Source organism: Oncorhynchus mykiss, chromosome 21 (genome assembly GCF_057628025.1).
Source record: "Oncorhynchus mykiss isolate SJ-2025 chromosome 21, ASM5762802v1, whole genome shotgun sequence".
Taxonomy (NCBI): Eukaryota; Metazoa; Chordata; class Actinopteri; order Salmoniformes; family Salmonidae; genus Oncorhynchus; species Oncorhynchus mykiss.
This window is the reverse complement of record NC_143042.1, coordinates 15,106,372-15,175,455: the sequence shown is the minus strand read 5'-3', so window position 1 is coordinate 15,175,455 and position 69,084 is coordinate 15,106,372. Positions and strand designations below refer to the sequence as shown.

At 43.9% G+C, this 69,084-nt stretch overlaps 6 protein-coding genes and 2 non-coding genes across 12 annotated transcripts; 2 read left to right on the top strand and 6 right to left on the bottom strand.

Moving 5' to 3' along the window:
* Window positions 1-9,684: 9,684 nt before the first annotated feature.
* On the bottom strand, window positions 9,685-19,519 carry LOC110500105 (ankyrin repeat and SOCS box containing 13a, tandem duplicate 2). 3 transcript variants are annotated; one of them, XM_021577275.3, is made up of 6 exons: window positions 19,340-19,519; window positions 18,866-19,053; window positions 18,497-18,653; window positions 18,293-18,427; window positions 17,934-18,125; window positions 9,685-10,429 (listed from the first exon to the last, which is right to left on the bottom strand). In XM_021577275.3, the coding sequence occupies exons 1-6, from the start codon at window positions 19,383-19,385 to the stop codon at window positions 10,386-10,388; spliced, it is 762 nt and encodes a 253-aa protein (XP_021432950.3). In that variant the 5' UTR covers window positions 19,386-19,519; the 3' UTR covers window positions 9,685-10,385. The 3 variants fall into 3 exon arrangements, with proteins under 3 accessions (XP_021432950.3, XP_021432949.3, XP_021432948.3); XM_021577274.3 differs by having other exon boundaries at window positions 9,685-10,400; XM_021577273.3 differs by lacking the exon at window positions 9,685-10,429 and adding an exon at window positions 14,499-16,338.
* A 61-nt stretch (window positions 19,520-19,580) lies between these two features.
* Window positions 19,581-23,461, bottom strand: asb13a.1 (ankyrin repeat and SOCS box containing 13a, tandem duplicate 1). Its single transcript, XM_021577272.3, has 6 exons — window positions 23,272-23,461; window positions 22,876-23,063; window positions 20,998-21,154; window positions 20,498-20,632; window positions 20,084-20,275; window positions 19,581-19,992 (listed from the first exon to the last, which is right to left on the bottom strand). The coding sequence occupies exons 1-6, from the start codon at window positions 23,330-23,332 to the stop codon at window positions 19,859-19,861; spliced, it is 867 nt and encodes a 288-aa protein (XP_021432947.1). The 5' UTR covers window positions 23,333-23,461; the 3' UTR covers window positions 19,581-19,858.
* A 438-nt stretch (window positions 23,462-23,899) lies between these two features.
* On the bottom strand, window positions 23,900-35,994 carry LOC110500103 (rab GDP dissociation inhibitor beta). Its single transcript, XM_021577270.3, has 11 exons — window positions 35,462-35,994; window positions 28,508-28,615; window positions 28,090-28,189; window positions 27,575-27,709; window positions 27,098-27,296; window positions 26,636-26,767; window positions 26,262-26,361; window positions 25,983-26,154; window positions 25,451-25,595; window positions 25,310-25,364; window positions 23,900-25,185 (listed from the first exon to the last, which is right to left on the bottom strand). The coding sequence occupies exons 1-11, from the start codon at window positions 35,504-35,506 to the stop codon at window positions 25,030-25,032; spliced, it is 1,347 nt and encodes a 448-aa protein (XP_021432945.1). The 5' UTR covers window positions 35,507-35,994; the 3' UTR covers window positions 23,900-25,029.
* A 5,699-nt stretch (window positions 35,995-41,693) lies between these two features.
* On the bottom strand, window positions 41,694-41,781 carry trnay-gua (transfer RNA tyrosine (anticodon GUA)). Its single transcript is given in 2 exon segments — window positions 41,694-41,729; window positions 41,745-41,781. It is a non-coding gene; the product is annotated as a tRNA-Tyr (tRNA).
* A 523-nt stretch (window positions 41,782-42,304) lies between these two features.
* trnay-gua (transfer RNA tyrosine (anticodon GUA)) lies at window positions 42,305-42,392 on the bottom strand. The gene is given in 2 exon segments: window positions 42,305-42,340; window positions 42,356-42,392. It is a non-coding gene; the product is annotated as a tRNA-Tyr (tRNA).
* Window positions 42,393-43,494: 1,102 nt separating this feature from the next.
* On the top strand, window positions 43,495-49,971 carry glt8d2 (glycosyltransferase 8 domain containing 2). 2 transcript variants are annotated; one of them, XM_090214031.1, is made up of 10 exons: window positions 43,495-43,689; window positions 45,901-46,164; window positions 47,141-47,239; window positions 47,689-47,890; window positions 48,080-48,197; window positions 48,286-48,370; window positions 48,469-48,581; window positions 48,823-48,989; window positions 49,191-49,303; window positions 49,468-49,971. In XM_090214031.1, the coding sequence occupies exons 2-10, from the start codon at window positions 46,146-46,148 to the stop codon at window positions 49,644-49,646; spliced, it is 1,095 nt and encodes a 364-aa protein (XP_090070157.1). In that variant the 5' UTR covers window positions 43,495-43,689; window positions 45,901-46,145; the 3' UTR covers window positions 49,647-49,971. The 2 variants fall into 2 exon arrangements, with proteins under 2 accessions (XP_090070157.1, XP_021432942.1); XM_021577267.3 differs by having other exon boundaries at window positions 43,520-43,689; window positions 46,122-46,164.
* A 48-nt stretch (window positions 49,972-50,019) lies between these two features.
* LOC110500099 (endoplasmin) lies at window positions 50,020-58,417 on the bottom strand. Of its 2 annotated transcripts, none has more exons than XM_036957389.2 (17): window positions 57,916-58,417; window positions 56,440-56,542; window positions 55,879-56,020; window positions 55,369-55,485; window positions 54,633-54,964; window positions 53,920-54,142; window positions 53,674-53,790; window positions 53,279-53,416; window positions 53,091-53,168; window positions 52,542-52,607; window positions 52,165-52,434; window positions 51,541-51,786; window positions 51,271-51,407; window positions 51,039-51,117; window positions 50,765-50,920; window positions 50,432-50,509; window positions 50,020-50,313 (listed from the first exon to the last, which is right to left on the bottom strand). In XM_036957389.2, the coding sequence occupies exons 1-17, from the start codon at window positions 57,962-57,964 to the stop codon at window positions 50,287-50,289; spliced, it is 2,358 nt and encodes a 785-aa protein (XP_036813284.2). In that variant the 5' UTR covers window positions 57,965-58,417; the 3' UTR covers window positions 50,020-50,286. The 2 variants fall into 2 exon arrangements, with proteins under 2 accessions (XP_036813284.2, XP_021432941.3); XM_021577266.3 differs by having other exon boundaries at window positions 50,432-50,497.
* Window positions 58,418-59,077: 660 nt separating this feature from the next.
* Window positions 59,078-68,370, top strand: LOC149973005 (tetratricopeptide repeat protein 41-like). Its single transcript, XM_090214995.1, is given in 15 exon segments — window positions 59,078-59,177; window positions 60,051-60,243; window positions 60,245-60,711; window positions 60,844-61,030; window positions 63,082-63,282; window positions 63,434-63,546; window positions 63,719-63,962; window positions 64,217-64,387; window positions 64,652-64,713; window positions 65,565-65,675; window positions 65,863-65,939; window positions 65,941-66,041; window positions 66,243-66,379; window positions 66,499-66,625; window positions 66,720-68,370. Coding segments are annotated over 15 exon segments (3,810 nt in total). The 3' UTR covers window positions 68,239-68,370.
* Window positions 68,371-69,084: the final 714 nt, after the last annotated feature.

Genomic DNA, 69,084 nt, shown 5'->3' with positions numbered 1-69,084 from the left:
TTTTCACGTAGCCTACTTGTGGCCAGCTCATAGCCTAACCACCGATCCACCAACATTATGGACTAACCGTTAAAATCCTGTTGCTGCAGGATAATTTTTCTGTGACAATATACAGTACCAGTCAAAAGTTTGGACACACCTACTCATTCAAGTGTTTTTCTTTATTTTTACTATCTTCTACACTGTAGAAAAATAGTGAAGACATCAAAATGACGAAATAACACATATGGAATCATGTAGTAACCAAAAAAGTGTTAAACAAATCAAAATATGTTTTATATTTGAGATTCTTCATAGTAACCACTCTTTGCCTTGATGACAGATTTGCACTCTTGGCATTCTCTCAACCAGCTTTTCTAACAGTCTTGAAGGAGTTTCAACATATGCTGAGCACTTGTTGGCTGCTTTTCCTTCACTTTGTGGTCATCCCAACTCATCCAAAACCATCTCAATTGGGTTGAGGTCGGAGGGTGGGGGTAATTTCCTGTAGACCCTGCCACATACGTCTCATGACTGAGCCATTGAATTGCGACTCCACCTTGTCACTGTACCAGCATTTCGCTTGTTTGATTGCCCTGCGGAGTGAATCACACATGCGGAGATCATCCATTCACCTACTCTCACAAAGACACGGCAGTTGGAACCAAAAATCTCAAATTTGGACTCATCAGACCAAAGGACAGATTTCCACTGTCTTTTGGCCCAAGCAAGTCTCTTCTTATTATTTGTGTCCTTTAGTAGTGGTTTCTTTGCAGCAATTCGACCATGAAGGCCTGATTCACGCAGTCTCCTCTGAACAGTTGTTGTAACGTGTCTGTTACTTCTGTGAAACATTTATTTGGGCTGCAATCTGAAGTGCGGTTAACGCTAATGAACTTGTCCTCTGCAGCACAGATAACTCTGGGTCTTCCTTTCCTGTGGCGGTCCTCATGAGAGCCAGTTTCATCATAGCGCTTGATGGTTTTTGCGACTGCACTTTAAGAAAATGTCAAAGTTCTGACCTTCATTGACTGACATTCATGTCTTTAAGTAATGATGGACTGTTGTTTCTCTTTGCTTATTTGAGCTGTTCTTGCCATAATATGGACTTGGTCTTTTACCAAATAGGGCTATCTTCTGTATACCACCCCTACCTTCTCACAACACAACTGATTCCTATATCTGTAGGTGTGGGAGGCTTGGAGTTTACCTAAACGATTGACTCTGTGTGTGTGTGTGTGTGTGTGTGTGTGTGTGTGTGTGTGTGTGTGTGTGTGTGTTGCTGATCAGTGCACTTTTTTCACAGACCTGGCTATTTTTCTTTCTCTCTAGTGCTCCCTATACAAACACAGTTTTTCTAATAAGGCAGACACTGCCCAGTTTAATTGGGCCTCATTTCCTAAAGTGCGCACACACACACACACACACACACACACACACACACACACACACACACACACACACACACACACACACACACACACACACACACACACACACACACACACACACACACACACACACACCCTCTAATAGCGGGTCTAGCAGGAGAGGGGTGGGGTGGCAGAGGGGTTACCTGGCCCAGTTCCAAATGCATACAGCAGACATGTTAAAAAGCTCTGGCTGTTCCACATGGTAAAGGAGTTATGGCAGACATTAAAAGGTTTTCTGGGTGCTCGGTTTCCCTCCCTCCAAACGCTGCATTAGTACAGCTAATGGGCCCAGGGTTCTGGCAGTTCAAACACACCGGCCAGCTCACTCCCTGCCGTCCTAGTTGGTGATGACTTTCCTTTCCCTTTCTTTCCACCCCATGTCCTTTCTGCCCTCTTACTCTCCCCTCCTCCATGTCTTCCTCCCCTGTCCTTTCTGCCCTCTTACTCTCCCCTCCTCCATGTCTTCCTCCCCTGTCCTTTCTGCCCTCTTACTCTCCCCTCCTCCATGTCTTCCTCCCCTGTCCTTTCTGCCCTCTTACTCTCCCCTCCTCCATGTCTTCCTCCCCTGTCCTTTCTGCCCTCTTACTCTCCCCTCCTCCATGTCTTCCTCCCCTGTCCTTTCTGCCCTCTTACTCTCCCCTCCTCCATGTCTTCCTCCCCTGTCCTTTCTGCCCTCTTTCTCTCCCTCCTTCCTTTCTTCCTCCCCCTTTCCTTCATGCCCTCTTTCTCTCCCCTCCTCCCTTCTTCCGCCCCCTGTCAGTTCTGCCCTCTTTTTCTCCCCTCCTCCCTTCTTCCTCCCCCGGTCAGTTCTGCCCTCTTTCTCTCCCCTCCTCCCTTCTTCCTCCCCCGGTCAGTTCTGCCCTCTTTCTCTCCCCTCCTCCCTCTCTTCATATTCCATCCTTTTCTCTCACCTATTACATTTCTCTCTCTTTGGTTTGTTGGTACTCTTAGAAAAAAAGGTGCTATCTAGAACCTTAAAGGGTTCTTCGGCTGCCCCATAGGAGAACCCTTTGAAGAATCCCTAAATCTCTCGCCCTTTCCCAGAAGCATTTAGCCCAGGACGTCTGACCCCAGCCTGTCTGTCCCTTTGAGCCCCACAGATGTTCTGGCCCGCTGAGTCTCACGTGTCCCAGCAATAAGGTGTGTCCACTCCATGAAATCAGTTAAACCGTGCAGGGCATTTTCCTCACGCGATGCCAATCTGTAATGAAAATGTGTTTTACTCAACTGGAATGCTCATTTCGCACTTGATTTGTTTGACGTTGTACTTACCCAATCTATTTCTCATAAGAATATCTAATAAGAGAAGTCATTGTTTTGCATCCAAAAGTCTTTATAAAAGTGAATGTTTGTCTTTATGGCCATTGTAGAAGTACAACAGAACAGTAGCAGTCAGTAGTACTTGTGTTCAGCACTGGTGATGAATAGATGGTCTTGTCACTGGAGAGTCACGGATGGTCACAACTTCTCCAGATCCACTCCTTCAGCAGCAACCTGAACCAGCAGGAACTAAGGAAGGGCTCTCATTAGTTCCTCTGAGAGGGTTTACTGTCATCCTGCTCTGGTGTTCATTTACTTCCCAAGCAGGTGTCAGGTCCCCTTTCAAAGCCAATGTAGTCTAAAGTAGGTGACTCACCTCTTTGAGGGAAGCAACAGTGCAGCTGTTTGAGTGAATGAGGACTAGTCCCAATATAATAAGAAATGTCTCATGTAAAAAAAACTAAATACATTTTGATCATGTGTTTCATCTTTTGTCCAGATCTCGTGCTTCAATTGTATGTGTGCGTTTTCCCCTGTTTTCAATACTCTCCCCATATACCCTACACGTTAACCAGCAATGAAGTAGAGATGACCTGGCTGGTATTGGGAAGGAGAGGTTGATGTTTTGTATGAAAAGGCTCTTTGTCTGGTAGTGCTGGACCCTGTTGAGCATTCAGTTCTAATGCCTTTGTCTGTATGTGTGTCTGGAGTGCCTGAGTGTATGAGTATGACGTAACAGGGGAAATTACACGTCTAGCCAGCAAAGCAGATGTGAGACAGAGGTTGGAGGGACAGGGAGAGGGTGGTTGGGTGGAGGTGGACGTCTGCCTGGAAGAAGTAAAGGACTGGGAACGTACAATGTCAATGTATGGTGGGTGCTGGGAGGCCTGGGATAGAGTTGGTCCAGGCGTCAGATCAAAAGCTCCAGGAGAACAGTAGTGGGTATATGTGTGTTGGTGGCACTGTTTCCATCAAGACAGTACGGTCCATAAACTAGCAACAGGTGTAGCCACAGACAAGGGAGTCTTCCAAAGGAGACCTGGATTGGAAAGACCCATGGGTTGGGCAGATGTTTTCCATTTGAATTCTAAGGAAAGGGTGATGAAGAGAGAGAGAGAGAGAGAGAGAGAGAGAGAGAGAGAGAGAGAGAGAGAGAGAGAGAGAGAGAGAGAGAGACATAGGGGTAGACTAGTCCCCTACATCTCTTTTGTATAACCCTTTTCCAGACAAGAGAAGACCTTGGAGAGTGTGTGTGTCAGAGGAGGCTGATGGGAGGAGCTTGGAGGACTGGCTCATTGTAATGGCTGGAATGGAATATATTGAACGGAGTCAGACATATGGGTTTGATACTGTTCCATTTATTCCTTTCCATCCATTACAACGAGCCAGATCTCCTAGCTCCTCCCACCACAAACTCTCTCTCTCTCTCCAAGGTCTTCTCTTTCGGAAACCATTGGAGAGTTGCTTCATCTGATTGCCTGGAAAAGGGTTATATAACCACAGTAACAAAAGAGATGTTGGAGGGAAAAAGCAACGTGTGTCATTCCAAGATCTGGCATAAACTGATAGCAGCACTTCTAAAAAACATGATGGACTAACTACAGGGAAGGAGACCTCTTACTGTGAATCTTATCTGTGGTCGTTTCCTTTTGTGGTTGTCGTCATATGTAAAACAGTCCAATAACAACCAGAGGTTTTTCCATCATTTATGTCAAATTCATAGTCTCATAAAGTGATATGTTACCTAAAGATAGTTGAAAAAGTCAAGAAATATTGTTGAGAACCAAAAAGCACTTTCAATCAGCACTATATTTTCAGACACATTACCTTCTGAGGGAGTTTTAAGCAGGTAGTGTTGAACAATCCATGTTATTGATAGTCTTAAGTCCTTTGGCACAAACCACTCGACTTGCATGATCAATGAAAAAGTACCATGTTTGTAGTTCTTGGACAAAATGTTGAAACTAACTGCCACTGACTCCCTTTTTAAGAATTTAACCTTTGACCTTTCGTTTGTTGGGTTCAAAGTCTGAAAACCCACACCTGCCCTTCTAAGAGCCCTGGCCCCTACACCTCAACATGGCACACCCATACACACTCCAGAACATCTCTCAACAGTTTGTGTTTGTGTGTGTGTGTCTGTCTGTGTGAATTGGTGAATGTGTGCGTGGTCGTGTGTGTGTGTGTGCATGTGTCCGGCGTCAAACTCACTCTGCTATGACCATTGTGATATGTCTGAAGTATTTTAATTAACTGTCTTTTAAAATATTCCTAGTGGGTTTTCCTCCCGAAAACTGAGACTGAGCAATAAAATCACAATAACATTTAGGACTGCCAGCTGGCCGTGCTGAAACGTTAAAATGATCACACACACAAACACACTTACAGCAGTCTCTTATTTCACTTGCCTGGTGTTGGAGCTTTCAGACACCCACAGTAGACATTAGGCAAGTTGCCTTTAACGGAAAACTGTGGACGGTTAAGTTATTATTTAATGTTTTTGGTGGCTAGGATTCCAATATCTCTCATAGCCAAGACTATTGCCTTACCAGACTGAGACAACCTGTGGCTGTATTTTTTTCTAGTCAACCACCATGTAAGGAATCCAGACATTACCCAATACCCTGTATGGTTCCTGGGGACTACATGTTGTAGACTAGCAGACATGTCGATACTCTGTGTGAGTCCGACAGGTCTACACTCTTAGACAAAAGAGTTCCAAAAGGGTTATTCAGTTGTCTCCATAGGAGAACCCTTTTAGGTTCTAGATAAACCTTTTTTCTCTTAGAGTGTAGGTTGTAGGGGGAGTTCTTATCGATCCTACATGTGTGATGTAGCAGACAGACTTTTGTCAATACTTGTGTGAGGAAGGTATAGTTTCGCTCTGATACTTGTGTGCGTGTGGGGTTGTGGTATAAACGTGATGTCAGCTTCTCATGGTCCAAGGTTGCCTGTAGTGTGTAGGAATGAAGAAGCACAATAAACTAGAGCTGGGAATTGCTAGAGACATTACAATACGATATGATCACAATACTTAGGCGCTGATACGATATTTATTGAGATTCTCACAATGTATTGCAATTCGTGTGTGTGTGTGTGTGTGTGTGTGTGTGTGTACACACACAGTAGTGGAAAAAGTACCCAATTGTCATACTTGAGTAAAAGTAAAGATGCCTTAATAGAAAAGTGAAAGTCTAAAAGTATTTGGTTTTAAATGTACTTATACATCAAGAGTAAAAGTATAAATCATTTTAAATTCCTTATTTTAAGCAAACCAGATGGCACCATTTTCTTGTATTTATAGCCACAGGCATACTCTAACACTCAGACTTCATTTACAAACGAAGCATGTGTGTTTAGTGAGTCCACTAGATCAGAGGCAGTAGGCGTGACCAGGGAGGTTCTCTTGAAGTGCCTGAATTTTACAATGTTGCTGTCCTGCTAAGCATTCAAAATGTAACAAGTACTTTTGGGTGTCAGGGAAATGTAAGGAGTAAAAAGTACATTATTTTCTTCAGGAATGTAGTGAAGTAAAAGTAAGAAATATAAATAGTTAAGTAAAGATACCCAAAAAAACTACTTAGCTAGTATTTTTTACCTAAGTACTTTACACCACTGTGTGTGTGTGTGTGTGTGTGTGTGTGTGTGTGTGTGTGTGTGTGTGTGTATCGGAATGTGAGGCATGCGGCAGATGTCCCATTGGGCTGTCCTGGACCCAACTGATGACTACAGCAGCTGGGTGACCCTCTTACTCAGTCCGCCTCACACGGCAGGCACCGCCTACTGACCCCTCACAGCTCTTCTGGGGGTCATAAGGATGGTCCTGTGGCATAAATGGGGCTAGGGTCTGGGGAGGGGGGGGGGGGGGGGGGGGGGGCAGAGTCAGTTCCAGGAATCAGCCCCTCACCTATTCTCATCAGCACCACTTTTCCAGTTGTAAGAGAGGTTATGAGGTAAACTTTCCAAATGGAAAATGGGGCATCTTCAACAGATTTTTTCAACTGTCTCTAGTATGGGCAACAAGTGTGAGTCAGAGAGAAAGGGGACACACACACACACAGATGGAGTAGAGATGAGGTAAAGGTTGTCCTGTCTTGGGGGTCATGGTTGAGCAGTGCCAGGGTAGAGGATCTGTGCTGGTCTCTGTGGTCTCCAGGTCAAAGGTCATGGCTCTGAGGACACAACACAAGACCCACGCCATAAAACTCATAGTTAGGAGGATGTATGGTGCAGTTAGCCTGTGGGAGGCATCCTGTTAAATCAGACAGTTAACAAGGACACACGCACATATGCCATTTTCCTCCTATCACCCTTGATGTAAGCCACATGCCACTGAACCAGCTAGGGAAAGAGAGCTGAGAGGAGAGATATGTGCCTGAAGAACGTCAGGAATTCCAATCCCTGAGCACTAACCAACACAATCACCTCAAAATAAACAGGCCAGACCCTGAATGAAGTGGCAGCACCAGTCACGGCACTAAGCCCAAAATAGAAGAACTATGTGATACCACTATACTGAGACACAAACTCAGTCACAGGTGTAAATATTTCCCCTCAGCACCTTTCAGACTGTTACTTAGTGGCTAATCTTATCTCCATATAAACAAGCCTTAAAAAGCAACAGCCGTGAATTAAGGCCACTGAAAAATGCTGTGTTGAATCAAACCTTGAATTTGTCTTTAACGTCGTCGCCACGCAATGGACAAAAACAAACCAGACGTGTAATCACTTACTCAACTCAACTTTCTTATGCTTGTCCTTGGTCACTAAGGTCTTTAGTTAGGTCAGTGAAGAAGAGCAGGGTAATATAGTACCTGTCCTGATGCACATACATTGAGCAAGACATTTTCCCCCGAAAACTATTTTTTATCATCTGCATTAATCAGCAGGTAATAAACAAGGCCTTACAAGATAACATAACGGTCTACACAATGTCTGACTGTGCAGTCTCTTCTATAGCCAAAAAGACACATCTCCCTCCTTCTCCTCCTCCCGTTCCCCCCACTAACATACTTATTACACCTGTACCGAGAACAACCTGTCTAGTTGACACTGCTTTCCTAGTCGAAATAAGGTCAAACCGAAATAAGGTCAAACCGCCAGAGAGGAGCATGCAGTAAAAGGGTTTCATAACGTAAAAAGCTAAAACAGTAAATCCAGGTTGGGCAGCCTGTCACACGTTGTCATCACGGTGGGCGATAAAATGTCAAATTGATGGTTGTGAAAAAGAGAAGAGGCCTATTAGCAACAGGGAAACAAGCTGGAGTACATTCTGTTCTGGATCACATTGTTTCTCTGGCCAGCTCCACCAACCATCGGCGGAGAAGGTAGCTTCAGGACCTTATTCTACAGCCATACAACCAGGCCCATCGTTTCCCTTCTAAAGGCTGATGTAAAAAGGGCTTTATAAATACATTTGATTGATTGATTGATTGATTGATTGATACAGGGATATTTGGGTTATATACAACAATGTGAGCCAGCATTTTTATCCTTCACCCAAATATGTGTTCGACTGCTCACAAAAAAAAACATTGTGCACCACAAGAAAAGGAACAAAGGAAATCAGACCAGTTTAAATACTTGACATCTGAGAATGTGTGGATATTTAATGTGCTTTTGTGAGAAAGGGGTAGTTGTGGGGTATGTGTGTGTGTTTGCATATATGTCGGGTGTGCACGTGAATTTTGCCACTAAGGTGTCAAATACCCATAACCAATAGCTTTGACAAAAGGCACCATGTGAACGCAACTGCAGATGTAGATGAAGGCCTCTAAGGAGGGAAATAACCGGTTCCACATTTGCCGCTTTGTCTTCTTGAAAAAGCCCACAGCTCTTTCTTAAATGTCTGTTGTACTGTGGTTGCCAAAGGACCCCGAGGTCTCAAACCAATTCAATCAGCATTTAGCTTTTCTTCTTTATCTTTCAATCGAGTGCAGGCTTGAAGCACGAGACGCTGAGACTTGCTTACAAAGAAAAATTGGATATTGGAGAGACGGGACAGACTCATACACAATCAGTCTGTGAAAGACTAACTGTGTATGAAAGTGTGCTTCATGTGTTCATGTATGTGTGCTTTTTTCCCTGCATTTCTAGTCATAGTGCCAGTCTGGGCCCTCCTGTGCTCCCTGGGCTAGCCCATGACAGTCTGTCCGTCTGGGCCCTCATGTGCTCCCTGGGCTAGTCTAGGACAGTCTGTCTGGGCCCTCCTGTGCTCCCTGGGCTAGCCCAGGACAGTCTGTCCGTCTGGGCCCTCCTGTGCTCCCTGGGCTAGCCCAGGACAGTCTGTCCGTCTGGGCCCTCCTGTGCTCCCTGGGCTAGCCCAGGACAGTCTGTCCGTCTGGGCCCTCCTGTGCTCCCTGGGCTAGCCCAGGACAGTCTGTCCGTCTGGGCCCTCCTGTGCTAGCCCAGGACAGTCTGTCCGTCTGGGCCCTCCTGTGCTCCCTGGGCTAGCCCAGGACAGTCTGTCCGTCTGGGCCCTCCTGTGCTCCCTGGTGTATGTGTCATTGGAGAGAAAAGGAAAAATACTTTGTCTGGGAAGAAGAAACTGCTGACTTCACCCCCACTGACTGAACTAGAGTAGTACTGTGTATGGTTAGGAAGCAGGGTGGGGTAGAACTGGCCTTGGGACTCCCTATAGAAAATATAACCAGATGGTTGGGTCATCTGGCCGCTCACTGTGCTTCTGGGACGTGTGTGTGTGTGTGTGTGTGTGTGTGTGTCTGTGTCTGTCCGTCGGTGTGGCTGACTCGACAGATGTGCATATTTTCTCCGGCTGGAGGAGACGAGACTGTTTTACAGTAAGTCTGGATGAAGACGCCCAGCCGTAGGCCTTTTAGATAAATTCTCTGGAATACTGACTTGTTGACTTTTAATTTCTGACGTGTTAGGTGGTGTTACGCACGCCTCTATGAAGAGGGAACGCAACACCCTGCTACAACTAAACTCTCTGTGAAGTGAAAAAAGGTATGGACTGTAGGTGTGAGTAAGAATGACAACAGACAGAATGTGGTACCGTTTACAAGGACTTTATTCCTTTACACGGTAATATGGGGAAAAGGGGCTGGACGGAACCAAAGCAAAGAAAGTAAATCAAAGCCCCCCCTCTCCTTATCTTACCTGCCTAACCACTTTTACCTAATTTAGCACCAACTGGTGCCCTAACCAAAATACAGGGGGTGGTCCGCCCAGGTCTTACCCAGTGTGCCTAGACAGTGAATATACTACGGGTATATGTATGCCCGCGGGCCTCTTGCCTAAGCACTCCCAAGGTGCCTTCCCCTTTCCCCCTGGGAACAAATGAAACAGAATATTAAACAATTTCACAAACAAACTAAGAAACAAAGTACATCAAATAAGCTCTATCTGAGCAACAAACTCACAAAACATACCAACTCCCAGCAATGAACTCCCATCAAAATCAACCTCTAGCAAAATCTCTCTGCAATGAACTCCAAGCAAATCTCTCTATCACAAACAATCACTCTGCAATGACCTCAGCAAAATCTCTATCACAAACAATCACTTTGCAATGACCTCCCAGCAAATCTCTCTCAGTAATCCCTACCTCCAAAATCTCTCTCTCCTGAACAGAACACTGGCTTTTATATAGCTTCAGAATGAATGTAACTGGAGACAGCTGTGTCTTGACGAGGGGGCGGGGTCAGCTCTCCAATTAGCCCTGGAGTCGACCAATCAGCTGCTTGAGGGATTTCAGGAAGCCATTTCCTGAAATAAAACACATGCAAATACACAAACTACAACACATAAACTGGGGAACGTAACAGGTGGACTTGCTAGATGGTGCTTGTACTTCAGGCTAAAAAGGTATTAAAGCTAAAGACTTGATCCTTCTAACCATGTTGAGTACCAATCTGTTGTAGTTATACTGCAGTGAACTGCTGAAGAGGTCCCACGTGACTTCTGAGCTGTGGTTTCAGACAAGGCCATAAACAGGTGTGCCTCTGTGTTTGATGATCTTTTCAGTCAAACACACGTCCATTCAGTCATACAGAGCAGAATCACTTCAAAGAAGAGCTGCTTTCAAGCCAGTATTCTCCTCCCATTCGCCGTGCTTTATTTACCAGTGCAGTGGAATAACTCAATTCCACCAGTCACCCTTAAAGCAGATTTAGGAGACACACACACCCAAAATGGTGCCTCACAGCCTCTTACTCTAACAAGCAGACAGAGTAGACGGTCTGGGCTATGTGTGCTGTGTGTTGTAGTGCCTGACCAGTTCTGAGTTATGGTGTGGTAGAGATTTTCCTTAATATGAACGTTTAACCCATTGTTATAATTATATGGGAGTGGAGAAGCAATAATTACACCAAGCATTTAATAACTGGTCCGGGGCCAGTTTTGTTGTTAGTCCCATTATGGTTAAGGTGAAGACTAAGTACAGGACAGGCTGGTCCTAAATCAGTTGCTCATAGCTGAAAGTAACTATCAGAGTCCCAGCTTGACACAAACACTGTCTCACATCTGCTCCTCGTTGAGTGGAGGAAGGATTCCTAACTAGAAGTGAAGAGCTCACCCAGTGAAGCCTAGCAGACCATCACAGCATCAAGTATCTCTCCTCTAAAACACACTGAGCCTCTCAGATTCCCGCCTGATCTATCTACATCCATCCTTAATCCCCCCCCCCCCAAGGAAGTTTACAAACTTGTCTACAAAGAGGTGAAGTCTCTCATTGTTAACAAAGATGTGAGGGTAATACACATTGGCTTATCTACTGAGAGGTTGGAGTTCAAAGGTTGAAAGCTAACTAGACTAACTCCATTCCACTGATAAACCTTGGTATATCTCCGCGATAGAACAGACAGATGTCATCTAGGAAAGCACATCAACGTGGTTTTTGTGTTAGGTGAGCAACAGAGGAAGTACAGGGAAATACAGTAGTCCCATCCATCTCAATCTTTAGCCTTTTGTTCTGTAATCTAAAGAGGGTGGGTGAGTGTATTCTCACCTCACTCACGAATGAGCACGTTTTAAGCCTTTTATTTATTTAGTCTCAAAGTCTCAAATTTAGTCTCAAACTTAGTCTCCTTTTATTTAGTCTCAAATGCTAGTCTATAGATCCATTTCTTCAAATGGATAGTTCCAAGGTTCACTATATCTCCATATCAGCTCAGACAATTCAGGAAAACAGATGTAGACAAGAGGCTGTGAGTACTAGTGTTGGAGCAAATGTTTTCCTTTTCTCATAGACGCAACATGGCCTGATGCTCTGGCAGTGCCGATGCTTTGTAACTTGACGAATGAGCGAGAAGATTGATTGTTGTTAAACAAATTCCTAACCTATGGCACATCCTAGTGGACACTGGACAAAATTATGGCGGGAGATCCATCTTGTTGCTCATTTCAATTTCTGTTCATCATGATATTGGCCTACTCTATAACAGTTGACCCAATTTAGATGAATGAATCAAGCTTATCGTAATAAAATCCAAAAGGCAGTGAGCATATGCAACAATGTCGTTCTTAAACACACAATGTCAGTCTTACAGTATACAGAGCAACACAGTCATTTATACATACATTTCCGGGGAGGATATATTCATTACAATAGTATTTGACTCTGACAGACTTAAACAGGAACACAAACATGTATCATAATAAATAGATATTTGTAGCATTCTTAATACCCAATAGGGATTCACGAATATACTTTATCAAGTGTGGGCAGCATGCTAGATCCATTCAACTTTGATGTTATATATTGCTTGATTGAAAAATAACCTCTGTTGGCTGCACAGCACCAAATACCTGATGTTTGAAATCCCTGTGCAGATACCTTTGACTGGTTTTGCCTTATCTGAACAGCCAGAGAAAGTGCCTTTGAAACAGGTGTATCATTCCTTTTAATAAAAGGCTGATCCAAAATCCCCAAATTGCACTTTTTATTTGTTCAAATATGTTTTAACTGAACATTCTTCTCATGCCTGTTGTCGTCTCCTCCGTCTGCTTCATCTTAATGTTAAGACGGAGAGAAATGCTTTCAAACCATCTACGTGGTCAGCCTATTTTAAGACTTAGCAGTAGCAGATCCCTTCTGGACCGGGTCCAGTTATTTTAACAAGCTTCTTTTTTTTTTTTAAAAGAGGGTATTTATACTCATTCCTTCATGTGAACAGGGAGGGCTCCAGCTATTTCTGCTCCTGAGCGTATTTATGGATGTGTTCTGGATGGTTGAAACGGTAATGGATGATGCCGCGTTGTTTCCACGGAAAACAGTTCCAAATAGGTTCCTGTCGTGGTAGAAAAAAAAGAAGCTCTCGAATGCCGCAAGCGATGATCTAGCAGCCTTAACACTTGACACACATGTCATTTACTCAATAGACCAGCAGACATGCTGTCTCAGCACAGATTTGGAAGGGAGGCTAAATGGGGGGGGGGGGGCTGTTAGAACTTATTGATGATACTGACTTAAACGGATCAGCGTTCCGTCAACGGGACAGTTGTAAGCCATGCAGCGCGTTGTCAAGATCGCAGATTTTAGAGAAACAACAAATGTCGGTACATATAAGTGTCTTGTATTGGCTGAAAGCTTAAATTCTTGTTAATATAACTGCACTGTCCAATTTACAGTAACTACTGTGAATAAAATGCCATGCTATTGTTTGAGGAGAGCTCCTAACAAAACACTTTTTTATTCGCGATAGGTTTGATAAATTCACCTCTGAAGGTGAACTGTGAACTAACAATCTGAAATCTTGCTCTGATTTATCATCCAAAGGGCCCCAGAGATAACATGAAGTGTTGTTCTGTTAGATAATAGATAATCCTTTTTCATATCCTAAAAAAATCCATATAGCATCACGATCGATTTTGTATTTCCACTCGTTCACTTTGCAAAGAAAGGAATCTGTGAAAATCTCACCCTAAACGCTGTTTCAACGAGTCAAATCACATTCGTATCTATTCCTCAGAGATCCTAAAAGGTAAAGAGACTTCACTATTTCATTAGGGGTGTAGTATATCCTATAGGACACCATATTTGGTCAGAGAGCCAACGCCTTCATGGCACGCCGATGACGCGGGCGGCCATCACTTGAACGACTGTATCTTTGTCAAATAAGCACCAATCGGAGTCAAACAAAGCTAGTCAGATAGCCAATGAGCTGGGCTTTATGGGAGTATCCGAAAACCATGTATATGTTGTATATGTCTTTTCATTTTGGACAACAATTATAAGGATATTCAGAGTTATGAAGTTATGAAAACTGGTTGTTTTGCAAATGTTGAACTTATAATATGGCTACTAATACTTGGAAAGCTAAATCAAAGTCCAAGTATACAGATTTGATGATATTCTTGCTGAACAATGGAATATGAATGCGAATGTCTCCTTCACGATTTGCCCAAATGTACCTAGGGACTTCACACTAAAAGTCTTGTTGTTCACCAATTTTTCAAATAATCCATCTGAAACTTTGCACATACATTGCTGCCATCTTGTGGACACCATCAGAATTACAACCAGAGTGATGGCTATAACTACGACCTTTCTCTTGCATTTCAAAGATGGTGGTAGAAAAAGAGAGGTTGTTTTTTTCTTTATATTTTCTTCTACCAGATCTATTGTGTTATATTCCCCTACATTCATTTCACATTTCCACAAACTTCAAAGTGTTTCCTTTCAAATGGTACCAAGAATATGCATATCCTTGCTTCAGGGCCTGAGCTACAGGCAGTTAGATTTGGGTATGTCATTTAGGCGAAAATTGAAAAAAAAAAAAAGGGGGCTATCCCTAAGAAGTTGCTTTTCGAGTGCATATTTTGCTTTTCAAGCGCATTCAAAAACTTGACAGTTCACAAAAGGGGTTAAACAGATGCATTATCTGAGAGGATAGTCACTCCCGCTGGACTTTTAATCATTTTTTTCAACATAATTTGTCAACATATTGTGACGTGGAATCTATATGGAAAACACATTTGTTTTTGGTTGAGATGGAGATGTGAATCCAACATAGCAATAATTAATTTGAAGACAAACTGGAATTAAAGCCAGACTAAGTCAGTGGGCCAGATGGAACTATCCAAGCTGAAGATAAATCTCCTTTAAAATGTTGATATTTGGTTGCGTTGTCAACAAAACACAATTCAATATTACTTTTGTAATACAGTAAAACGCCTTAACTTTAGACTATCTTAAAAAAACGAATGTAACATTCAAACTTGAAAAGTGAGTAACACATCCATGACCACATTTTGAGGTTACTGTAACCATATAAAGCGTGTATGTGCAAGAAAGCGTACATAGATCACAGGTCTGTGGAGATCTTCACAACTTCTGTAATAATCTGCACAGAATCTCAAATGGCATCGATCTCTTGCACCTGTGTAGTTTTGATGTCATCTCAACTGAAATCCAGGTTATATGGTCCTGCTATTAGATTAAGCACAGTGATTTATCAATAGCTGACATTGTATTCCCATTTGAGCTTTGTTGTGCTTTAAAAATGTTGGAATTTAATTTGAGTGGGTTAATATAGGTTGTAATCTCATTGATTAACATCTCAACCAAATATTACCCACACTGAAATGAGGTCGTGTGGCCAGTGGGGAAATATTAAATAGGTCATAATATTTTAGAAACACACTTTGTGATTAATGCACGTTGCCTTACATAGACATCATGTTGATAAGACATATTCCTCTGTTCCCATTATTAAGACGGGTTATGTCAAATAATAACAGTATCAATACAGTGACCAGAGACATTGTGCAACTCTGAGGAATCCACACACACTCATTACACACCCCAAAAACAGACACCATATTCAGGCCTGGGCCGTCTCAGCTATAGTGGATGCAACAGATCAGAGGCACCAACAGTAAAAAAGCAGGATCGTTTCCCATGGTGTTTCTCTGCTGCCTGGATTCCACGTCCGCCTCAAACACATCCCGTTGTCAGGTGTGGTTTCCGTTCCGATGTCAGGGAGGAATCTGGGATACACACTGACATCTGGAGAGTGTCAACGGGAACGCCGCTCATCCTCCTGCTGCAACATCGTTTCTCATCCCTGAGGATGTACCGGAGATCTGGGATGTGTTGCTAACGGTTGTGTTGTTGCCGCGTTGTCATGGCGTCTAAATTGCTGGTGTAGTGTCCACAGACGGTGTTGCAGAGTGGACAGGATCAGCTGCCAAAATCACTTCCTCTCCTCCATTTATTTTCTCCTCTCCCCCCTCTCCCTTGTTTTCCCTGAGGGCCTCAATTTGTCTTTTATGTAGGTTTACAAGATATGGGAGTTCAAGGAATAAACTGCATGTAAAAAGTCCCCATTAAAACCTCCTTATGCTCCTGTTCTTTAAATATGTATCTAATGTGATGATATGGCACAAAAGTGCTCCGCTTAAAAATACTGCTTGTTTGGAAACCTGTGCCTTGCTGTATGCATATTATTTTTATGAATCTAATCTAGTGGCATCTAAGGTTCAGACTGTAGCATTTTGATAATTGTGATTATTTTTTTTAAGGTTTCAGTCTCTGAGCTTCCTTCCTTCACCTTAGTAAGATAATGGTATCAGGGTCAGTGGTAACATAGGAAGCGAATGATTTGCTTTGGTATGTCCAGTTGAACTACGACCTCCAGAGCTCTGCTACCCAGCATCGCCCTCAGGGTCACTCTGCTCAGCTGCTGCAGACTCAATGGAGTACCTACAGGCAGACAACCACAAAGGTTTATGGGAGATTTAGTCTATCCACAACACTGGGATAGTATTTAAGAGTCAATACACAGTCAGAGATATATGTCCCATTTAGTATATTTAAAGACTGGAGCTTTTGAGCAGGGATATTATGTTGATGTTTGCTTGCATAACCCAACAATAGGACTCAATAAAACATGAGTTGAGCAAGTTTTTAAAAATGTATGTCACAATGTCCTTGCACTTCATGAAATAAAGTTTTTATTTTTCCTTACAAGAGGTGTCTGTGTCTGATGCCTAGGATACTGTTGCTGTGTGGCTTCTCACACAGACCTGGTCTCACATTCCACGAGTGGCTCTGAGGCAGAGGAATCTGTCTGGGTCTCATCGTCAGTTACTGACCCGTAACTAAACTGAATGTTATAGTACTAATTGATCAGCTTCAGGGAACATGAGTAGGATAGACATTAACTTGAGGGACAGGACAGATGGACTTAGTCTATGTTCAAAATACTGGAGAAATATCTTTCTGACGTAGGACTGAGTATTGTCAGAGGTTAAAGTAAGCTGGTGTGGTTTGGTATTGCATCCTAAAAAAATAAATATGCTTCTGTAAATAGATATTTATCATAACCACATGTCAGCCGCATGAAAAATGGACTTGAAATTGGGAGGCATATTATAGACGCTCCAAAATGCGGCGTAGTTCGAGGAGAACACTGATATTTTTCCAAGGCAAGGATGACTGGCAAAGACTGACGCGTACATCAATTCAAGCTACAAGTAGACACATCAATTCAGGCTACAAGTAGACACATCAATTCAGGCTACAAGTAGACACATCAATTCAGGCTACAAGTAGACACATCAATTCAGGCTACAAGTAGACACATCAATTCAGGCTACAAGTAGACACATCAATTCAGGCTACAAGTAGACACATCAATTCAGGCTACAAGTAGACACATCAATTCAGGCTACAAGTAGACATCAATTCAGGCTACAAGTAGACACATCAATTCAGGCTACAAGTGTAGGCAGAATGACAATCGCAGAACGTCATTAGACTTTCTGGTGTTTTAACAGGTGTTTCTTTCCATTCATCAAATGGTTGGGGCAGAGCACTGTTTGGCTGTTGGAATTCATTTGTGAGTGGACAAACATGCAAGTGTAGCCTACATGATGAAAACATCATGACTGGTTGTGTTCATGCCACATTAAGTTAAATGACAAATCGTTATTACTAGAACCACAGAGATCCTATTAAATTAATATGGATTCTACTTTATATGTCATTCTATAATTAGGCCCATAAAAAAAACAGGAAGAAATTAAATCTACCTTGACCTGAGTATTGTGTACCAATTAAGAAGTGTTCAAACAGCTGTTTTTGATGGGTTCAACATCATCAAGTTCTTAATTTTTATACATTTATTTTACTTTTCCACTACCTGTAACTTTCTGATCCTGAAAAATTAGCAATGGGCACCACCTACTGGTGACACTGTGACATTGCTTAGAAATCCACAAAAACATACTGGTAAGGCACATCTATTGCTTATAACTGGTAACTGTAGTATAAAACCCTCTCTCACACTGACTTACTTTCATAAAACTCTAAGCAGAGTGCAGCGGGAGAACCGGGATCGATGTAGTCAATGGGCTTCTTATCGTTTTTGTCTTTGGCGTAGATGTTCGCCCCAAACTCCACCAGCATGTCGATCATGTCAACACTCTTCACTTTAGCAGCACGGTGCAGGGCCGTCTTGTGCAGCCGAGCATAATTCACTTTGGCACCTGAGGAAGCAAATGACACACAAAAGAGGTTATTACTAAAGGTGCACTCCAGAGTTGAGAACTCAAACCCAGGGTTTTATTCTCTATTCAGGTCTTTATTCATTGTGTTGTTCTTCTTCACAATCAGATAATTAGTTGTTAGAGAGTGTTATTCTCAAAATGCTCACCTGCGTTGAGTAGCGCCTTGACACAGGCCGTGTGGTCGTTGGCACACGCCACATGCAATGGGGTCCCATAGTACAGGTCATATGCCTCCAGACTGGCACCTTTAGCGATCATGATCTTCACAACGTCAGCATTACCTGGGACACAAGAACAGACTGTCACAAGTTCTCAAACCATCTTGATGCACGCTCATCCTACACACTTACCCCCCATGCAAGCTTTGTGTAGGGGTGAGGTGGTCCGGGAAGAGAGGGTGGGGTTCACATTGGCCCCATGCTCCAGCAGCATCCTCACACAGTCAAAGCTCCCAACCGAGCAGGCCTCACACAGAGGGGTGCTACCGTCCGTGTTACGGGCATCCACCTACAAGACAACACAGCCATCATATGTCCTAATTAACTATAAAGAACACATTACTTTCTCTTGATCTTTAACCTGCGTTGAATCTGGGTCCCACCCTTCTATATCTATGACTAGATATATCCTTTATTATTTTAATTATTCTATGGCGAAACTACCTCATTTATTGCCGATATTTCTCTTATCTCTCTCCCTCAACTTAGTGACAGTCTCACCTGTGCTCCAGCATCCAGTAGCAGCCTGACACATTGGGTCTGCCCCCTTTCACATGCCTCATGGAGGGGGGTGATGGAGTCCACAGCCACTATGTTGACAGAGGCTCCTCTCTGGATGAGTTGCTGCAGCTGGGCAGCATGTCCCTCGGAGGCCGCCTCGTGCACCTCGGTCCTCTCTGACCAGCAGCCTGGGGTAAAGCCACACAGTCATCAGCCAGAGAGCAAACAACAAGAGAATACCTATTGCTACATAATCAACCGGCGCGAAGTGAGTGCATGCTAGATCATCTCTGGTTGACAACACATTTTGCCATCGTAAACCTTTACTTGACAATCTATATGGGCTAAAACACAACATGGCACATATGTAGCTGATTTACGTTGCTGTTATATCATGAACACATGCTTGCTAGCTATGACATAGAGTAACCAAATGGATGCTAGCATACAAAACCGAAATACTTTCATACGCACCTATGTCTCCAAAGAAATACGGTCTGGCAGTTTCAACCTCCATCATTTGGTCAAATCCCGTTTTATGTAGAAAAACGGTAAATTACGTCCCAAGAGAAGTAAACAAGCACATTTGAGCTGTGTTTACATGCGGCACTGACACATCACGTGACTGATTTTGACATGACCTTTGATGGATTTGAGCGCATGCTGGGAGTTGTAGTAGAAATGTTTTGTCAAAATGTTCATATTACTGCAAAAGTAGAGGACTGACATTGTTTGGCTTTATTTTCCCTAACCATGCTAAAACAAGCTTTCATCTCTATAGAATAGAACAATTGCAGCAGGCCTTCTTGAAATGTATTTTACAATGTGTTACCGCTTATAACACAGTAATAAATCACATCAATTTGTATGTGTGTCCCACAGTAAACAAACCATATGAAGATGATGAGATGTGTCCTAGCTTAGTATTCAAGCATTCTCCTTTTTCTGATATTCCTTTGGGAATCCATCCACGAGTCAGTTCATAAGGCAGCATCAACACCCCTCACAGAGAATGTAGCTGATGGTACGTTGAGATATGTCCAGTTGACCTACCACCTCCAGAGCTCTGGTACCCAGCAACGTCCTCAGCGTCACTCTGCTAAGTTGCTGCAGACTCAGAGGAGTACCTAGAGATAATCAGACAGTCACAATGACTAACAAAAGTCACATAAGGGATGGAGAAACACAAATGGAAAATATTATTGCCTCTAGACTTACTTTCATAATACTGTAAGCATTGTTCAGTGGGAGAGCCAGGCTTGGTGTAGTCTATGGGCTTTTTGTTGTCGTTGTCTGTGACATACACGTTGCCGCCAAAGTCCACCAGTAACTCAATCATGTCCACCATCTCTACTCTGGCAGCATGGTGGAGAGCCGTCTCATGGAACTTAGCTGCATTCACCTTGGCACCTGAACAGAAAACACATTCTGTGTTTACAGTCGATACTTACATTTTCTCAGGAAAATGTGGCTTTGTGGCAGATTTGTGAATGAAATTCCACAGTGTCCGTCCAGCATAGCAAATACTTGTATGTAAAACATATTCATAAACACTGTATAGTCATACAGAGCCATTGATATGAATACAGCAGTCGCCTGAGACAATGTTTTCCTCTTTGTCCCCATCCGCACCTGCTTTGAGCAGCACCCTGGCACAGTCCACATGTTCCTTGGCACAGGCAGCATGTAGCGGGGTACCGAACTGGAGATCAAAGGCCTCTAGCAAGGCTCCATGCGCTATCATTAGCCTCGCTATATCTGCATTACCTACAGTATAGACAGATACGAAACGGTTTCATTAGATATGAAGTACTCACACATATCTATACACTTACGGTGCATCCTCCTCACACCCATCCCTTCTCTTGCACTCCTACCTCACTCGCCCTAGTGCTGCCCCTTATCTCCTTACCTCTTCCTCCAGTCCTCTTACCACTCCTTCTGCTTAAAACCTATTCCACCAGTCTCTTACCTCTCCTTGTCCTGATTACCACCTATTCCACCAGTCGCTTCCCTCCTATCCTGGTCAGTCTTCCGTCACTTGTCCTGTTTTTTCCCTCCTCCAGTCCACCTGACCCTGCCTTATCACCATTTCCCCAGTCATATACCCCCTCATCATTCCCCAGTCTTACCCTTTATGCAGGCCTCATGCAGAGGAGAGGCAGTGAGTGCTGTGAGGGAGGGGTTGACTTTGGCTCCATGTTCCAGCAGCATCTTTGCACACTCCAGGCTCCCCGCAGCACAGGCGTTACAGAGAGGAGTGCTGCCATGGATGGTCCTCACGTCCACCTGGGGGAGAGGGGGTAAAGAGGAAGGGATGGAGAGATAGAGTGAGATGGACCACTACTGCTACACATGCTGTAGGTGTATTGGTGCATCCTGCTACCTAATATGAAATGTGTCATTATCTGTCTACAGCTCTATATACACTGCTCAAAAAAATAAAGGGAACACTTAAACAACACAATGTAACTCCAAGTCAATCACACTTCTGTGAAATCAAACTGTCCACTTAGGAAGCAACAATACATTTCACATGCTGTTGTGCAAATGGAATAGACAACAGGTGGAAATTATAGGCAATTAGCAAGACACCCCCAATAAAGGAGTGGTTCTGCAGGTGGTGACCACAGACCACTTCTCAGTTCCTATGCTTCCTGGCTGATGTTTTGGTCACTTTTGAATGCTGGCGGTGCTTTCACTCTAGTGGTAGAATGAGACGGAGTCTACAACCCACACAAGTGGCTCAGGTAGTGCAGCTCATCCAGGATGGCACATCAATGCGAGCTGTGGCAAGAAGGTTTGCTGTGTCTGTCAGCGTAGTGTCCAGAGCATGGAGGCGCTACCAGGAGACAGGCCAGTACATCAGGAGATGTGGAGGAGGCCATAGGAGGGCAACAACCCAGCAGCAGGACCGCTACCTCCGCCTTTGTGCAAGGAGGAGCAGGAGGAGCACTGCCAGAGCCCTGCTAAATGACCTCCAGCAGGCCACAAATGTGCATGTGTCTGCTCAAACGGTCAGAAACAGACTCCATGAGGGTGGTATGAGGGCCCGACGTCCACAGGTGGGGGTTGTGCTTACAGTCCAACACCGTGCAGGACGTTTGGCATTTGCCAGAGAACACCAAGATTGGCAAATTCGCCACTGGCGCCCTGTGCTCTTCACAGATGAAAACAGGTTCACGCTGAGCACATGTGACAGACGTGACAGTGTCTGGAGACGCCGTGGAGAACGTTCTGCTGCCTGCAACATCCTCCAGTTTGGCGGTGGGTCAGTCATGGTGTGGGGTGGCATTTCTTTGGGGGGCCGCACAGCCCTCCATGTGCTCGCCAGAGGTAGCCTGACTGCCATTAGGTACCGAGATGAGATCCTCAGACCCCTTGTGAGACCATATGCTGGTGCGGTTGGCCCTGAGTTTCTAATGCAAGACAATGCTAGATCTCATGTGGCTGGAGTGTGTCAGCAGTTCCTGCAAGAGGAAGGCATTGATGCTATGGACTGGCCCGCCCGTTCCCCAGACCTGAATCCAATTGAGCACATCTGGGACATCATGTCTCGCTCCATCCACCAACGCCACGTTGCACCATAGACTGTCCAGGAGTTGGCGGATGCTTTAGTCCAGGTCTGGGAGATCCCTCAGGAGACCATCCGCCACCTCATCAGGAGCATGCCCTGGCGTTGTCGGGAGGTCATACAGGCACGTGGAGGCCACACACACTACTGAGCCTCATTTTGACTTGTTTTAAGGACATTACATCAAAGTTGGATCAGCCTGTAGTGTGGTTTTCCACTTTAATTTTGAGTGTGACTCCAAATCCAGACCTCCATGGGTTGATACATTTGATTTCCATTGATCATTTATGTGTGATTTTGTTGTCAGCACATTCAACTATGTAAAGAAAAAAGTATTTAATAAGAATATTTCATTCATTCAGATCTAGGATGTGTTATTTTAGTGTTCCCTTTATTTTTTTGAGCAGTGTATTTAGCCCTACTGTAGCTGCCTCACCTGAGCCCCTGCATCTAGTAGCAGTCGAACACAGTTTGGATGTCCCTGGATGCAGGCATCATGGAGCGGGGTGATATTGTCTACTGTCACCATGTTTACAGATGCTCCACCCTCAATCAGCTGTTTCACTTGAAGGGCCCTGCCTAAGGACGCGGCCTCATGCAACGCGGTTCGGTCTGCCCAAAACCCTAGTAGGAAAGGGAGAGGCTCTGGCTCAAACACAACCTGCTGTGTATTTACGCATTGGTCGCGCAATTATGCGTTAATCCAAAAAACATTGTTGGGCAGTGAATAAAAGCAAACATATTTACATTCACCACCTTTCCGTCCATAATTGGAATGTATGTAGTTCAGATTGAAAAGTTGATAGCCAGTTTGCCCAAATCGAACACTCACCAATATCTCCAAAGTTCGAACGCCGTGCCGCTGTCATTTCCATTATTGCAGGATTTTCCATTGGGAAATATTAGCGTGACATATAAACAAAATCAACATGAGTGCACTAGGTTTATTTTTGTTGAAACAGTGTCCATGTGACGATATTTGTTACGAGAGAAGCAGCAGAGACTTCTGGGAGTTGGAGTTCTAAGCGTGAGGATGACTTAGGACTTAAGTACGTATTTGCTCACCATGTTATAAGAGCTTTTTGATTTTGTAGACATGCCATGTTAACAGTGCATTTTACCATTACACTAACGGTTACAAATAGGTTGCCATATTAATACCAACCAGCCAACACAGGAATTCAGCAAATCCAGAGTAATTTTTGCATTTCATTAAAGGATGGTCTTTGTCAAACGAATCAGACTGTTGTCTGTTTTTAGTCTTGCATCAATGAATAACACAAATGGTCCGCTTCAGTGCAAAGTTCATAAATGCTTCAGCAGACAGTTTAGGTTGATGATATCATAAAATAGTATTAAAGAGGAAGTTTCAAAGGCAAAGCTCCCAATACTGAAATGACCACAAAAAAAAGCCCATCAGACAGCAATACTCCGACTCACTACTGAATAAGAACAAATACTTTTTTTTCCACAAGTAAATTTTTACTTTGCAGTACAGAAATCATTTGAGCACCATCTTTTTGTATTATTATATATATATATATTTTTTTACATTGACATTTAAACAGGGCCCTTGTCATATCAATACTGCCATAGTAGACATTTGGTCATTTTAAAGCAATTAGTCAACTTCACCACAAATGCCCAACCTGCTTCAGTCTGCTCGGGTCTGTTCATTTTTAATAGAATACTATTCTTTCCTTTCCTAAGACATTATGGTTTCTCAAGCTGCAAACAGGTCCAGGTAGTTTGCCTTCTTGCTGGACTATACTTGCTCGTTCAGTGGCTTGGCCTAGGTACAGTAAGATGCCTTGCCCGGGGCTGGCTACTAGAGGCTGGAGATGAGCCACTAGGACAAGGAGGCCGATAAATGAAAACAAAAAAAAACAACAACACCCCCCAATCACAATCGATGGAGTATTTATATTAGCTGGTCACGGAAACAATTAAAAGCTTCCTCTCTCACACATGGTTATCGGTGGTCAAATGAAGCTTTGCTGGCCAAACCCTTTTTTGGTTATGGCCTATAGGAATAGTGCTTCCTTATAACTGGAACAAGCCAAGCCATTCACATACCTCCCTCACAACAAAAACACCTGACAAGAAAAATACAACTGATCTGATCACATTTCATGATTCATTTCCCCAATACACTTATGTTTTTACATGTTTGCATTATTTATTTTTAGTTTTTGGACAAAATAAATTTGACCCTCCCACACCGTGGTACTGTTTTCTTTTGATTGATCAATTGATTTGGCATCTGTGGACTAAACGCCCTCATCCAGGAGAGAAAATGATCAGTTTACATTATGAAAAAGAATGTAGGGCATATGTATACCAATGTTCAGTGCAACAGCTCTCTGAAAGTGATTATAAAAAGCATAACTCCCACCTGGCCCCCTTTTCCAGCGATGCTATATTATAACTTTATATATAGTATGAACTTCCATAATGGGCAAAACATACACTTGGATCATCAGCCAGCCCATTTATCTATATTTTGTATGGTTTTCCTTATTTTTGAAAGATTTCAGTAGTCGGCAGCAAACATCTGATATTCACGAGTGTTGCAGACTCTCTTGTTTCTCTACTGGTCAGCTGCGTCACCGAAGATGTCGTTCTTCTTGCGCTCCATCTCTGCAAAGTCAAATTCTGTACCCGTCATCCTCTTGTAGATGTCCTTGATGTCGTCGCAAGTGGTCTCGAAGTGGGTGGTAGCATCGTAGGTACGGGACATGAAGATCTACGCCAACAATAAGAAAACAATAGATGGTTAAACACAGGCAAACAATAATAGTATTTTTGTTAACACAAGGTCACTGGATTTGACTGGGTTAAGAAGAAACAAACAGAAGTAATGGACCCACTTGGCTTTCAGCACCCATGTCAGTTGGTGCGTACTGGTCACTGATGCTCACAAACCTGCAGAGAGAAATGACAACGTCAACATGACCGTAGCAAAGACTAGTGGGAGACATCCAACAACAGTTTAGTGATGAGGCTCGTACTTCTGCTCGACAGGCTCCAGCAGGTCCATGGCTGGTTTGACCTCCATCTCAGGGTTGTCCGTCTCCACTGTGGTGCTGACGATGGCCACATACTTCCCCTGTGCTGCCACATTATGAGTATAGGAGATCATGCACACGTAGATATCTGCAAAAAAAATTTAAAAAAAAAGAGATCAGCAAATTCAATATTTCGCTCCTTGTCCGAGTTGGGTGCAATTTGGGGCAGTGATATGGTTACGTCCATACCACCCTTCAAATATTAATTTGATTCACCATCTCACCTCAGCGGGGTCAGGGATACAGTATCGTTAACCTAGCTTACTTTTCCCCTTAAAATCAGATGTGGGGATCCCCCCTCAGGCGTTCCTTTTACGCCTGCTACGTGATGTTAGAATCATCTTAGTCTTAAGTAGAGTACTTCAAAACTTTTGGGTAGTGGAGTGTGAAGATGGTCTCATGTTCAATTTATAAATCTCATGCATTGTTTCCATAGGGGCCTTGCGTGGTGACCACTTCCTGCAGCAGGGCTCACCGTGCTTCCTGTTGACCTGGTTCTGGGGGATGATGATCTGGCAGGAGTTAGCGTCGCTGGTGTTCTTGATGGGGTGGCTCATGATGCAGATGACCCGGATCACCTGACCGACCTTGGTGCTGCGGTCCATTAGATAGCTGGGATCGCAGATCAGCTGCTTACAGCGGGCGATCTGAGGTGGGGGGGGGTTAAATATTAGCGCTAAGATTACACATGCCTTCCTCTAGTCCTCAGAGTACGGCCTCTATATAAGCCGGGGAGAAATAACATGATTCTTACCTCTCCCTCAGACTTGACTCCCACTACTTTTCCATCCTCCATGACGATCTCCTCGATGGGCTTGTTCAGCATGTAGGTTCCTCCATAGATAGCACTTAGTCTACAGGAAGGAGATAGGGAACGAGAGGGAGAGATTTTAACTAGAAGCACACGGTTCAGAATTCTATTGTATACTTTCAAGAAATAGCACACTTTGAAAAGACCCATCTAAATTCGAACAGTCCAACAGAAAAACAAAAATAACCATTGCGCATTCTGCTGAACATTGTATTTGGATTCAAACGAGTCAAACCTTAATTTGCATAGTGAAATTCAACAAGCCAAAACACAGCAAGCCTGAAAATGATAGAGGTCAGAGTTGAGGTGGGCCTTACCTGGCGAACCCTTGGGGCAGCTCCCCCAGGCCGTAGAGGGGGTAGAGGTACGGACTCTTGCCATATCTGGCCAGAGACTCACTGTACAGCTTGATCCTGTTTAGCGAGTCCATGCAAGGCAGGTCCAGGTACCTGAGAGAGAGGGGAGAGACAAGTATGAATACAGTGCTTTCTTTGAATATATAACCAAGTTTCTTGAAAGACTGGAAAATAGAATGACTATCCTTGACACCCTGTGCTTGTGAGGCTACCATGTCATCTAAACGGTATATCATAACGGTGACATTCCAGGTCAGCTTTTTACACAGTCTCAGAATATTGCTATATCCTGAAATCTGATAATCAACGTAGTGCAACTGCAAACAGGATGACCTGGAACTCTTCATGCTTTTTAGTTAACCCAAAAACAGCCGAACACCTTCCATCTCTGGCTCAGCCAATAAGAAGATGCAGGTGACTCACTCGTCTGTCCGGTAGAGGGCGAGGGAGTGTCCTGTGAAGTCGATGACGTCCTGGCCCAGGTCAAACTTCTTGAACACGTCCCTCATCGTCGTCTTGTTGGGGTCCACGCCCTCCATGGTCTTGGGGTCGTTTTCGTCAAAGTTGGCCACGAAAACCAGGAACTTTCTGAAGCGCCGTTTTTCAAACAGCCCCATCAGACCTGTAGGGGAGAGAGTTGTGCTATTCAGGGGTAGCTAATTATCTACATGATTGAGAGCTGAAAAGCAAGACAATGTAGAACCAGGAAGAGTTAATTTGTGAGGAGCTGGGATGACAGTAAGACATTTTGACATGTCATCAATTCACTGTTTTAGACTGCTGTAAGCCGGATGGGTATTAGACTTGATTAAAAGTTAACTCTGCATACAGTAAACCTGAGCTTATCGGACATCAAAACCCAACCTCCTCTATTTCCCATAGTCCCCCTGTACCACTCACTTGATGCCAGGGCCTCGGTCTCGGTGGAGGGCACTTTGTAGATGCTGCCCTTCTTGTAGACGAAGCTGCCTTCAATCACCTTGAAGTCCAGGTAGCGCGTCACCTGTGTGATCAGCAGCATGCGGACCAACTGACCTGCACAGGTGAGACAGACAAATCAGTGTTACCTTTCCCAGGCAGGTTAGGAGAATACAGTTCAATCCAATTCAAATCACTTTTACATATACAGCTTCATTCATCTTCAAATTGAAAGTGCTCTCTGTTGCCTCATCCTGTCAATCACATCCAATCATTGCTAGGCAACAGGATCAGTCGCACAGTCAAATACGGCCACGACACAACTACTGAATATTCCAGAATCACATTTTAGGTATTCATCCCTTCTTTGCCGCTGAGACCAAGGATGAATTGTTATATCTAAGGCCCTGAGTTTTTCCTGGTATTGTGACATGGTCAGGAAAACTCCTGGCCCTAGTTAATATAATACATAATAAAAAGTGGTGATTAGTGTTTACCGTTGGCCATGAGGAACTTCGGGATGAGGTCCACATTCCAGTCCCGGCCTTTTCCCATGGACTCCGGTGGGGCGCCTGGGAGACTGAAGCGTTTATACAGCTAAAAGAGAGAAAATATTTAGCCATTTTGTTGAAGCAGCAATTAAGCCAAGAGGAATACAACAGAGTGCATATGTGTCACCCATTTTTAAGGATATTAAGATTAGTATGACTAGTTCCTTGTTCTCTTCCTCATGCCTCGTTATTCGGATTCATACGGTTACAAACATTGCTGGGAAATGGGTGAGTAGGCATCTTGCCTGTTATCTTGTGTAAGAGAATGGTGCAGTCTTTGTTTACGTCATGTGTGGCCTGTTAAGGTTGGTCTTAGGGGTCAGCGCCTCAGAGGTCAAGCAGTAGAGGTCAGCGGTTGACTTACATCCTCCAGGGGAGTGATGGAGGCACTCTCTGCCCCGTAGTAGGAGTTCCGGTCCATGTGCAGGACCTTCTTCCCCTTCACCGACATGATCCCTGACAGTATGCATTCCTATTGGACGAGAAACAGGAAGGAGAGGGGTTTGAGCATCAGAAATCACTTACACCTGGATAGTGGCCAAAATCGCACAGATCAAACATTTGGAATGATAATTGAATCCTAGATATTGATTTTCATGTTTGAGATTGTATTGTTGTATGAATATTGCTCGTATCAGTATTTCCAGATACGATTGTTTCATAATGGCAGACGCAGTCACGGTCTCATTACGGCAGAAAATGCACTAAAAGCCTCAGATTTCAAACAGCCAAGATTCAACTAGACAAGGAAACACTTGAGGCTTTGTCGCAGAATGTAGTCAAAGTAATGAATGTGGTCCCTGTCTGGTTTGGCCTTGTCTTTTCAAGCTCTGATAACTGACTGCGTGGCCAGCAACAGTGGACCAGTCCAGCTGCAGGGTCTCTATAATGATAGCTTATGCTAGTGGTCTACCCATGCTTCCCCTCTGCTAGCTGTGTGTGTACTTAAAATGGATTAACACTGATTATATAGTGTAAGCAATCATTTAGCCTAATAAGCAGGAATTTCATAAAAAGATTGATATGACACAACAGACAAACATTAAATCCACTCATGAATCTTCTGGGAGAGTAGACTTAAGGCTGTGACTGAAGATGGCCTCTGGTGTGTGTGCGCGTTTGCCACTTCTGATAAGAGGGCAGTGGAGGAGAGAGGGGCGTGGGTGGGACCAATTCAGTAAGATCTCCAGCCTGGTTAACAGTAGGGAAGGATTCCAGAATGTAGAACACAGAACTCTATTTAACATTCTCTGTCATTCTGGAGTAGAGGCAGGCTGTAGTGGCAGTGTGACCACAAAATAAAGGGTTTCAGCAATGACCGCTAAAGCAGGGAGCTATGCAGAGGGGGGAGTAGGTTTGAGTGTCCAATTCAACGCTCCATTTAAGACGGAATTTAGGCTAGATCAGACAACCAAGCTGCCGATCAGCAGCTTTCTGTTTCTCCCTTTGCAGTACTAGGCTGCAATTCGAGTTCCTCTGTGAAGGCAATAGTTTTCCAAATTGAGTCAAGAATCACGGGCTGCCTGGTACGGCATTCCCAGGCCGGCCAGAGGAAAACGTACGTGGGTGACTGACTCTGGAATTCCACAGTTTTTCAAAGGCTTTAAGATTACGACAGCTGGTTTGTAGAAGCAGCAAACCACTCTGCATCATGTGGTTCCGTGGACTTTATTCAAAAAAAGTTCAACTGAAATGCCTCCCGATCCAGAACACTGCTGATAGAGGGATAGCTTCTGCCTACATATTGAATCCGCAATATTTGATCTTACTGTAACAAATCACCCTTGATAAGACCGTGGAATGACTCAGATTGAATATAATGGGGGGAAAAGGTTGTTGTTTGAGGGAGAGGCATATTTTTTAGGCTACATTGTGTTGACAATGACTAATGACACGACAAGCAGGACACCACAGCACAGTGTCATGATTCCACACTCCTGGTGTACACTGCTGCCAGGTCCTACAGAATGCCTTATGTCACAGGAAGTGACACTGCACTGGTGTTGCTATTGCTTTAGTTTCCATCTCCCTAGAGTCAGCCCCACTCAGATCAGGGCAACTTAGGACAGGGCTCCGGTGTACAAAAACAGCACCCCGCCCTGTTGTTACCATCATCGTGGGGATACAGTGTCCCTGCCCCATGCTAGCCCTAACCAACCAACTCATCTGGGGCTGGGCAAGTTTAAAGTAAGGACAGTACCATTTTCTCACCACTGCATTTTCAGACCACAGGCCTTAACGTTAGACAAACAGGGACTTTTACTGAGCTAAATGTTTTATTTATATATATTTTTTTAAAGCACTGACCAGTCAGGTCTCTCAGGGAAAGAAAAATCAATGTCCACTCTCAGAGAGAAGCCTTGATGTCACTCAACGTGAGAATAAAGTGACGCAGGACTGCCTGTGCTGAACATCCGCAGCGGAAGCACGTGCTCATCTCACTGACTGGTAGTCTACTACAAGCACAAGAGGAACGTCTGTTTCATAAAAGGCATCTTAGAAAAAGGTTCAGGTAATGCCTTTGATGTTCCATCCATAATGACCAAATTAGCATTTTAGTACCAATTATTACCAAGTATTTACAGATGTATTTATTTTGTGGGAAAGGGGAACCATAAAACATGCCTTGAGGATTTCTGATGAGAGAAAAATACCTCGGCAAATGTCTAAGCAGTTCATATTTTCCTATTCATTTAGGAAGACAATCAATTTGGTTGCATGGTGTAAATTGTCCTCGTTTCTCATCACAGTTCTGTAAATCCATTAAATATACATAGAGGGTGGCAGGTAGCCAAGTGGTTAGAGTGTTAGGCCAGTAAGGGGAAAGGTTGCTGGTTTGATTACCCGAGCCCCCAAGGTGAAAAACCTGTCGATGTGTCAAGGCAGTTAAGCCCAATTTGCTCCAGGGGCGCCGTTCTACTATGGTTGACACTGTTAAACGACACATTTCACTATCCGGGGTGTGACAAAACATTTTTAAGGTGCTGTAACTTCCTGAATAATATATGGCAGTAAATGGATGCCTCCCAGACAAAATTTTGAGTGGCATGGGACTCAGGCAGCCCTGCTGTCTGTAGGCTCTGACATTCTGCTGAGGGTAGCCTAGTCATCACAACCTCAGGCTGAAAGAGAGATCGAAGAGACCAACCCTCAATTCAGGAAGGAAGAATCAAACAAGCAACAAAACACATTGAAGTGAGGGGGGAAACGTCACAGTTAATCTTTAACACAGCGGCCCTATAAAAAGCAGGTGGATTTTTATGATGAGTGACTGAGGCTCACTCTGAAGATGGTCAAGTGTTGGGCGGCTCTCTGAAGTTCAAAAGGCCACAGTGTGTGTCACGCTGGGAACAAGAGTGACTGTGTGCCAGTGCCACCCTGGCTGACATTTCCCCACAACTCCTTCATGTGTGGCTCCAAAAGGTTGGGATCCAATATCTGGACTGCAAGAAGAGTGCATCTGTAATGTCATTGCACACTCTCAGGATCCACACACATTACTAGAACCATCACATCATCTTCCCTAGCTCTAATTAAATGACGCTCAAGGTTGTTAACTAAATCTAATGCCCCCATGTTTCATCTACTACTGCAGCCCTCTATCCTTTTATCAGGAAAAGGGTTAGCTTGGCCAGGACTCAAATTTCATCACATGAATGACATCACATGACAACCAAAAGTATCAAGTGGTGGTGTAAAAGAGGGGCTACAATATTGATGACCATGCCCTCCTGACCCTCATCATTTTAGTAAGGGGACAGATGGACTGCAAGCTGCAGAGGAAGAAGAATACATACAATAAAAGCATATCCCAGAACAGCCAGTTCTCCTTTCCCCACCATGTCTTTCTCAACCACAAAGAGGAACCACATAGACCACAATCAATGTGAGATGCTTAAATAAATGCCAAACAGAACTGGATACTTGTGTTGGGTTATGAGAATATGAAACATACTTATTCATGTCACTGAGGGAGAGAAGGTAATGTATAATGTTTACATTATGTTAGAATATGTTATTGTTAGCCATCAGGGATCCCTCTGGGAGGAGAAGAGACCCAGTCTGGTACCAGTCATCATGAAAGCTGTGAGTTGGGGAGGAGTGAGCACTTTGGGCCAGAGGTTAGATCAGATGAAGTGAGGAAGAACAGATATCACAAAGATTCTGGCTAGCAACAGATGCATTGGCTGTTCAGATGTGTAGGGGGAGACTTAGCATAGGAGAAAGGGTTAAATATCAGTGCTTGTGTGAATATGTTTTTGTCTGTTCAGCTGTTCGATCTTTTGGAAAGAATAAACTTGGTTTAAGCCTTCATAGTGTCAGTCGAGTTCTTACTCTGATAATTAGAACCTAACACTTGCTAGGTTTGACCTGCATCAGCTGGACCAATGCCTACCGCTCATATCATATCACTCTATCATAGTATATGGCGCCAGTTAGGTCTACGTGATGCCTCAGAGCTCTCGTACAACGGTCTGTCTGGATTTTGCAGAACTTAAACTTACCCTGTACTCTCAGTTCCTTTGTGACTGAACCACAAGCATCTGCAGTCTAAAACAACACAGGAGTCACCAACCCAAAAGCCAACACTCTTAGCCAGACTGCCTACCCCTACCACTGACAAACCAAATGCATTCCTGACTGCCACATCCTGTTGGAGTGGACTACACAAAACGTGGCTGCACAGGATTCTGAACGATTTCACAAGATTCCTGGATGGAATATGTTGTGTAATTAGTTTTGTAAACATGGAATGTGACAGTCAGTGTGACTAACAGCAAAGGAACTAGCTGGAACTTTATCAGTGAAAGTATTGCTTTCAAACATTGGCAATGGATTGTTTCCCATGAAACAGTATGATTTTGTCTTCTTGTGTGTGTTCTATTGCTGAACTGTTATTTTTAACAAAACACTCCCCCACGTGAGTCTGACATGCGAGACAGACAGGAAACTGTCAATAGATAATCTGAGTGAGGCCTCAGAGTACAGAAAATTCTATCACAAGTCTTTCCTGTCATGCATCAACCGAGTGTTTTACAGCTGAGTAAAGCAGTGGCAACAACATATCGGTCATTTTGGTTCTCTCAATGTTGGCTAGTTAGCTGGCTAGTGGACACAAAGTAATTAGCTAGTACTGCTGAATCAACTTGAGAAAATAGCTGACACAAATCAGGGTTTCCCAAACTCTGTCCTTGGGCTCCCCCTGGGTGCACATTTGGTTTTTGCTATGATTACTTGAGTCAGCTGTGTATTGCAGGTGTGGCTGTTGTTCACTACCCATTCAATTTACAAACACTGAATTAGCTAGCTATTTATACTGAACAAAAATATAAAATGCAACATGTGTTAGTCCCTTATTTCATGAGCTGAAATAAAAGATCCCAGAAATGTTCCATTCGCATAGCATAAAAAGCTTGTCATATTTTGAGCACATCCTTTTTAGTGAGCATTTCTCCTTTCCCAACATAATCCATTCACCTGACAGGTGTGGCATATCAAGAAGCTGATTAAACAGCATGATCATTACACAGGTGCACCTTGTGCCGGGGACAATAAAAGGCCATTAAAATGTGCAGTTGTCACATAACACAATGCCACAGATGTCTCAAGTTGAGGGAGCGTCCTATTGGCATGCTGACTGCAGGAATGTCCACCAGAACTGTTGCAAGATCATTTCTCTACCCTAAGCCACCTCCAATGCCGTTTTAGAGAATTTGGCAGTATGTCCAACCGGCCACCACAGATCTTCCACATCCGGCTTCTTCACCTGCGGGGTTGTCCAAGACCAGCCACCTGTACAACTGATGCAACTAGGGTTTTGCACAAACAAAGAATTTCAGCACTAACTGTCAGAATCCATCTCAGGGAAGCTCATCTGCGTGCTCGTTGTCTTGACCTGACTACAGTTTGGCTTCGGCGGGCAAATGCTCACCTTCGAATGGCTACTGGCACGCTGGAGAAGTGTGCTCTTCAGATGAATCCCGGTGTCAACTGTACCGGGAAGAGGGCAGACGTCAGACAACGTGTATGGCGTCGTGTGGGTGCGCGGTTTGCTGATGTCAACATTGTGGCGGTGGGGTTATGGTAGGCAGGCATAAGCTACAGCCTATGAACACTATTTAATTTGATCAATGGCAATTTGAGTGCACAACGATACTGTGACGAGATCCTGAGGCGCCTTCATCCACCGCCATCACCTCATGTTTCAGCACAATGCACAGCCGCATTTCGCAAGGATCTGTACACAATTCCTGGAAGCTGAAAATGTCCCAGTTTTCCCATGGCCTGCATACTCACCAGACATCTCACCCATTCCGCATGTTTGGGATGCTCTGGGTCGATGTGTAGGACATGTTCCAGTTGCCGCCAAGATCCAAAAACTTTGCGCAGCCATTGAAGAGTGGGACAACTTTCCACAGGCCACAATTAACAGCATGATCAACTCTATGTGAAGGAGATGTGTCACGCTGCATGAGGCAAATGGTGGTCAAACTAACAGATGCATATCTGTGCTCCCGGTCATGTGAAATCAATAGATTAGGGCCTACTTTATTTATTTCAATTGACTGATTTCCTGTATGAACTATAACTCAGTAAAATCTTTGAAAATGTTGCGTTTATATTTCTGTCCAGTGTACTAACCAACCCATCATAGGTACACCAGTTAGATTAGCGAACTAGTTACACGTTGGCTAGCTAAACTGATACTCGCGGGGAGAATCTCCTCCCCAAAACCATTGCCTGTTAAAGATAAATCCAAGCACTCATAAATAAAGCTTCATCCAATGGTGATGTTAACGTTACATAAATTGGTATCCAACTCGAAAATTACACTAGCTTTGTATCACACTCAACATGAGAGCACAGGCACACTTTTTCAAACTAAAAAGGACAATACACTGTCAAACTGGGACACGTTAGCCTAAACAAAGCTGTCATCAGCTACAGTAGCTAGCCAGCTGTCATGCTAGCCATTAGCTACCAATGCCAGCTAGATTTTTCAATTTGATTGATAAACAGCATGCATGAATATGAGACTGAGGCACCACCTTAAAATGACAAACGTATTAGTAGTTACCTAGCTAACTACCGAACGTTAAGTTCATTGAGGAAAAATACTTGTGAATGCAAACATTGTCAGACGTGACCACTGACAGTAGTTAGTTAGCTAGCTAGCTTATTAGGCCCAGCCGATAGTTGAACTACGCTAGCTAGCGCCGTAGCAAAGCTCGACTAAGTGGAATTGAAGGAACATATTCCCTCTGAGCATCGCTAAGATTATTCAAGGAACGAACTGGCATGGTACAATTATTCTTACCGTCAGTCCGGTACCCAGCACGATAACGTCGTATTCTTCATTCATTTTCCCAATAATTTTCTCCTCTTTTCCTGAATAGTGGCCCGAAGAAAATGGAGATCTGCAAAACTGGAGACGAAAGGGGCTGCGGTTCAACGTCAAGCGATTCTGCTTCACTGTAGGGGAGGAGCCTATAATCTGTCAGTAACGGGAACATTTCTCCAATTGCTGGGTATTGATAATGAATCGATTATGTATTTATCAATGGCCATTTCCCTTAATATATTTTTCATAAGAATCGTGATTTTATTAATCTTGTCATTTGTAAAAGTCTACTGTAGCTACCGTACTTCACCACCTGCCTATGCTGAGCATTTATTTTGTCGGAAGTGTCCTCTTTGTGACATTGTCCTTAGCCACATTATACGGAGTATGTATGTTCTCTCCCGTGTGTGTGTGCTATGCATAGTTCACCTTAGTTCACTAAGTAAGTCTTTTCTGGATGGACTGGATCCAGTCCACGTTGCATCCTCAGTTTGCTTTGGTGAGTCAGTAGGTCAGGTGACAAACCCACACAATCATAACAACATATACTCCCCTAATCCTTTATTTAATCCTTCATATTCCATGCTGCCACGTGGTATTATGTATAACAACATATGCAGTGCCTTCAGAAAATATTCACACTCCTTAACTTTTTCCACATTTTGTTGTGTTGCAGCCTGAATTTAAAGTGGATTAAATTTATATTTTTTTGTCACTGGCCTACACACTACCGAACATTTTACTAATTAATACAAAATAAAACAATTAAATGTCTTGAGTCAATAAGTATTCAACCCCTTTGTTATGGCAAGTCTAAATTATTTCAGGAGTAAAAATGCCCTGAACAAGTCACATAATGAGTTGCAAGGACTCACTCTGTGTGCAATAATATTGTTTCACAAGATTTTTGAATGACTACTTCATCTCTGTCCCTCAGTCAAGCAGTGAATTTCAAACACAGATTCAACCACAAAGACCAGGGATGTTTTCCAATGTCTCGCAAAGGACACCTATTGGTAGGAGAACAATAAAATAAAATAGACATAGAATTTCCCTTTGAGCATGGTGAAGTTATTAATTAAACTGTGGATGGTGTATCAGTACACCCAGTCATTACAAAGAGCCAGCAGCATATCACCCTGCATCCCACTGCTGGCTTGCCTCTGAAGTTAACCAGGCTTGCCTCTGAAGTTAACCAGGCTTAGTCCTGGTCAGTTCCTGGATGGGAGACCAGATGCTGTAGAAGTGGTGTAGTCAGGAGGCACTAAAGTAAAAGTTTGTGATGGAACATTTTATGTTTGTGCTTTTCTAATAACCAATTTCTGTGTTCATGCAAGTGACTGATTGAACGAATCCTCACTATCAGTATCTGCAATTTGGCAGCATGCCCTGAACCTTGTTTTGAGAAAGGGATATCTCAGTTTTAAGGTCTCAGCTTTGAGAAAAGATTCCTCACGAGGTACTGGTCTGTCACATACATGGCCCAGTATTGGTCGGTCATATGAATGAAGCAAACGTTAATGATAAATGAATTATGAATGATGAATAAGCTAAATCATGCAAATATAACTTGACTTTGAGTGTCCCTGTAAAGAATTTCCACAACAAAAGTAATTCACTTTTTGTCCTGAATAAAAAAGTGTTATGTTTGGGGCAAATCCAACACAACATATCACTTACTACCACTCTTCATATTTTCAAGCATGGTGGTGGTTGCATCATGTTAAAATAAACAGAATAGAGCTAAGCACAGGAAAAAACCTGGTCCAGTCTGCTTTCCAACAGACACTTGGAGACAAATTCGCCTTTCAGCTGGACAATAACCTAACACACAAGGCCAAATATACATTGGAGTTGCTTACCAAGACAACATTTAATGTTCCTGAGTGGCCTTGTTACAGTTTTGACAGAAATCAGCATGGAAATCTATGGCAAGACTTGAAAATGGCTGTCTAGCAATGATCAATAATTTAAATCTCACGTTTTAACACGACAAAATGTGGAAAAAGTAAAAGAGTGTGAATACTTTCTGAAGGCACTGTATTGGTTTCATCCCCATCAACAAAATCCACACATAAAGAAATGATATAAAGTTATTATTCTGCCATCCAGAATACCATTAATGTCTATCATTTATTGATTCTCCATTCAGACAGTAGTTGATGTCAAATCACATTCAAACACTCTGAGCACGTCTGGTTTTTTGGCAAGCTGTTGAGCAGTAGTGCCCGAGGCATCCACCACGTCTACTAGCCCCAGCTGTAGGAGTGTCCTGACCGCTTCTGCATGCTGTCCTGTACACGCCATATGAAGAGCTGGGGACTCACAGAGAGATACAGGCAGTAGATTCATTAATCAATGTCAGATACTTGCTGGCGCAGAGATCTGCACAGTGCACACACAGGGTAGAGGTCTTCACGGGTCCAACAGACCCAAAATTCCGAGATCCGACCAAGATCTGAGACAAAAATTTGGGTCCTGGGTTGGACCTCTGAATTTTGGGTCTGTCAGGACCCACATTTTTGTCTCCGATCTGGGTCGGATCTGATATAATTTCCACAGGTCTCAGATATGTGCAATTTAAATTGATTTACTGACTAGATCCGTCCTCTGTTAATTTAATGTGTGTGAGGTGATGAAAACTGAACGAGCTTGTAGTTTAGGTTCCAGCTGAAACTGATTACGGCTGCTCCCCTCACATGCGCGAAAGGAGTGAAAGGAGCCTTGGACTAGGCTACTGTTGATTGCTAAGATGGAGAACTTTTCATTAAAGTAAAATGAAAGTTAGAGGAGAAATAGTATAGTGAAAAGAAGGCAACAACAGGAACAAGGGACAAGTTTTAATATTGTAGTGGAGAAAGATGAGAAGAAAGTTGGCTTGGCTAAATGGACTGAGTGCAATTCGCTATTCAGGTTTGGTGCAATTTTTTAACTTGTATTTATTTATTTCGTATTAATTATCATTTGCTTTAGAATTATTAATATTATTGTATATCATTATTTTTGTAGGCCTGTAAAATAATCTAAACCAGTTCTTTAAATATGCAAAAAGTGTTTTGTTTCATTATGTTGAGACATTTTTGTTGGCTAAATTAAGTTAACTGTCTTTTTAAACTTTGTACTCCGTATTTAGTTCAATATAGGTTAAAAGTAGGCCTGTTGTAAAATAAATAGCTTTAGCCTATTGCTGTCATTTGATGGGTAGTTGCTACAATATAGGCCTAGTCTGTTCAAAACGTTTGTAAAGGTTTAAACCAGTTCTTTAAATATGACACAAGTGTTGTTTTTTTGCCAAATGAAGTTCCATCTGACGAGTATAAAGAAATGCATGTCAGTGTTTGGAACATGGCGACAGCATACCTCTATCTTTCTCTCTTGGGCTAGGCCCAAGCTTTTCTTCCTGTATATATCTTTTCATAATATCATACAGTGGACATCTAGGCCTGTATGCATGCAATGCCCTGACACATTTAGCGCTCAAATCTCCAACAGCTAAACGGTGAGGTGGACCGTTAATATTTGAGGTCGGTAAAAACCAATAAAAAAAAAATAGGCTATTAAGTTTTGAATATGCTACCCATCGAAACACAACAAATAGTTTTTTTGTAATTTGTTATAGGCACTTTTTAAGGACACGTAGGGCCTAACTGTGGATCATTTCGCCAATATCACTATTTTATTGATGGAGCTGGCAGCGCCCAGTCTGAAGTTTCTTTCTCTCTCTACTCTCTGATCTGAACAGGTTTTTTGAAAATTACTTTATGCATATCGGATTGGGTGGGAAAGCCCCAGATGCATTTTGGAACGGGGCCAACTTTCTGGACCTGTGATTACCCCTAACACAGGGTGCCCGAGGACAGGATTCAATAACCTGCATTCAAGATCAACTGTACCTGTGACTACAGAGTGTTTTGATTGGTTTGTGGTTTGAGAATTGGATCTAGTGCCAGAACTACTTGCATACGCTAGACAGAAGTTATGTAATTAGAACACATCCTGTTCTCTGTATTATGTCAACTTACATTTCCTGTTTTTCTTGTTGCACAAATTCAGATTTGGCCTCCAAGCAGTTGTTTTGATTAAAGTGTATTGCTACAAGCAAAGTGCAATTATCATAATGTATGATTAAATAGCATTTAGCTACAGCTGGGGTTCCCTAACTTTTTCACTCTTCCAGCATTGGGAAACATCCCGCGCCTCCCCTGTGTGCACACGCCATGTCTATTTCTGTGGACACAAGCACTGTTTATGATACAAACTGTTCACACCCCTCTTGTTGGTATAGAGAATTTGGCATGTTTGAAGCTTATTTCGTGCAATTCTACACATGTTGTCAAGGGGCGCAAAGAAAACTTAAAGCTAAAGGTCTTAAAGCTAATTTTCTTGCAATTCTATACATTTTCCCATGTCTAATATGTATTCATGTGATATTTCAGTGAATAAAAATTACAAAAATATCTATGGGCTAAAAAAACGAAATAAAAAAACATGAGCTGACATGGGCTAGTTGATCTGAACATTTCTGACAAGTTATAAATAGCTCTCTAAGGTATGCGAAGACTAACATGACAAGAGGAACTGATGATGCACTACCCAATTTCGAAATTACATCTTGTTCATTCTACTATTACAACTTTCAGTTTAAAGCCAGATTGAGCTCCTTTAAAAATGTTTAAAAATAATAATAATATACTTTTTTGGGGGGGGAGCATGTCTGTTTTTTGGGGGGGAGCATGCCTGCCGACCCCTCACCCCACAGTTTGGGAACCACTTCTCTACAGTACCTGTTCAGTACCTGCTCCTAATGTGAGGAGTGCTTTGATTGTGCCTGTGTGGCCCTCCTGAAAATATAAAATATCAGGCATGATATAATATTATGCACACAATTTGCCTTTATGTACAGCATAGGCCTGATAACAGCCGTTTACAGAATTGAGCTAACCTTGGCAGCGTAGTGCAGGGATGTGAGCTGCATGTCAGTGGCTGTCTGGTTCACGTCCACTCCGAGATCCCTCACTAGGAACTCTAGCGCCTCCTCTTGGGCTGTGACAGCAACATGGTGCACCGACTGGGCCCCCGGGATGTCTGCTGCAGTCGGAGAGGCCTGTGTGACACACGAGAATGCAAGTATATACTGGTCAGTATCTTATCCAATGTCCAGGGGTACTGGAGTGGTTGAGGTGGATTAATTTTCCCAAGGGGACTATGGTGGAATTAAGTGAGATACAGACTAGTTGATTTATCTCAGATATGTTTTGATAGATGGAAATGTTATTTTCCCCCAGAGTCTCCAGTATACCTGATGCTTCTCCAGCAGTAGTTTGGCAACAAATATGTGTCCGTTCCTCACTGCGTCCATAAAGAGAGTGACCCCACAGCTGTCCCTGCCATCCGGAACATAACCACACCTGCAAACAGAGAAGTGAGGGTCAGTTAGCACTACACCCACACACACTTACACATGATCCCATTAACACACAGAGCCTCAACACTGACACTCGAACATGACTTCTCACAAGTACGCAAATCCTCTGAGATATATCCTAATTCATACCTCCTCTCACACACACACAAACATAGACAAACACACCTCTGTACCAAGATGCTGACCACTTCTTCACAGCCGTGCATTGCTGTAGGAACAGAGAATAGACAGAGAAGGGGTAATGAACCAGAAAAAAATGGATATTTTATGCATATTGTTCAAAATACCTGGGAATATGTTTAGACCTGTGACATGTCTGATTTGTTAGCACAGAGATTACATGTCTGATTTGTTAGCACAGAGATTACCTGCAGTGTGCAGAGGAGTCCTCAGCGTTTTACTCTCTGTCCTCCAGACTTCCGGGTTGGCCAGTAGGAGGTGCTGTATGACCGCTGGGTCTCCCTTCCTGCAGGCGATGTGGAAGGAGTTCCAGCCGTCCTTGTTCTTCAGCATATGGGCAGCCTCATGGGACAGTAGTTCCTGGATCATACCCAGGTTCCTCCGGGTGCAGGCCATCATCAGAGGGGTCCTGAAAGTAGAGGTGGGCTACAATGGTGGATCATTTGCACATAATTGTTTTTATTGTGCAATACAATAAATATATATTTTTTTTTTTGACTCACCGTCCCACGCCAATTTTGTGCAGTATTTAATGATTAGTTATGTGTTGATAATGGTATACAATGCAGGCACGGTGATATTACATGGAACTATTAAAATTATTCCTTCGAGCCGGATTTGAACCAGCGACCTAAGGATCTCAGCAGTCAGCCTCTACAGTCCTCCGCTCTACCAACTGAGCTATCGAAGGGACACGAAAGCTTTGAGAAAAAGCAGGCCGCTAATTCGTTCGGAAACAAGGTAGCAAAACGTTTAGTAGCAAAAACAGAAGCCTCTCTTATTCGACAAATTCTGGTGGTCCTTCCTCGTTTCGGCCGTTTGCTTCCATTTGCTCTCTAATGAATATGACTCTGGTCATTCAATTCATAAATATGATAAATTGAAAACAGAACTTTAATTGAATCTTAGAACAACTTATTTGTTATTTATGACAAACACACACACACACACAAGGTCACCACTGCTGTTACTATTTAGTGTTACTATATACTTAACTGTTACTATTTATTATTACTATATACTTGAGCTGCTAAACCAAGTTACTTCTCACTTTGTTTATTATATAGTGTACATCTCACAACGAGTTTTATAACTTTTGTCTCTTCTTTTTGTTATTTTTGGACATGGCATTTGATTCTTAATTGATACTGTACTGCATTGTTTAAGGGGAGTTTGCGATTCAGCGTTTATGCATAATGACGACGAAAAAGATTTCCTTCGAGCCGGATTTGAACCAGCGACCTAAGGATTTCAGCATTTAGCCTCTACAGTCCTCCGCTCTACCAACTGAGCTATCGAAGGGGGTTAAATCACTTTGGAAAAAACGTGCTTTTCAATACATGTTATCCTAATAGACTCGAAAATCTATTTTAAAAAAAATATATATAAGGAATAATGTTGTCTTAATGTTTGCACATGGCATGCGTGTTGATGTATGTCTCACCAATCAGCCTTTTTTAAGCAGTCTACTTTGGCTATTTCAGTGAGCAGATACCTCAAACACCCCTGTCCCATGGACGCAGCTTCATATGCAGAGCTCTTTTGTTGTCGGTATTGTACAGCTCTAAGTCCATCCCAATCTCTTTTACTAAAATTGCATGTCCAAGTGGCCATGACGGGCAGCATAATGCAACAATGTATCACCCGAAAAGTTTTTTGTTGACAAATTGTGCAACAATGTTGCCACCAAGTTATTTTTTTAAGCGTGCACAATTCGCAATTCTGGGTAAGCTTGATTAAATAGTCAATGTCTTCTTATCATCCATTGAACATATAAAGTTCACTATTTGACACAGTTTAAACTGCTAAAATAGCTTGATGCTGTATCTGATCAGAAGCTAGGGATTGCATGGTGACAAGTTGGTTAAATTGTTGGTCGACCAAAAGCCTACATATTTCAATTGAGTTCTACGCTACTTTTTACGTTAAAAACGCCAAAGATAGAAAATCTGAACTTAATACCGGACATTAATACGTAAAATAAATGCACAACACTGTTCTACCATAGGCTATGGGTTAAAACAGCTTGTAGCATGTTCAGCAAGAAATTAGGTAATACTCTGATCGTCCAGTAGGCTGTAGCAGAATTGTGCACTGGGGCTTGTAGTTTTTGATAGTCATTACTCTCAAAATAACTGATATTGAATGATAATGCATAGGTTGGGTTTATTACATTTTATTGATTTAGACTTTGTAAATAATAACTTCTTCTTCAAATTCTATAGGCGTATATAGTAAAGTTATTCAGTTGTAGGCTTATAGATTTACTTTTCTTTTTACAATAGGCTAAAACATGTAAAGGTAAAATATATATTTTTAAAACATGCATCCTATGAGAAATAATTTAGGAAACACAGTTGTTATTGTGGAGTGTAATGCAATCTCTGTAATTATCTACAAGAAGGCATGTGGACCCCGCGGAGCTTTCCATGGGTGAACAAGATGAGGCACATCTGGAAAGAACTTCCTGAATATTTTTTTTTTTTTTTTTGTAAAATTGAGTGGGTGAAGGAGCTTCTCTTTGTAGCAGTTATTCAAGACCATGTGCAGAGACCGGTGGATACTTAACCGGTGAGAATAATTGTGGCACTTTTTCCTGGTAAGTTAATTAATTTTATTACACATTGTTGAATGAAGAGTTTTGCTTTGACAGTGTGCATTGTTGTGCATAGCTTGCATTGCTCTAAAGCTAGAATAGGAGACACACCCCTTTTTAAGAAGGTAATATTCATAAATGTTTTAAAAATCATTATCATAATCTATGTGTGATGCATTGAGTAGATTGCTATAGGTTCATCTGAAATGTTTATTTATTTCATTTGTGCAATTGTTACATAAACCAATGTAAGGCTACTGTGTTTCCTAGGTTGGATATCCCAAATGTAGTTGCCCATAATGAAAAAAAACAAACATATGATTTCCATGTAAAAGGTGTGCCACATGGCAGCAACTAGACTACTTAGGAGCCTACTTGGTGTTCCATTATCATAGTTCAGGTAGCCTGTGTGGTTATGAAGCCAGACTATGGTTGTATGGTTTTCATTATGTGGCGGTAGCAGAGGCTGAGTGTAAAAATAACAGTTGGCACGGACTTCTTTGACACCTTGAATGACGGTTCACTTTTGTGAAGAACTTTTGTCTAATGAGGATTCCCTAGTTCTTCTATATGTTTTAAATCTCACATACAGTAGGCTACTAAGAACAAAGTAATCTTGTAAACTCCTGATTAAGCCATATCTGACTATCCATCTGTGTACATTTCATTCTTTTTTAGATTAGTTTGGATTAATTTAGAGAAAGTTGTCTCAAAGAGCATTAAAATGTGTGTGTATAACACTGAAAAGAGTCTGGAACCTCTAAAAGAAATGAACACAATCCAAGCTCTGTCACCATTTTTATGTTAATGTTGTATGAGAGAGGAAATTGGACAAGGACGCAAAACACTTCACCTAATGGGTATTTTACAAACACTAAAAAACATTCCCAAGTCATTTATACTGGCTCAGTCTTGGATAGTGATGCTTTCTACAGAGGATAACTTGCCCAGAAAATCTGTCTGCACCATATGTGAAAAGTCTGAACTCATACAGATACTAGTATTGCCATCTGACATCAATGGAGTGGCAGTATTTTCTCTGAAAATGGGCAGAAGAGTACAGTACAAAACTAGCTGAACTCGTTTTTGGTTGATTATCCAGCGCCAAACAGAACACAGCTTGTGATGTCACTTTTATTGATTGCTTATAGAGTAGTTTACATCTCAACTCTCTACTGTTTACTTACACATTACATCTAAAAGAGACAGAGGGTGAGGGAGATGGAGAGACATCAGTGTCGAGAGAGTTGGAATTTAAGCAAAAGAAATAGAGGGATAGAAAGATAGCCTCTAGGGAGAGACAGGCAAAAGCTTACTGAAAAATGCCACTAGGAAGGAAGCACCAAGAGTCTTTCCAAAACCAGATCCACATGTGTGCTGAGCCATGTATGTCACAGAGAGAAACAGTACAGTATGAACTGTATACTACATTAGATATAACTGTATTAGCCAACACCTTGGGCTACAGTATGGTATACATTTACCATACTGATAAAGTGATATAGAGAGTGACCAGTTACAAAAGTCACGACATACAATTATCATGTCTGTACTGTTCTGCAGTTGCAGTGTGTGGACTATCATACCGTGTAGCGTATGTGATCATCATGACATAAACATGATAACGTTGCAGGATCTTTATTTGCATCAGCAAATGTTTCAGTGGAAACAGGCTAGGGTGCAGGTAGGCTAGCGATTAGAGCATTGAGCCTGAGCCAGTAAACAAAAGGTTGCTAGTTCAAATCCCTGAGCCGACAAGGTGAAAAATTGGTCCATGTGCCGTTGAGCAAGGCACTTAACCCTAATTGCTCCAATGGTGACCCTGGCTGTGACCCCACTCTTCAAGGGTGGCTCAGGGGGAGTTGGGATATGCCAAAAAAACACTTCTCCAATTCACATGTGTTTAAAACACACTTCTACATGTGTGAAATAGGACATTTTATATTATAAACCAGTTGGTCTCAACATTTCTTTTTCTGAACTGTACCCCTAATCACATTTCACTCTGCCCGAAGTACTCCGTCTTTTGCCTCCTCATCTGCAACCAATCATTAGGCCTATGTTCTTATGACTCTTCCTAAGTACCTCCTGTGGATAGGCGAGGTACCCTGAGGGGTAATGGTAAACAACTCAGGCTCATGTGAAGCCCAATATTAAACTATTAATCTTGATTTGGAGGTATGTTTGTCAGAGGGGTTTTCCTGTTTTTAACAGCTGTGGTGAGGACTGTGTCTATCTGAGAGGACTGCCAGATCTTGTTCGGGAGCACCTCTGGGAAGGATTTATGTCTGTGAAGACACCCTTCTGGATCCTCAACTGTGCACCAATGCCAAGGAATACGGCAGTCCCTCCCCCTCGCTTACTCTTTGTCTATTTGTCTTCGTGTCTGTCTGCCTTTGAATCTCACTGCTTTCTGCTTCTCTCTGTCTTTTCAGATGTGGCTGGAAGAAACATGAACAATGGCTCTTTTGAGGAAAAGTGAGTGACCACAGGATGTTGTAATACACGTTTTGACATCATTCCTTTTTTCATATATATTAAATGAGTAATAAAACATTGTTGCATGTAAATAATGGGCTTTGCTCCACACTTGTAATCGTGGTGGCTGTAAGCAGGGATCAGTGTAGCCATGGTAAAGCACAACCCCCCCAGATTCCTCTGGAGAATACTTTGCCTCAGCTGAGATGGAACGCTTCCAACACCTCCATAAATTATGTTTGAGACTCTCTCTCTGTGTGTGTGTGTGTGTTGCCAATCCCAAACTGTTCCTCAACACTGATGAGGTAACCAGGAAAGTGAGCCCGTAAAAGAGTCCCATTTCATCATCTCAGTCCTCTGTTGTTCACATTCAATACATGATGCAACCATTAAAGGATGTTAAATTAGTGTGCACAACAGTTGTGCCTTGTTCTACACCCTTATTTTCTACAGTCTATACTTTACTTATACAGTTAACAGATGCCTTTACTCAAACAACACAAACAGTTGATATTTGGGACAGAGTTCAGCTGGCAGCCTGGTTCTTTACATTTTCCAGAAGTGAAGCAATATTTTAATGACTATTTAGTTGTTATTGTTGAGGCAGACAGTTTAGGTCATCCAGGGGTGAATGTGTCAGCACATGATTGATGACACTCAAGTTGACTACAGCTGACACATGGTTGAGGTGTGTGGATAGGAAGAGAAGGACAAGTGTAACTATTTTATTAGCTAGAATTGTCGTACCACCTAGAGGATAAGTCGTAAAACAATGTGAGGTTTTGATAGGGTACAGATGAGAGCCATGTTTGAGTATCTCAGTACTATGTGATCTGCCATGATTGGATACGAGGTGACAGGATTCTAGTTAAAACTGTGCTTCAGTTGAACTGACCCAGTTTGGAAGGACTTCTGCTTCAGTTCCCTTGCATCTGACTTGATTGAATGGTCCCTTTCTCTCCCTGTTGTGTCACAGTAAACCATATCCTGCTCATGATGCTGGTTCTCATAGTGTGTCTACTCCTGCACAGTAAGCTGTTCAGAGGCCCGTCTCGGCCCAAACTCAAACGCACAGGTAATTCCCCCCAGCTTCTTTAACAGGTCCCACTCTAAAGGCACGCGGACCTGAGAGCCAGGTGCATGCCAAGGCAAGAGAAGGAAACTAGGACTTGGCAGGACTGCCAAGAATAACAGTTGGCACGAGGCTATGAAGGCCTGTTGATTGAAAAATAAGCATTTCCTTTGCCGCTTGCGGTATAGCTTTTAGGGGGCAAATTACTTTGAAATTTAAATAGTTGAATAGATTTAAAAAATAGATTACTAATTTTGGTATTTTATTAGGATCCCCATTAGCTGTTACAAAAGCAGCAGCTAGTCTTCCTTGGGTCCACACAAAACATGAAACACAATACAGAACATCATTAGACAAGAACAGAACTACATAGTTTTTTTAAAGGCACACATAGCCTTTAACTATCTAGGTCAAACTTGACCAAGCTCAAACTGGTTGAACTTCCCTCACAGAAACGAGGAAGGACCCAGAGCGTGCGCCCAAAGTTCCCGTAGAGAAGGCAGCGGAGGGAGGGGATGACATCCCAGTGGTCATCTGTGCTGCGGAGGAACGAATGGGCGGTGCCATGGCAACCATCAACAGCATCTATAGCAACACAGATGCCAGCGTGTTCTTCTATATTGTCACTCTTCGTGATGCCATCAAGCTGACAAGGTGTTTCACACTAATCCCCCCCCCCCTTCCACTGTGTCACTGCTTGATATGTAGCAATTTCAGTTCCTAGTTCCAACCCAGGATGTTTTAATTGATTATCTGAATTGTTTCAATAAAGGCTTAGAAAAGGATAACTGAGAAATAACTTTGAGTGAGTTGAACAGTCATTATATTCCTTTGTCTTCATAGACAGTACATAGAGAAGACCAAGCTGAAGGGAATCAAGTATAAGATTCTAGAGTTCAACCCCATGGTCCTGAAAGGGAAGGTGAAACCAGACTCCTCCCGACCAGACCTGCTGCATCCAGTGAGTACACACAAGCACCCACGTAGGAACTAATTAGAACCTAACCACAGTCACTGTCCCTAAAGTCCCGGTTTTGATTGTTTTGCAGCTGAACTTTGTACGCTTTTACTTGCCGCTCCTTGATATCAGCCACCAGAGGGTGATCTACTTAGACGACGATGTCATTGTGCAAGGTACAGAAATGTGTCCTTTGCCATTCAGTCCAGTTTTGAGCTGGAGTTGAGATAAAATGGGTGCCTGGATTTTCAGTATTTACATTCACTAATGACAGGTGACATCAAGGACTTGTACCATACCAAGCTGGAGAAAGGCCATGCTGCTGCCTTCGCCACAGATTGTGACCTGCCCTCCACCCACGAGATGGTGCGCAGCGTGGGCATGCAGGTCAGTGTCATTGTTTTGCCATGAGGGTATGGTTTGCCAAAATAAGAGCAGAGGCACCTCTGTTACAATCAATCCTGGTAAAGGACAGTATATTTTACCCTACACCTAGCCTAGAAGATACTCTAATGCTCTTCTGAAATAACAACTTGACAAGCGGTCTCATAGATCTCAATGCTGAGTAAACTTTCCGTTTGTCTCCGATTCTGAATCCAAATCCTTCCCCATTGACCCTGTCTCCCAGACAACGTACATGGGCTTCCTGGACTACAGGAAACAGGAAGTGAGAGACCTGGGGATCAACCCCAGCGACTGCTCCTTCAACCCTGGGGTGTTTGTGGCCGACATTGGAGAGTGGAAGAAACAGAAGATCACCAAACAGCTGGAGAACTGGATGCAGGAGAACTTAAAGTGAGTAGAGAAGAATGTTTGACCTGTGATCAGATCTTCCCACATAACCCCTAAACCCAGAAAAAATTAACCCTGCTGTCTATTATAATAATAAATAGATATGCCTATGAAAGCTTACTATTACTATTTCATTTGAATATCATGATTAGAGAAATTCAATAAAAATGTTCTACTTTGTGATTCTCTCCTCTCTTCCACTAGGAAAAACATATACAGCAGTGCCATGGCAGGGGGCGTGGCGACTCCTCCTATGCTGATCGTGTTCCATGACAAATACACAATCATCGATCCTCTGTGGCACGTCCGACACCTGGGTGAGATCACCTCATCTTGATGACATCACCACACCTCGTATATAGCACAGCAGAACCATGTATTGAGCTGTATGGCTCTGGTACACAGGCCTAGGTGTCATAATGTAGGATAGAGCCACTTCTGGAGGCTGATTTACTGTGTATTCCGTTTTCCTTTCCTACAGGCTGGAGCCCAGACGCCCGCTACCCTGAGACCTTCCTCCAGGGGGCACACCTGCTGCACTGGAACGGGCGCTTCAAGCCCTGGGACTACCCCTGTGTCCACCTGGACCTGTGGGAGAAGTGGTTCATCCCAGATCCCACCGGGAAATTCTTGTTGGTACGGCCCGAAGGCAAAATCTGAGGGGTGTTTAACAGATGGTTGTGTAGGGGGATGTCTGGCATTTCAGACTGTGAATGGAGGCTGTGAACAGTAAATATTGTGGAGGACTCTTTGATAATAAGTCCTATTGCTGTTTTCACAGCTTTTGAGATGGTGTTTCTTTGAAGGTTCCTATCAAAACATCTTCAAGAACTCCAAGCCAGACATGTACAGAAACAAGCTGTATCAAAAATGTATGTGGTTGTTGTGAGACGAGTGGGCAAATTGTATTGATTGTTTTGAAACGCAACAATGATCTTTTAAAGCTTTTTCCCGAATAAAAAGCTGGAGATTTGACTGTGGAAAGTCTGAATTGGCTGACTACTGGCTAATAAAGAACAGAAATGATGACAGGTTTAAACAAGACACCACAGGTGCCTTTCCGGCAACATTTAATGTTCTCGTGACAGGAAGACAGCACTCCATAACCGGCTCGGTTAAATATTAACACAGTTACAATCATGTAGGAATGTAGAAAATAAACAAAAACAATCAGAAGATTCTAAAATCCAAACACCCACCCGCTCCTTTTCAGCAGAGAAGATGGACCTAGTTCCAGTCAAAGCTCTGCCCCCCAGTTCACTCCCTCACCCTTCCCTCCCACCCCCTCGCTCAGGCCGTCTCACAGCTCATCTCTTCCTGTGGCTCCCTGGAAAGAGCAAAGTGAAAAACACATCCGTACATGAAGCAAAAAGGACCATCACTATCCATTGTCTTACTAACATTAACACCATTTTCCCCAGTTCTGTGCTCGACTCCCATCTTACCGAATCTTCATCTTCCTCATCTGCTTTAACCTCCTCCTCTGGCTCCTCCTCTGGCTCCTCCTCTGGCTCCTCCTCTGGCTGTGACAGGTAAGGAAGTTAAGATAAGCGAAGATATACCGGAAAAAGACGCAGATATACCTTAGCATCTCTGTGCCCATTCGCCTCATCCCAAAATCTGCTCTGCTATGTTAACTAGTAAATTCTTATATACAGAATCCAGCCATAATGTACTGCATTATAACACTTTGCATTGTCAGTGTTTATTATATTGGTAAAGTAGCAGTAAGTATTCAGATCCTGTTTGCACGTGGGTGATAGTTCTATTGAGCGTACCTCTTCATTGAGGTCCACGTTCATGCTGAGTCGGAGCATGCGTTCTATTCTGTCTCCATAAGCTTTGGTGTCAGCCAGCTGGTAGCCTGACCGTAGTGTGGCCGTCTCAAACAGCACTACAGCCAGGTCCGAGGCAGTCTGGTCCTCTGCATTATCCTGAGGTCAGGAGGAGAATTTGATATGGTTCGGAACCTATGATTCATTTGCGAAAATTTGAAATGGAAGGGCGTATGCCCGGTAAAGTAATTTGTGTTGAATTCTAAATGGTGCTCACATTTATTCTCTTCAACATTTCTTTAATCAGAGGGTGTTTGGGGTTGATCTCGAGTGTTTTCTTCTGGCTTGCATAATAACTGGACAACAGAAATAAAAGGGGTCAAACCATGGTAATAAGCAGAAACTATGTCAACACCCTCTAGGACTTGAGCCACTACGAGTTCTTGGGAGTGTCTTATTCCACAGAACATATACTGTACATTAGGTTAAAATGGTTTCACATGGCTCACTTTGTGGATATGTCTTTTCCGGTCTGGTAGGCCTGTGCCTTCATGAGCCTTTCCATGTTACCGGACCAGCCGTACTGGCTGGCTACCAGGGCACAGGGAGAGTTGGTCAGCCTCTGGGACAGCACAGCCTTCTCGATCTACAGACAGATCAAAGATTCAGCTTTTCAAAGCTTTTTTGACACATGAGCAAACATTTTCAAACACAGGAGATGCCATCTGACTATTGTCTATCTAATAACAATGCACATTCCCATTGAGGAGACCCCTAACCTTGTCCTTCAGGGCGCTGTCCTTCATCCAGGTGGTGAGAGGTTCATACTCCTTCTCCAGGCCCTCCCGCTTCTCCTTGGTCTTGTCACTCTCGTCAAACTTGACGCCCTCCTTGGCCACGTTCTGGAAGCGCTTGCCATCAAACTCCGGTAGGGCCTGGATACAGTACTCATCCACGGGCTCTGTCAGGTAGATGACCTCATAACCCCTTTTCAACAGCTTCTCCACGAAGGGAGACGACTCGGCCTGACGGAAAAGATGGAGGGGAAATTAAGCTCAGGGCACGATACAGCAAACATTCGATGTAGGAAGGAGGCTATTATAATATTTTACAGATCCTGACTCTTCATTACAAGGTTTATAACTTTTGGGGCGGCAGGTAGCCTAGTGGTTAGAGCGTTGGGCCAGTAACAGAAAGGTTGCTGGATCGAATCCCCGAGCTGACGAGGTAGGCCGTCATTGTAAATAAGAACTTGTTCTTAACTGACTTGCCTAGTTAAATAAAAGGTTAAATTAAAAATAAAAACGAACTCTGCTATTATGCTCTACATTTACAAACATACTCATTCTACTCAAAGGTCACCATTTTCGATCACAAAGCAGTGCTCTCATCCAGGCCCTCACCTCTTGTCTGCTGGTCCCGGCCATGAAGTAGATCTTGTCCTGCTTCTCCTTCATCCTCTCCACGTACTGTTCCAGGCTGGCCAGCACCGTGTCGCTGTTGGAGGTCTGGAAACGCAGCAGCTTGGCCAGACGGGTCCGGTTGGAGTGGTCCTCGATCACACCCAGCTTGATGTTGGTGCCAAACTCCTTCCAGAACTTCTCGTTGTACTGCTCCTCTGCGATCTTCTTGATCATGTCCAGGGTCTTGCGTACCAGCTTCTTGCGAATGACCTGGCCGAAGAGGTATGTTTAAGTATGCTGTTAGCAGAGTGGTTGAGTGAAGAGTGTTGACCCAGGTGGGTTTCCTTGTTTGATAGTGAATTGAAAGCAAGCCTCACCTTGAGAAGTTTGTGTTGCTGGAGAGTTTCTCTTGAGACATTCAGAGGAAGGTCATCGGAGTCAACCTGATGGAACAGAAGAAATTTAAAGATGCAAAAATCGCTTTGTCATTTCCTGGTTGCTAAAATTCTAAATATTGTGTAGAGAATTAAAGCACCATGTAAACTTCTGAGAAATATATTTCCATAGAGAAATATATTTTCCATAACCAAAAATATTGTAATTTCAGCTGTTTGAAGCTGGTATACAAAACCGAAAGACGTAAAAACATAGAAATAGCACACAAACCAGATCTACTGCTTCTTACACTTGATTTCAATGATAATTATAGATCTATACCTCAATTTTCTATGTGAATTTGTACAAATTGCAGCTTTAACATTCAATCAATCCTCAGTGGGTGCACTTAAATAGCCTGGGTACCAGTCTGATTAGCTAACATTTTACTCCTTTTACCCCCAGTCATATGCCAATGTTTAGCATAACAGGAGTGGAATGATGGCTAAACATACTGGTATCCAGACTTAACCCTAAGGAATAATACTTACCATTCCTTTCACAAAGTTCAAGTACTTAGGCATCATGTCATGGAAGTCATCAGTGATGTAAACTCTACGCACAAAGAGCTGAGAGAGATGGAAGATTGTTACTGACAGAAAACTTACATCAATACTGCACTGAGAACTGATTGTATGCCAATCCATAGTTGCTTTGTAACCAATCATTGCTGTGGTACCTTAATGAAGTCGTTCTTCTTAGAACCGTACTCGTCGAAGAGTCCCCGGGGAGCTGCGGCAGGCACAAAGAGGATGGACTTGAAGGTGACCTCCCCCTCTGCTGTGAAGTGGATGTGGGAGATGGGCTCGTCTGTGTCCTGCAAGAACAGAATAGAGTGGGAGGTTATTTACATAGACAACCTCCATCTGTCATTAAACCAGTTGTGCAACTGAACCTTTGCCTGACAAGACAACTGCAGTTCATGTCCAGTCAGACGAGTCATATCTGACCTAAGATCACCCATTGAGAACCGGTGTCTGCTAAATCTAAGTGGAAATATAGACCGTGTGACCACTAAATGGATTAGTGTCTGCTAGGAGAGCGAGTCTGAATAAACTGTTGACAGACACCCACCCTGGAGAAGGTCTTGTAGAAGGCCTTGTACTCATCCTCCTCCACCTCCTTGGCAGGCCTCTGCCAGATGGGCTTGATGTCATTCATCAGCTCCCAGTCCCACACCGTCTTCTCCACCTAAGGTGGGGGGGAATTAAAGGAGAAAGGACAGTCTTTAAAACTAAAAGATGCACTTCCATTGAGATTTGCTTCGATGGGATCATTTGCTGCTACAGACAGTAGATTGTTTTAATGACTATGTTTTACCTTCTTCGTCTTTGGCTTGTCCTCCTCCTCTTCCTCCACCTCAACCTCATCGTGGTCTTCATCCTTCTTATCGGCGTCAGTCTCATCAATAGGCTCCTCTACAGTCTCAGTCTTGCTACTCCATACGTAGATGGGGAAGTTGATGAACTGGGAGTATTTCCTCACAAGGTTCTTGATGGTCTCCAGCTCCAAGTAGTCTGTTGCCTCCTCCTTCATCACCAAACTAGGGGAGAAAAAGAATGCACTGCAGTGAAGAGCCAGTCAGAGCTTAATGTTAGTCATTACAGTTGTGAACCTTTCAAACTAGCTAGATTCCTCTGGCTGCACCGCCTGAGCAAGACTACGGGCTTCTTCCTCTGGCACAGTAATGAAACAAATGTTCATTACAGTGAAATCCAAGTTGGAGCACTTATTAGTTCAGCTTTGACATTTGTGTCTCTGCTTAATTTAGACAGTCTTTTGACTGAATTTTCCACAGCCAGTAATGCCAAAAAGGTCTGAACAAATGAGGCAATAACTACATCATAATATGTATTATTGTTACGAGGGTTTACGTTGCAAAACAACTAACCATATTCTACTTCATCATAGACTAACAGAGCTGTCCATATCCAGCCTAAATGTGCCATAGTAAGTACAAATCATCCACCTACGCTAATGCTAGATTGACTCTGAATGGTTGCTACTTGCTGACAGTTGCCTTGCTGACTCACGTGATGGTGGTGCCCCTGCCGAGGGTGTCCCCGCGGGGGTCCTCGATGACGGAGAACTCGTTGGAGTCAGACTCCCATATGTGCTGCGTGCCGTTGTTGTGCTTCGTGGTTACGATCACCTTGTCAGCCACCAAGAACGCAGAGTAGAAGCCCACGCCAAACTGACCAATCAGCTCAGAGGTTGACTGGCCCTCGGTCTGCATCTCTGTCATCTTGTTGAGGAACTCGCTGGTGCCGGATTTGGCGATGGTGCCGAGGTTCCTGACCAGGTCTTCTTTGGTCATGCCAATGCCGGTGTCGGTAATGTGAAGCATGTTCTTCTCCTTGTCAGACTGGAGGTGAGAAACAAACAGTGAAATGTTATATTGGGTTTTGGATTACTTTCCATTGAACTTGACAGACTTTGTTTAATTACTATTAAAGTCTCAAACCATCTATGCACATTTAGAATAAAAGAAAAGCAAACCAAGTGTGTACAGTGTTTATTCATTTGCATGTACTCAAATAGAAAGTGCACAATGTCCTGCAGCAGGTGTTGAAATTCTTGATGTCCCTTTTTGCCATGCAAAAACGGAGATGTAAATTTAGAGATGTTATCCTAACAACTCTCTCGGTCTCAGGTTTCACTCTAGATAGCCCAGTGAAGGGTTGCTAATTAGCCTACAGTCGGAGGACATGAAAGGGTGGGTCACACAGAAAGCTAACGCTTTTTTTTTTTAAAGGTAACTTAACCTACCTTGATTTTCACTGTCAGCTCCTCGTTACCAGTAAGTGCCTCGTCATTGGTCAGGGACAGCAACCGGATCTTATCCAGAGCATCGGAAGCGTTGGAGATCAGTTCCCTCAGGAAGATCTGGACACAGACAAAAAGAAAATGATAAGATTTTATGTATTTTTATTAAAACAATACACGAATGGCCGCTCCCATCAGTGGGTGCTCTAGTCAGCGGGTGTGCTCGCCCCCACCCACCCCGAGACGCAGGCAGGGCAAAGCCCCATCCCAAAATGACATTCCTAACTGTCTCGACCCGTATTCAATTATTTTAAGTTACTTCACTGAACCTCTATCAGGTTTATATCATGATAGATAGCCAGAAGGACTCATTGTGAACTAATTTCTAATTAAACAAATTACTAAATATTGCTTAATGAGTGTAAAGAAAAAAAATGTATTGCCCTATTATTTCTGTAAGTATAAAAGTTCCAAGCTCCATTGTCTACACAGAGCACTAGAGCAGACACTAACCTCTTTGTTCTTGTACAGGGAGTTGATGATGAGCTTCATCATTCTGTTCACCTCGGCCTTGAAGACGTGCTTTTCTGATTTTTCCCGAATTTCCTTTATCTGCGCTGCGTTCAGGCCATCAAGCTGGATAGCCTCCTCTTCCCTTGAAAAACAGAAGAGTAGTCAGAGATCAGCACAAACAAGGTAGATGGACTCAAGATTTCCCCAAAGGGAATATTTATAGAGGCCTCATCTGTGTGACTGGTAATAGGGATGCTCTCTAATGAACTGAAGAATGATCAGGTGTACTTCTACAGGCTTAATAGGAACGGGTGTCAAGACAAAAATGAAATAGTATATCAACAAATCTTAATAGGGGTTTTTATCTTTGACTGAAAAAAACAGGCCGAAAGGAGAGGGGGTAAAAGTGGTTTCCATGGTTCATGTCAGTATAAAGGGTTGTGTTTTGGAAAAGAGGGAGGAAGTAGAAGTCTATAATGGGATTCTCTTGTCACTAGTTAGTCTCAAGACTTACTGCATGACAGAACACTCTTCTTTGCTGAAATATTTAAACACACTTACCTCTGGACGACCTCGTCATCTGTCCGGGAGCCGTCTCTACTTTTGCCCAAGTCCTCCTCCACTGTCCCATCAATGTCAACCTCATCCTCCGCTCTGACAGAACCTGTAGATAAAATTAAACATAGAGCTGAGGGTTTAAACAAGAACTTGTACCCAGTAAAAATACAACTCCTTAATATTAACTTAAATTGACCCATGTCATGTGACAGAGCAACCACTGGGCCCATAAATTCACTACGGAAGGTCTAAGTTCATCTGGTAGCTAGTCTTCCCTCTCTATCTGGAAGCATAACAGTCACACTACTACATCTCATTGACTCCTTCCATAGAGGTCATGACCCTTCTCCGTCTCAGAACAGACCGGTACTGTAATAAAACTGATAAGCTCCCAGAAAAAGTTCACCTTCACGGCTGATTAAGATTTGATACCTTTGCTGTTTCCATCTCTATACCCACATAGCAAACTGATTGCACTGTGCAAAGCAAACAGACTATTGTATGGGTAGTTGGCAGTGATGCAAAGTACTAAAGTAAAAATACTACTTAAGTCGTTTTTGGGGTAACTTCATACTTTTACTTCACTGCTTTCCTAAAGAAACTGTACTTTTTACTCCATACATTTTCCCTCTTGACCCAAAAGTACTAGTTACATTTTAGCACGAGAGGAAAAAGGTCTAATTCACACACATCCCTGATCATCCCTACTGCCTCTGATCTGGCGGACTCACTAAACACATGCTTCGTTTGTAAATTAGGGGTAGGATTGTTCCCCTGGAAAGCAATGCATTTTAAAAAACAAACACGAAAACGGTGCCGTCTGGTTTGCTTAATATAAGGAATTTGAAATTGACACTTAAGTTTATTTAAAACCCAAATACTTTAAAACTTTTCCTCAAGTAGGATTTACTGGGTGACGTTCACTTTTTCCTGAGTCATTTTCTATTAAGGTATCTTTACTTATACGCAAGTTGACAATTTTGTACTTTTTCCACCACTGGTAGTTAATTGTTGATAACTGGTACAATTGCAGTATAACTGTGTGGGATCAGGGTGTTTAGAATCCTGCTTCTGTTTGGTCGGTGTGGAGGAAGCAGAGGTGTTAGGTATGACATTAGTGTCAAGATGGACAAAAATGTAAAGTAAAAATCTGAATAACGTGCTCATAAAGCAAAACAACCACAACATCCAGATATGATGAATAAAAAAAGAGAAGCATTAGACATATCAATGTTACAGTCTGGCTCCTCAGGATTCAGATGAGGGAAAAGTACCAGAAGCTGCAAATCAGTGCCGTCTTCTACAATGTTACCCCATTTGACACACTCATCGGTCAACAAAACAATGCACTGCAATCAAAAGATGGCATTTTAGCACATTTACTGCTGATTATACTGCAATCATAAGAAAACGTCATGAAATGTCAAGTAACAGCAAAGAAGTTGAAATTACATTATGCAATTTATAACTCATACTTACTGAAAGCTAGAAGAGCACAAAAGAGGCCTATTGTCCACATTCGGTTCATTTTAATATATAAAAAAATATCACTATAGTCCTAGTCCCGTATTTCACTATATTGTACTTTATTCCTACACCCCGGCATAGGTTTGAAACGGTTTGCGTCCGTGGTTGTAGACTCCTTTATCTGATCCACCCTTTAGAGGCGGTGGATTGACGAAGTGGACCTATACCTGCTCCCCACGCACAACAATAACCAATGGCGGAAGCTTTCGCCGCTTCAATCTTCCAATCGTAGTATTACATGTCCGATTGTACATGTTCAAAGCGTGGCTAGTTTCCATTGGCCGATTTACACGTTAAACAATGATTTTGTTATCATAAAAAGCAATAAACTCATGTCGGATACATTGCAACACGTCATTGAAAATAGATACATTCGTCAGCACTGTTGAAACATTGTTTTGTACATTTACAGTGTAACAATTTATGATAGGCTGATCCGGAAGCCCATACGGTCACCTTGGCTACCACTGTTGCTATGGCTTGTCATTCACAACTTCTCAGCGAAGTATCAGGCTTGCATTGACGTCGAGGCTGTACTTAAACGATCTTGCCCCCAAGACTACCTAAAAATATGCTTTTAGTTTGCCAAATGCATATATTTTGCAAGGAAAAAAGTCAACGATACAGAGCCATTCAGATTTTATTTGTAACGTGAGCCATTTTAATCGGGATTTGGCAACCATCTCTGGGACAAACTCATGGCCACTAGTACAGGTATAAAAAAATTATGGAATTTTGTTTGTCAACTATTGTCCATTCGCACGTTGTGGCATACTGTTTGTGTGTGTGTGTGTGTGTGTGTGTTCACAGGTGCTTGCGTGTGCATCTCTGCTATGATTTAGGAAATTAGTCTATTTGGAATAGCTACTGTAATCATCTATTTCAAATGCCAGCATTCACTTGCTTGTGCAATTGTCACAGGTTGTAGACCTCAACACAACATATTTGGTGTGGAATAGACCCTCCCCTTTATTTTTCATGTGATCAGAGTTTTTTCCCATTCCTCACATTGAAACCATGCCGGTGACACAGTTGCAGACAATACCAACCCACCTCTCAACTGCTAACAACATTCATTCATTTCAACTCCTTCTCTCTCATCTTCAGTCGCACAATGATTGACAGTTTCAACTCCTCCACCTGTAGCTCTTCCAACTTCAACTGCACCTCTGGAATCCCTGATTCCACCTACTGGCACCATGATCAGTGGAGTGGTCCTGGCTCTCTGCTATCTTCTGGGCATAGCATAGCTGTGATCAGCTGTTGGCATCTGTACAGATACAACTTGAGTATGAAACTGTTCTTGAGCCTGGTGTGTCAGATATTCTGAGCCTGCTAATATGCGTGCCGCTATTAGTCTTTGCAATACTCTTCAGCTGGGACTTGGGCAACAGTCCCTGCAAGCTCTTTGTGGTCGTTGCCTACTGCTGTACATTCTCCACCCTGCTGACCATCCTGTTGATGAGTGTCCAGCGCTATAAAACAGTGAAACATTCAGCTTTCTTTTGAAAGTCCAAGATGACTAGACTTGTGACCAGCATCATCATGACTTTTGTCATCGGTTCAATGCCATTCCAAGTTGTTATCATCCTAAACATGTCAGGACATTTGGCCAAGGCTGAAAACCTGAAAAACTTCTCTACCAAGTTGTCTTTTGTTGTATTACTGACCTATGCCAACAGTTGCCTGAATCCATTTCTCTATGCCTTCGCTTCCGGTAACTTCTGCCGGAAGAATGGCCAGTCAGAAGACACCTTGATGCAGCTTCAAATGGGTCCTGTCAACAGTCCACCAAGCATGTAACACATCTGACACACTCAATTGTGGGGAAACATTCACTGTTCCCTGCATGTCATGAATTTGCTATTCATATTTACACCAATAATACCATGTACTTGCAAAACACTGTAGCTAGATATCTAGTTGATGATTATTCCTGATATGCTTGTTTTTCATTATTTTGTTCAGACAGGCACAGCAGGTCCCAGCTATGATGGCCTGAGATGGACCCACAAGAGGGAGGCCGGTCCACCGCCCCTCCTGCCACTGCTCCTCTCCAGCCCGTGCTGTGTTCCGTACTACCTGAGAACACGTGTTCCCCCACCTGGATGCTCTCTGCCAGGCCAGAGGCACCTGCTTCAGACCATTGGACACCCAGTGGGTTGACCGGGGGAGCCATCGTCCCTCCGACTTCCCTGACAATAATACCCCCCTTTCCTCCCAGCAGTTGAAGATCAGCCTAGACCTTATCACCCGCTCCTCCTCCTTCCTCCTTCCTCTCCAGGCCGGAGCAGGACACCTCACATCTCCCTGCTGCCGGTCCAGAACGAGAAGCCCTCTCTGGGGTGGAGAGGAACCTGCATGTTGCAGTGGAGGGAGGCTACACCTGGGTCCTCACAGGGAGGAACCAGAAGTGCTCCCTGACAGAGCTGCAGATCACCCAGGCAGCCCTGATGGGTGACACCAGACACGGCTTCTTCTACTTCAGGGACTACTCTTTCCATGGGGAAGAGGAGGATGAAGACAGGTACACAGATGAAGGTCAGAGGTCGTTGCTGAGCGTGTTCTCCAAACAGACAGAGGAGGAGAGACACAGAGCCAGGGAGGCAAAGAACAGGGTAGTGGACAGCCTGCAACCTGTAAGGTTCTTCAGAATGCTGCAGGATCTGGGGGACCTAGTGAAGAGGGACTGGAAGGGCCTCATGGAACAGCTCTATGGGTCCCTGGACCAGCAGCCAACCTGTTCAGGTAAGTGAACCAGCTTTGAAAAGACAGCGAAGATGACTAACGTAGCTCAGTCCAGTTCATATTTATTGTGTTTTTCAGTGGTCTGCCTGATCTTCCAAGCCCTAAAGCAGTGCTTTCTCCCCTGCTCTTTAGGCCTCCTGGACTCCCTTGATAGATGTTATCACGAAAGTGCTGTCCAGGCTCTGTGTCGCTGGTTTGCCCTCTCCAACCAGACCGCTGCTGTCATGGAGGAACTCAACACGTTTACTGCCTGTCTCACTCATTCTGACATGTCTCAGAGTCTAGCAACCTCAAGGAATTCAACCATTAAGTTAACAGGGTAAGAACTTTGGTGACCACACTAAGCTGGAATCAGTGATGAATTACTGTGAGATTTGCCATACTTAAAAGTAGATGCAGATAGATGGAGTTATGCATTCATAGTGTTCAGATATTTTTTTTGCAATGAAAAACATTTTTACTGTCCACCCTATTTCCTTTAGCCTTCAGTGACCATGACAAACATGATTCCGAGGAGTCTATTTTGCTGCTCTGTGGTGAGAGGGGTTGCTTCAGGAGTTCCCGGAAGAAGAATCCTAGAATCCTGGCCATCCCTCACCTCTGTGGAATCAGCAGCTCTAGTGTGGATATCAGATCTGTACTGAGAGACATCACCACTGAGCTACGCTTGGCCCATTATGGTAAACACTCCAGAGTGTAATTGCCTATGTCTGAGAGGGTTAGAAATGACTACAATGACATCAACATATGACACTTCTGTCATCTAACCCATCAATTCCAAATGTAACCCATTATAGCACTGTTTTATACTTACATTCCCAATTTGACATTTTATTCAGAAATGTGTTTACACTCAATTACTTTTCCTGTGAATATAACCTTTACTGCTAGATAAGATGTATTTCTTTACTGACTTGAAAAATATATATATATGTATTTACTTTGCGAGAAACACAACACTGACCTGACCGAAGAAAGAAACAAGGTCCAACATTGTCATACCACTCGTCTGGTCTAGACTGGTGAGACAGACCGATGGTTCCCTCTCATCTCACTCTTCTAAGTAACTAGTGTGGTATTTAAAAAAATGTATATATACATTTGATTTATTCAGGGGAGCCTAATTTGAAACCAGGGTCTCATTCTCAATGGTGCCCTGAGAACAAACAATAAACAAATCGACATGGTAATACAATGAAACAGCAAAAAAGAAAGTACAAGATACGCCAACCATGTCATACATGTAGATGCATTGAGGTTCAGTGACACACATGGCCATGGCATAAACAGACGGCCATAGACAAAGAGGCTAATAGTGCTTTTAGTATTGATTTTTAGTGCAGCCCAGGAGGAAAACTTTTTAAATGAAAATTCCAACAAAAAAAAACAATATTTTGGTATTCATTTCATTAGTGGACGCATCATACTGTGACACTTTCTATATTTCGAAAGTTCTATATCTTGAAAACTTGATTGCTGACATGCAAAACATTTTGGGACTATATAAACAGTGGGCTAATGAAACAAATATCAAAATGTTGTTTTTGAGTGGTATTTCCCTTTAAGTCGTTGTTAAGGCTCCACATTTACTGTTATTGTGTCTCTGTACTAGGGCCCCAGGCTGAGTGGAGCGAGGGGTTGTTATTGTGTCTCTGTACTAGGGCCCCAGGCTGAGTGGAGCGAGGGGTTGTTATTGTGTCTCTGTACTAGGGCCCCAGGCTGAGTGGAGTGAGGGGTTGTTATTGTGTCTCTGTACTAGGGCCCCAGGCTGAGTGGAGCGAGGGGTTGTTATTGTGTCTCTGTACTAGGGCCCCAGGCTGAGTGGAGTGAGGGGTTGTTATTGTGTCTCTGTACTAGGGCCCCAGGCTGAGTGGAGCGAGGGGTTGTTATTGTGTCTCTGTACTAGGGCCCCAGGCTGAGTGGAGCGAGGGGTTGTTATTGTGTCTCTGTACTAGGGCCCCAGGCTGAGTGGAGCGAGGGGTTGTTATTGTGTCTCTGTACTAGGGCCCCAGGCTGAGTGGAGTGAGGGGTTGTTATTGTGTCTCTGTACTAGGGCCCCAGGCTGAGTGGAGTGAGGGGTTGCAGCACCATGTAAAGCCCAGGTCATGTTTAGGTTCAGGCCTTCTCTGCTGCGGCTGCTCTGGGACTCTGTGTTCTGGTTCTGTACGGACTGGACAGATTGACCGGGACCCTCGGGCTCTCAATGCAGGTGGTAATGCCTTACTTTGCCCAGACCACTACCAGTGGGGGTTCTTGTACAGTATATTTTACATTGATAGCATTCAAATAAATCAAGATGAAAAACAAAGCATATTACTTGATATAGTGAACATGAATTCCTAATGTTTATTCATTCATTGTCAGGTGAAGGACCTACGCTGGCTCCCTGACCCTCCAACACCGTACCCTGCCCTGCCAGGAGCCGCACAGGACCCTGCTGCAATTCCTCTTGGGAACCACTACCAGGCTGGGAATGGACCGCCTGCCGCTGTTCCTGGCGGTGGTGGCTAGCGAGCTGCAGATGTGCGGCATCCTGGGGGGAACGGAGGAGGAGGAGGAGTTGATAGAAGAGTATGTAGAAGTGGATTCTATGGCAGAGCTATGAGCCAAGGTGATTCAGCGCTGGATCAATGACTATGGCGGAGTCATTGAGGGTACGGCCAGTCCAGCCAGCGCTGGATCAATGGCTATGGCGGAGTCATTGAGGGTACGGCCAGTCCAGCCAGCGCTGGATCAATGGCTATGGCGGAGTCATTGAGGGTATCAATGACTCCGCGGGGTCGGCCAGTCCAGCCAAAGGAACAGGAGGGCCTACCTCTCAGGTGTCCAACATAGGTGGGATCATCTTTACCCTCTCTAGTTATTCAGTTGCGATTTTTTTTTTTTAAGTGCCATACAGCAAGAATAACCACTAATGTTTTCTCAATAAAGGTGAAGAATTAACATGGTTAGTTATGACACTCTGATGAATTGTTGTATCTAACCTTTACTGCCTCCTTCTCTCCAGATCTCAGAGACTGGATATGGGACGCTCTCTGCCTCGTTCACCTCTCCCATGCTGGGCTGACTGAGGAGCAGGTCCTGGTCTTGCTGGAGGTTCTTGGTTACCCTGGGTACCTACGGGTTCTACCTCTGGAGTGGGCCCGGTTCCGCACTGCTGCTGGGCCCTGGGTACAGGAGAATCCCAATGGAACACTGAGCCTCACCCACCAATCACTGGGCCAAGCTATGGACCTCCTCCTGCTGAGTGAGTGAGTGGCAGACGGGAGTGGAAGTTACAAACATAGAAATAGAAAGCATAGAATGGACATTCTACAATGGCCTTCATTTGTTGGTCTTTCCAATATGGTGGTGCTTTTTACTTGGTTGATGATCTTTGTCTAACAATGAAAGTGGAGTATCTGCATGTAAGTGGAGCTCTTGGAGTCCAACTGACCAATCATTTAATTTCCACTTCTCCTTAGACTTCTATTTTTAGATCTGTGGGGCTCTGTCCCTGTAAAAGTTCAGGGGGCTTGAGGAGGACCAGACAGGGCTACCATCTCAGCCTGGCCCAGTTCTTCCAGAGGCAGGGCAGGGAGCTCTGTAGGTGGCCTCAGATCCTGGAGGAGCTCCCCTGGCACCTGAAGCAGAGTGAGGCCTGGAGGGAGCTACACACCTTCTTCATAGAGCCACAGTAAGAGCATGGATATACACTTCACACATAAGGACACTAGGGGCACACAGTTACTGTTGGGTAAAATAGTTTAGCCGCAGATGAACTGTCATCATATATTTAACCTAACACTTAAACTGGGTGAGCCTTTATATCGGTTTACAGATTCGCATGTTTAACCATCATTTGTTTACATAACGGTATCCACTTACTATCTGACCCGAGGACTGTAGAGCACCTGTCTATAACTTGGAGACAGTCTCCTCTGAGAATGGATGTTGTCAGGTACTGGACTCTCCTGATCCTCAGAGGTTATGACCCCTACACCTCGTACCAGAGCCTGCTGGGTAAGGGAATCCACCCTCGATCTCTCATCCAATCAGGGCGATGAGCATTCCCTCCTGATACATATACAGGTAAATGCATCATGGTTACACATCTCAACACGCATTCAGCGTTGAATGTCACAAAACTGTAGAGATAGCGTCCTTAAATAATGTAGCTATTATCTCCATTCAAACCAGAGCAGAGAGAGGTACACAACAACAGGGCCTTCATGACTGAGGCCCAAAGTGACAGCAATGGTTATTATTCTTCACTGATAACAAATTGACTGTTGGCGATGTCTTTAGTGATCTGTTACCAGTCAACATCAGTGATCCTATGTGACCAGTGATTATGACTGTTTTTGTTTTTTTGTTCCCCACCTGTAGAAGATGGTTGTCAGTGGGATCCAGGTGTGAAAGGGAGAGTGGAGTTGTTGGTCTCTGAGTTGCTGCTCTGTCTGAACAGGAAGGGGGGAAACAGAGCAGATCCCACTGCAGGCTGAGAACAACCTCACACAGGTTAGTTAGACCCACCACAAACTCTTAAAGGGAAACTGTATCTTCTTTTATTAGTCCGCTGTCGATACCAGCTACATCATCATGATGATGCAAAATAAAACTTAACTGCTGACATGCAAAGTATTTCGGGACTATATCAACAGTGGACTAATTAAAAAAATAGCAAAAGATAGTTGGAGTGGATTTTCCCTTTAAATCCTAGCCACTATGCTAAGACTTTGCTGTAACACTGTAATTGCTCTAGTAATACCATGTTATGTTCTTAGTGTGTAGTCTTTCACTCTGTTATGAAAGGCTTTCATACAGCCTGCTGAAATGATCACTCTATGTATTTCATGTTTCGCTCCTATCAGGTCAGTTGCTTTGTGTACTCTGCCAGCTGCTGTTTGCAGACGTCCGAACCATCGAGGCCTCTCAGATACTCAATGGCATCATCAATATGGGACACCTCAAACTCCACCTGTGTACTGACGCCACTGTATCACTGCTCTGTGGGATACACAGGTGTGTATTAAATAGCATAAATAGGGATAGTCTCATGTGTGACGTTTCTGTACTTCATAGGTTCAGCTACAGGTGTTTCTATGTCTTTTTCTGTTGTTAGACCTAAACCCATGTGAATGACTTTTGATACTGTATGTCTCAATTTAGGCAAGCTAAGATTAATGGGATGCAGACTCAGCCTGCAAGACCCACATGGAGCGGAGAAGCACCTCCAGGTTGCCTTGGAAGACCAGGAGGCGCTGGTATGGTAGAGAGCACCCTCTAGTGGTGGAGGTGGAGGAGTGCCTGGCAGACATCTTGGCCGACACCTGCGCTGACACAGCAGGGTGAGACTACCTCTCTTCTAGTGTTTTTCTGGTTCTTCTTCTCCTCTTATTCGTCATTAATTGTGTCCTCCATCGTCTCCTCGGTAGTTTCTTCTCTTCTCCCTCTTCTCTCTCTTCCTCCTCCCATCCCCTCCTCGGTAGTTTACTCAGTCAGTCACAGTATATGAATGTTACAGTGTGGTGAAGATGTGACGTGTTCAGGTTGAGGCAGAGGCTAGCAGTGGAGCTGTATCGACACACGGTGCACGTCAAAGACCAGGACATGAAGCTTTGTCCCCCCACATCGCCGTGTCTTCAGGCGAAGGGATGCAGCCTCGCACGCACCTTGGTCAAACTTGGTAATTAGTTCATTTTTTCAAACAAATGCACCACAACTCTCAATCATTCTTACACTTTTTTTTAGACTGTTAGCAACTACGCAGAGTGTAATATGTTTAGCTTGTGTGTGTCATGGCAGGCAGGCAGATATTTAATGGCTCTGGTAATACAGAGAGTAGAGAGGCTGTTGAACTGCTGCAGAGAGCTCTGGACTTGTACATCTGCTTCCTGGGGTCTGATCACACACTGACCAGAGACTTACAACAGTAAGCCTTCTTTAGCTCCTACACAATTTAAAATGCTAACATTTCCTTCTTGCATTGTCATTGGATCTAACGGAGTTGACCTTTGTGCTTTTAGGGTTTTAAACACAGAATCCAGGAGACCTCTGACCACTTGGGTCTTCAGTTCCAGAACCCTCTCCCACCTCTCCACTAGGAGACTAAGCAGTGGGACCAGACCCAACACAGCCGCACCCCTCCACTCCCACCTGGCCTGGTACAGGGGCACCACACACACCCCTCTGGACCTCTCCGGAAAGAGATTCCTGTCAGCCCCGTCCAACAAGTTCCGCAATACACAGCCAGAACTGAAACCAGAACTAGTGGAGTACCTGAACTACATCAACAGACATAACCAACTGTCTTCTTCTCCCAGGCCCTGGTCTGCCTTCCAGACCACAGTGTTTGGGCCAGAGAGTGACATCAGAAACCTGATCTCAGAACTCAAACCCAGTCCTTCTTCAGCACCGGGCTTTCGTTCCATAGACAGGACCCAAATGCTGCATAGAGCAGGCTGGCGCCACCTACCAGGCAGGTACGTGCTGGAGGAACAGACAGTAACAGCTTTGAACAGAGAGATTGGATCCCCTTTGCACACACAGAGATGCACACCGCTGGTCAGACAGACAGGCCAGGGACAGGGAGGAGAACAGAGCTGGTCAGGCAGACAGACAGGCCAGGGACAGGGAGGGGAACAGAGCTGGAGAGACAGACGGGACAGGGAGGGGAACAGAGCTGGTCAGACAGACAGGCCAGGGACAGGGAGGGGAACAGAGCTGGTCAGGCAGACAGACCAGGGACAGGGAGGAGAACAGAGCTGGAGAGACAGACAGGCCAGGGACAGGGAGGGGAACAGAGCTGGAGAGACAGACAGGCCAGGGACAGGGAGGAGAACAGAGCTGGTCAGACAGACAGGCCAGGGACAGGGAGGGGAACAGAGCTGGAGAGACAGACAGACCAGGGACAGGGAGGAGAACAGAGCTGTAGAGACAGACAGGCCAGGGACAGGGAGGGGAACAGAGCTGGAGAGACAGACAGGCCAGGGACAGGGAGGAGAACAGAGCTGGTCAGACAGACAGGCCAGGGACAGGGAGGAGAACAGAGCTGGAGAGACAGACAGGCCAGGGACAGGGAGGAGAACAGAGCTGGAGAGACAGACAGGCCAGGGACAGGGAGGAGAACAGAGCTGGAGAGACAGACAGGCCAGGGACAGGGAGGGGAACAGAGCTGGAGAGACAGACAGACCAGGGACATTGAGGAGAACAGAGCTGGAGAGACAGACAGGCCAGGGACAGGGAGGAGAACAGAGCTGGTCAGACAGACAGGCCAGGGACAGGGAGGAGAACAGAGCTGGAGAGACAGACAGGCCAGGGACAGGGAGGAGAACAGAGCTGGAGAGACAGACAGACCAGGGACAGGGAGGAGAACAGAGCTGGAGAGACAGACAGGCCAGGGACAGGGAGGAGAACAGAGCTGGAGAGACAGACAGGCCAGGGACAGGGAGGAGAACAGAGCTGGAGAGACAGACAGGCCAGGGACAGGGAGGAGAACAGAGCTGGTCAGGCAGACAGACAGGCCAGGGACAGGGAGGAGAATAGAGCTGGAGAGACAGACAGGCCTGGGACAGGGAGGGGAACAGAGCTGGAGAAACAGACAGGCCAGGGACAGGGAGGAGAACAGAGCTGGAGAGACAGACGGGACAGGGAGGGGAACAGAGCTGGTCAGGCAGACAGGCCAGGGACAGGGAGGAGAACAGAGCTGGAGAGACAGACAGGCCAGGGACAGGGAGGGGAACAGAGCTGGAGAGACAGACAGGCCAGGGACAGGGAGGGGAACAGAGCTGGAGAGACAGACGGGACAGGGAGGGGAACAGAGCTGGTCAGACAGACAGGCCAAGGACAGGGAGGGGAACAGAGCTGGTCAGGCAGACAGACCAGGGACAGGGAGGAGAACAGAGCTGGAGAGACAGACAGGCCAGGGACAGGGAGGGGAACAGAGCTGGAGAGACAGACAGGCCAGGGACAGGGAGGAGAACAGAGCTGGTCAGACAGACAGGCCAGGGACAGGGAGGGGAACAGAGCTGGAGAGACAGACAGACCAGGGACAGGGAGGAGAACAGAGCTGTAGAGACAGACAGGCCAGGGACAGGGAGGAGAACAGAGCTGGAGAGACAGACAGACCAGGGACAGGGAGGGGAACAGAGCTGGAGAGACAGACAGGCCAGGGACAGGGAGGGGAACAGAGCTGGAGAGACAGACAGGCCAGGGACAGGGAGGGGAACAGAGCTGGAGAGACAGACAGGCCAGGGACAGGGAGGGGAACAGAGCTGGAGAGACAGAGTGTCTTATTCCGCCAGGAGGCATTAGAGAGAAGAGAAAGATCTAGAGAAGACTGCTCTCATGGTGACCACTGAACTGTGTTTATTTTTTTGCCACTTTTGATAC

What these genes read in the sequence shown, in the direction of transcription:
- LOC110500105 (XM_021577273.3), bottom strand. Translation starts at nt 19,385, where the DNA reads ATGATGGAGGTTGAAACTGCCAGACCGTATTTCTTTGGAGACATAG. An exon ending in TACTGGATGCTGGAGCACAG is followed by an intron (nt 18,654 to 18,865) that starts GTGAGACTGTCA and finishes GTTGTCTTGTAG; the next exon opens with GTGGATGCCCGTAACACGGA. An exon ending in ACACAAAGCTTGCATGGGGG is followed by an intron (nt 18,428 to 18,496) that starts GTAAGTGTGTAG and finishes CTTGTGTCCCAG; the next exon opens with GTAATGCTGACGTTGTGAAG.
- glt8d2 (XM_090214031.1), top strand. An exon ending in GCCCAAACTCAAACGCACAG is followed by an intron (nt 47,240 to 47,688) that starts GTAATTCCCCCC and finishes CTTCCCTCACAG; the next exon opens with AAACGAGGAAGGACCCAGAG. An exon ending in TGGATGCAGGAGAACTTAAA is followed by an intron (nt 48,990 to 49,190) that starts GTGAGTAGAGAA and finishes CTCTTCCACTAG; the next exon opens with GAAAAACATATACAGCAGTG.
- LOC110500103 (XM_021577270.3), bottom strand. Translation starts at nt 35,506, where the DNA reads ATGAATGAAGAATACGACGTTATCGTGCTGGGTACCGGACTGACG. An exon ending in GAAGTTCCTCATGGCCAACG is followed by an intron (nt 27,710 to 28,089) that starts GTAAACACTAAT and finishes TCACCTGTGCAG; the next exon opens with GTCAGTTGGTCCGCATGCTG. An exon ending in GACCGAGGCCCTGGCATCAA is followed by an intron (nt 27,297 to 27,574) that starts GTGAGTGGTACA and finishes TCTCCCCTACAG; the next exon opens with GTCTGATGGGGCTGTTTGAA.
- LOC110500099 (XM_036957389.2), bottom strand. Translation starts at nt 57,964, where the DNA reads ATGAACCGAATGTGGACAATAGGCCTCTTTTGTGCTCTTCTAGCTTTC. An exon ending in GGCAGGGGCACCACCATCAC is followed by an intron (nt 54,143 to 54,632) that starts GTGAGTCAGCAA and finishes TTTCTCCCCTAG; the next exon opens with TTTGGTGATGAAGGAGGAGG. An exon ending in GGAAAAGACATATCCACAAA is followed by an intron (nt 51,118 to 51,270) that starts GTGAGCCATGTG and finishes TCTGTTGTCCAG; the next exon opens with TTATTATGCAAGCCAGAAGA.
- asb13a.1 (XM_021577272.3), bottom strand. Translation starts at nt 23,332, where the DNA reads ATGGAAAATCCTGCAATAATGGAAATGACAGCGGCACGGCGTTCGAAC. An exon ending in TTCGAACTTTGGAGATATTG is followed by an intron (nt 23,064 to 23,271) that starts GTGAGTGTTCGA and finishes CTTTCCTACTAG; the next exon opens with GGTTTTGGGCAGACCGAACC. An exon ending in CAGGGTGCTGCTCAAAGCAG is followed by an intron (nt 20,276 to 20,497) that starts GTGCGGATGGGG and finishes TTTTCTGTTCAG; the next exon opens with GTGCCAAGGTGAATGCAGCT.